Source organism: Macrotis lagotis, chromosome 4, assembly GCF_037893015.1.
Source record: "Macrotis lagotis isolate mMagLag1 chromosome 4, bilby.v1.9.chrom.fasta, whole genome shotgun sequence".
Classification (NCBI taxonomy): Eukaryota; Metazoa; Chordata; class Mammalia; order Peramelemorphia; family Peramelidae; genus Macrotis; species Macrotis lagotis.
Genome location: NC_133661.1, coordinates 188,103,859 through 188,175,947, shown reverse-complemented (window position 1 = coordinate 188,175,947; position 72,089 = coordinate 188,103,859). Strand labels below are relative to the sequence as shown.

The following is a 72,089-nucleotide window of genomic DNA, read 5'->3' as shown; positions in this document are numbered from 1 at the left end:
GGAAAGGAAGTATTGGAAAGTGAAATAATCTCCTAACATAAGTAGAAAATTTTGCCCAATGAAAAAATGCCTTAAAATCAGATATAACCAACAGAAATTAATGAATCCATGATAAAATTAAATATTAAAATAAAGTCAAAGCACTGAAAAACAAAATAAATTGTATGATATTTCATTTCCTTAAATACTAGATCATAGAAAATTATCACAAAGAGACAATTAAGAATCACTGGACTACATTACAGTCATGATCAAATAGAAAAAGAAATCAGAAGAGGAAAGATGTCTAGATCTATTAGAGGTAGGTAAAAATAGAAAGAATCTGTTGATCACCTTCTAGAGTAAAACAAGTTTTCAGTCTAAGATAACTCAGAAAGCCTTCAGGAAAGGTCTGTTTCACTTAGGTAAAAGGGAAGCACAGTCCAACTCAGGTAGGATGCATCAAACTAGAAGGAAGACTCTTATCCTCAGCACAGATCAGCAACTGAAGCATGTTAGTCCCGGCTCACTAAGCTAATAGGCTCAGCAGGTGAGGTGAGGACTACAGCCCCAACAAAAAAGGCAAATTGTGAGACCTGGGATCCCAGAATAAAAGTTATAGCTAACATGGGCTACATAAAAGCGATGGGAAAAATCACCAGCAAATGAGACCCCAGCATAAAAAAACAATGACCATGTCTCTACAGTCAGCACAAGAAGCCTGGGATGTTGCCCTCTGTTCCCCAGGAGCAGAGTTCAATTAAGAAATTGAGTAAAAAAACAAAAAAGAGTCCTGACCATAAAAATCTACTATTGCAAAAGGGATATCAAAACAAAACTCAGAAGACAATAGTAAAATGCCTACATGTGAAGCTTCAAAGGGGAATATGAATAGGTTTCAAGTCTAAAAAAGTCCTCTTGGAAAAAGCTTTAAAAGAAATTTTAAAATCAATTCTAAAAGATAGAAGAAAAATTGGGAAAAGGAATAAGTTATATGCAAGAATTATGAGAAGGGTATATAGATTAGAAAAGGCAGCACAAAAATAGAGTGAAGAAAATAACTCCTGGAAAAAAAATGGGTCAAACTGGTCAAATGGTGAATAAAGTAGCTGAAAACATCAGTTCCTTTAAAAGGAAAGATAATTTTTAAATTATTGTATTCCCTGAAAAAAATTATTTTAAAAGGGTCAAGACATCATCTATCAAGAAATTATTAATGGAGGTAGCTAGGGGGTACTCTATAGAGTACCAACCCTGGAGTCAGGAGGACCTGAGTTCAAATCCAACTTCAGATACTTAATAATTACCTAGTTGTGTAACCTTGGGCAAGTCACTTAACTCCATTGACTTAGGAAAACAAAAAAAGTAATTAGTAATGAAAATTGCCCTGATATTCTAGAACCAACATATAAAATAGAAACTGAAAGAATCCACTAATTACTTTTTGAAAGGGACCCCCAACTGAAAACTAGCAGAATATTACATCCAAATTCCAGAACTTCTGGGTCAATGAGAAAAAAATTATAAGGATCCAGAAAAGAAAAAAAAATTTAAATATCATGGAGTCACAGACTGAATAACACAAAATTTAGCATCTTCTAAATTAAAGGATAATAGGACTTGGAATATGATATTCTGGATGCAAAAGAACAAGAGCATAGAGTGCAACCAAAAATCAACTACACAGAAATATGGAGCATAAATTTTCAGGAGAAAAGAGAGAAATTCAATGAAAAAGAACTTTTAAACTTTCCTGATGAAAGAAAAGAGCTGAGCAGAAAATTTGACTTTCAAATATAAGACTCAAGAAAAGCATAAAAAAGTAAGCAGGAAAGGAAATTCATAAGTAGATTAATGATATGGAATTATATTCCTACATGGAGAGATGATACCGGTAACTCATTCAAACTTTCTTATTATTAGTGCAGTTAAAAGGAGTATATATGGACAGAAGAGACATGTATGAGTTGCATATAAAGAGATAAAATCTAAAAAAAGATTAAAGAGTGAGAATTAAATGTAATGAGACAAAGGGAAAGGGAGAGATAGACTAGGGTAAATTATCTTACATAAAAGAGACAAGAGCAGTGGGAGTTGAGGGGAAATTAGTGAATTTTACCTTCATCAGAACTGGTTCGAAGAAGTAATAATAAATACAGTCAATTTGGTATAGAAATCTATTTTACCCTCCAGAAAAATGGGAGACAAAAGGAATAAGAAAAGGAAAGTGAGAAGAGAATCAGAAAAACATTACACTAACACCTGCTGTTAGTATAATATTCTTCTGGCTCTGCATATTATGATGGATTTGTTCATTTCACCAGTATAATAATCAAAGACAATTCTAAAAGACTTGTGATGGAAAACAAAGTCTATATCCAGAGAAGGATCCATGGAGTTAAAAAGTAAACAAAAATTTATTATCTTCAATTTTTAAAAATTGCATTATGTAATTTTTTAGCTGTTATTTTTTCTCAGTTTTGATTTGAGTCTTCTCTCAAAGCAAATCTAACTTGTACCTATGTTAAACATGATTATACATATATGTATGTATGTATATATGATGTATGTATATATGACTTATGTTGAATTTCTTTCTGATAGGGGAGGGGGAAGGGAAATGAGAGAGGGAGAAAAATGTAATACTCAAAACCTTAGGAAAAATGATTGTTGAAGACTACAAAAAATATGAACAGTTTTCAGATGTGGTTATCAATGTTGTCTATAGCCATATTAAAAAATGTTCTAACTCATGATTGATTAGAGGAACAAAAATTAAAACAATCCTGAGGTACCTTAGACCAATTAGATTGGTTAATAGAATAGGACAGGAAAATGACAAATGTGAAAGGAATATCGGGAAAATGAGAAATTAATTAACTTTTGATGGAGTTTTCCTTTCTTTGGAGCAATTTAAAACTATACTCAAAGGGCTATAAAACCATGAAAACTCTTTGACCTAACAATACCACTACTAGGTCTGTATCCCAAAACAGATGAAAAACAATAAGGAAAAGGACCTATATGTACAAGGATATTTAGAGCATTTCTTTGATTGTGGAAAGGCACTGGAAATTAAATTAACTATTAGTTAACTATTAGTTATTAACTATTAGTTGGGGAATGACTGATCAAATTGGTGTATGTAATCATGAAGGAATGCTATTCTGATATAAGAAATTACTAGCAGAATGCTATCAAAAAAAAATTGGAAAGACTTGTGTGAGCTGATGCAAAATGTAATGTACTGTGTCCAAAATAACAGCAAAATTGTTGGATGATTAACTGTGAATATCATAGCATTTCTCAGTAATATAATGATCCAAGAGAACTTTGAAGGACTTACAATGAAGAATGATATTAATCCCTAGAGAAAAAGCTAATAGTTTTAAGAATATAGATTGAACCATACAATTTAAATGTCTTATTTTTCTTGAGGTTTCCTGGAGGGGGGTGGGAAAGGGAGTCTAGAATTTCATTCACCATTTGACTATTATGGAAATGTTTTGCATGATCACATTCATAGCTTATATCAAATTTCTTACTTTCTCAATGAAAGGGGCAAGCGTAGGGAGTAAGGAAGAGAATTTGGAACTAAAAAATTTAAAAATGAATATTAAAATTGTTTTTTCATGTAACTGAGGCAAAATAAAATATTTAATGGAGAATTTTTTAAAAAAGAATTATTTGACTAGCTGAAAACTATGATCAAAAAAAAGAGCCTGGACAGCATCTTTAAAGAAATTATCATGGAAAACTTCCTCAATTTCATAGAAAGCAATGGTAAAGTATTAATTGAAAAAATTACCAATCATCTCCTGAAAGAGATCCTAAAATGAAAAATCCAAGAAATACTGTAATCAAATTTCAGAATTTCAGATCAAGGAGAAAATACTGCAGTCAGTCAGAAAGAAAAAAACCAAATATCAAGAAATCATAAACAAGATTACACAGAACTTTGCAGATTCTATATTAAAGAACCAGAAGTTTTAGAATATGATATTTTGGAAGGCAAAGTAACTTGAAATACAATCAAGAATTAACTACCCAGAAAAACTGAGCATAATCTTTCAGGGGTCTTTCAAACTTTCCTTCTTAAAAAGCCAGAGCTGACCAGAAAATTTGATCTTCAAATAAAAGATTCCACAGAAGCATGAAAAGTAAACAGGAAAGAAAAAAAAAGACATGCAAGAGAAGATCATATTCATAACTCTTGAGAACTATATTTCTATTAGGACAGTTAGAAGGAATAAACATACCCAGAGGGAATGAGCATAAATTGATTTTGCTGTAATGGTACAAAACCATAAGGGATAAAAAAGAATTGTACTGGGAGGAGATAAAAGGGGAAGTCAAAATAGGGTAAATTGCATCACCTAAAAAGACCCAAAGGATCTATTATAATAAAAGAAAGGTAAGGCCTACATGCATCAGATTTGGTTCAGAGGCAATAACATACACACTCAGTTGGTTATAGAAATTTATCTTATCCTATGGAGAAGTAAGAAGATAAAGGAAAAAAAAAAAAAAAAAAGAAAAAGAGTTGAAAGAAGGATGGACAGAAGGGAAGGCAGAAGTAGGAAAAGAAAGGGGAAAGAAAAGGGCCTTGATAGATGGGAGGGTAGATTGTGAGAAGTGGTGGTCAGAGGGAAAACACTGGTAAGAGGGACAAGATGAAAGGAGAAAGAAAAGTATGAAAATGGGGTGAGTGTGGAATAAACTGGAGGGAAATACACAGTTAGTAATCATAACTGTGATTGTGAATGCAATAAACTTCCATAAAATGAAAGTGGATAGCAGAGTAGAGTAAAAAGGAGAATCCTAAAACATATTGTTTACATATCTGAAGCAGAGAGATACACATAGAATAAAAGTAAAAAGCTTGAGCATAATATATTATGCTACAGCTGAAGTTAAAAATAAAAAAGAAGTGGTAGGAATCCTAATCTCAAAAAAAGAAAAAGCAATAATGCCTTAATTAATGCCTCCTTTTCAAATCATGGTGCAATAAAAATGGCATCTGATAAAACTCCCTCGAAGAGCAGACTAAAAATTACTTGGAAATAAAATAATCCAATACCAAATGTGGGTCAAACAAAAAATCATAGAAATACTCAGTAATTTTTTCCAAGACAATGACAATAAAGAAACAGCATACCAAAACTTATGGGATGAAGTCAAAGCAGTTCTTAGGGGAAATTGTATATCTCAAAATACTTTTTTAAATAAAATAGAGAAGGAGGAGATCAATGAACTATACAACTAAGAAAAAAACTATTAAAAAGAATGTTAAAATCCCCAATTAATTACAAAATTAAAAATTCTGAAAATCAAAGGAGAGGTTAATACAATTGAAAGTAAGAAACTACTGAACTAATAAATAAAATAAATGAACTGGTTAATTTGATTAATAAAGAAAGAAGAAAACCAAATTACCAGTATCCAAAATGAAAATAATTAATTCACCTTTAGTGAAGAGGAAATTAAAGCAATAGTTGGGAGCTATTTTACCCAAAACAATTACAATCAAAAATAACCTACTAAGTGAAACTGAGTATAGTCCTTCAGGAAAAATGAATGTTTAATAAACTGATCAGAGATGAGTAAGAAATTTCACATTCAAGTAGAAGATTTAAGACAAACATAAAAAGGTAAATAAGAAAAATCATAAGGTATTCACTAAGGTTAAACTATTTACATTCCCATATAGAAAGATGAAATGTCAAAGTCCTAAGAACTTTTTCTCATATCAAGGTAGTTGAAAGACATTTACATAGATGGTGGATATGATTGTAAGTTGATTATCTTAAAAAGAGTTGGTAAGAATGAGGAATGCACTGGGAGGGGGTGAAGTGAAAAGTAGAATTTCTAGCAAAATTAAACTACTTGTTTAGTGCCCTACTAATCAAAATTCCAAAAAATTACTTTAATGAGTTAGAAAAATTGTAAGTAAATTCGTATGGAGTAATAAAAAGTGGAGAATGTTCAGAGATATATTGAAAAAAGTGCAAAAGAAGGTGGCTTAGCCCTACCAGATCTAAAATTATAAAGCATCAGTCATCAAAATTCTTTGGTATTGGCTAAGAAATAGAGTAGTGGATCAGTGAAATAGACTAAGTGCAATAGCGGGAAATGATCATAGTAATCTGCTGTGTGATAAACCCAAGAGCTTAGCTATTGGTATAAAAACTCTCTCTTTGATAAAATCTGTTGAGAAAATTGGAAGTTAGTATGGCAGAAACTTAGATTAGACCAACACCTCACACCCTGTATCAAGATAAGATCCAAATGGACACAGGATCTAGACATAAAAAAAATATCATAAGCAAACTAGAAGAACAAGGAATAGTTTACCCATCAGATCTATGGAAAGGGAAGCAATTTATTACCAAGGAAGAGATGGAGAACAGTATTAAAAATAAACTAGATAATTTTGATTATATTAAATTAAAAAAGATTTTGCAGAGACAAAACCAAAGTAACCAAGATCAAAAGAAATGTAGTAAATTGGGAAACAATTTTTAGAACTAGTATTTCTGGCAAAGGACTCATTTCTAAAATATACCGAGAATTAAGTCCATTTTTTACAGAAGACAAGCCATTTAACAATTGACAAATGGTTAGAGGATATGCAAAGGCAATTTACAGATGAGGAAATCAAATAAATCCACAGTCTTATGAAAAATTGCTCTAAATCACTAATTAGAGAAATGCAAATCTAAACATCTCTGAGGGAGCACTTCACACCTCTCAAACTGGCCAATATGACCAGAAAGGATAATGATCAATTTTGGAAGGGATATGAGAAATCTGGGTCACTTATACATTGTTGCTGAAGCTGTGAACTCATCCAACCTTTCCAGAGAGCAATTTGGAATTATGCCCAAAAGACAACAAAAATGTGCATACTTTTTTAATCCAGCAAAACCACTACTGGCTCTGTACTTTGAAGAGATTATGAAAAAGGGTAAAAACAAAATATGTTCATAGCAGCTCTGTTTGTGGTGGAAAAGAAATTGAAACTGAGAAAATGTCCATCAATTGGGGAATGACAACAAACTGTGATATATATATATGATGGAACAGTAGTGTTCTATTAGAAACCAGGAGTGATAGGAATTCATGGAAGCCTGGAAGGATTTACATGAACTAATGATGAGCAAGATGAGCAGAACCAGAACATTGTACACCCTACCAGCAACATGGGTGTGATGATCAACCTTAATGGACTTGCTCATACCAACAGGGCAGCAATCAGGCACAATTTGGGGATATCTGTGATGGAGAATGCCATCTGTATCTGGAGAAAGAATTGTAGAGTTTGAACAAAGACCAAAGACTTTCTATGTACCTTTAATTTAAAAAAAAATGTTTTATTATGTAATTCTGCTATGTCTCATACTATATTTTCTTCCTTAAGGATATGATTTCTCACTCATCACATTCAACTTAGATCAATGCATACTAAGGAATGATGTAAAGACTTATAAATTGCTTTTTGTGGTGGGTGGGGGAGGGAAGCAAGACTGGGGGGAAATTATAAACCTCAAAATAACTAAAACCTTTCTAAAAATAAAAAGAGAAATATACTTCAAACAGAAAGACACATGCAATGTTAAAATAAAAGGCTAAAGCAAAATGTAATATACTTCATTTAAAATTTAAAAGAAGGCAAGCATAAAGGCTCTTGTAAAGATAAACCAAAAACTAGTTGGAAACTAAAAAGCTTCATTTTAAATAATGGTTGGGTCAAATAGCAAATAACAGAAATATTCAATAATTATATCCAAGAAAATGATACTAATGAGACATCATACCAAAATTTGTGGGTTGCAGCCAAGGCAGGTTTAAGGGGGAATTTTATAACTCTAAAATGCCTTATTGAATAAAATAGAGAAAGAGATCAATGAATTGGGTATGCAACTAGAAAAGCTAGAAAAAGAACAAATTAAAGATCCCAAATTAAGTAACAAATTAGATATTCTGAAAATCAAGGGAGAGATTAATAAAATAAAAAGCAAAAAAACTATTGATTACATAAATAAAATTAAGAGTTGGTTTTATGGAAAAGCCTATAAAATTGACAAATTTTTGGTTAATCTAATTAAAAAATAAAGAAAACCAAATTGCCAGTATCAAAAATAAAAAGGGTGATGGGGCACCTAGGTGATGCAGTAGAAAGAGTACCAGCACTGGAGTCAGGGAACCTGAGTTCAAATATGGCCTCAAAAATTTAATAATTATCTAACTGTCTGACCTAGGGCAAGTCACTTAACCCCATTGCCTTAAAAAAAATTTAAAAAAAATGAAAAGAGTGAACTAACCACCAACGCGGAAGAAATTAAAGAGATAATTCCAAGCTAATTTGCCAAACATGTCAATAAATTGAATAATTTGTGTGAAATGGAAGAATATTTACAAAAATACAAATTGCCCAGATTAAAAAAAGAGGAAATAAATTACTTAAATAAACCCACTGCAGAAAAAGAAATTAAAGAAACCATCAATAAACACCCTAAGCAAAAGTCTCCAGGTCCAGATCGAGTTACAAGTGAATTCTACCAAATATTTAAAGAACAATTCCTATTCTACATAAAATAGTTTTTAAAATAGAACAAAGAGTTCTGCCAAACTCCTTTTATGACAACAACATGGTGCTTATAACTAAACCAGGAAGAACCAAAACAGAAAAAGAAAATTATAGACTGATCTACCTACTGAATAATGAAGCAAAAATCTTAAATAAAATTTTAGCAATGAGACAACAGCAAGTTATTACTAGTATTATACACTATGATCAGATAGGTTTTGTGCCAGGTAGCAGGGATGGTTCAATATTAGGAAGACACAATATAATTGAACATATCAATAGCAAAATCAACAGAAATCATAAGATTATCTCAATAAATGCTGAAAAATTCTGATAAAATACAACATCCATTCCTATTAAAAACACTAGAAAGTTTAAGAATAAATTAAGTTTTCTTTAAAATAATAAATTGTGTCTATCTAAAACCATCAATAAATGTTATATGTAATGGGAATAAACTTGGAACATTCCAATAAAATCAAGGGTGAAGCAAGGATGTGCATTATCAGCATTACTATTCAATGGTATTAGAAATGTTACCTGTAGCAATAAGAGAAGAAAATGAAGTTGAAGAAATCACAATTGGTAATGAGGAAGCAAAGCTTTCACTCTTTGCTAATGATATGGTGGTATACTTAGAGAACCTGAGAAAATCATCTAAAATATCCCTGAAGCAATTAAATTCAGAAAGTAGCAGGATATAAAATAAACCCACATAAATCATCAGCATTTCTATATATGAACAACAAAGCCCAAGAGCAAGAGATAGAAAGAGAAATTCCATTTAAAGTACCTACAGACAACTTTAAATACTTGGGAATCTACCTCCCAAGACAAACCCAGAATCTGTGTGAATACAATTTTAAAATACTTCTCACCCAAATAAAGTCAGATTTAAATAACTGGGAAAATGCCGATTACTCATGGTTAGGTCAAGCTAATATAAGAAAATTGACAATTCTATCCATGTTAAATTACTTATTCAGTGCCATACCAATCAAACTACCTAATAACTACTTTTCAGAACTAGAAAAAATAGTAACAAAATTCATCTGGAACCACAAAATGGCAAGAATAGTAAAGGAATCAATGAAAAAAAATGTAAAGGAAGGTGACCTAGCTCTACCAGATCTAAAACTATACTATAAAGTGGCAGTCATCAAAACTGCCTGGTACTGTTTAAGAAATAGAGTAATGGATCAGTGGATTAGTTTAAAAAAAGCACAGTTAATGACTATAGCAATCCATTTTTTGAGAAACCCAAAGAAATCAGCTTCTGGGGTAGGAACTCACTATTTGATAAAAATCATTAGCAAAACTCAAAAATTGTATGGCAAAAACTAGACATAGACCCACATCTTATACCCTATATCGAAATAAGGTCAAACTAGGTACAGGATTTAGATATAAAGGGCAATAGCATAGATAAATTAATATACCAAGAAATACTCCATCAGATCTTTGAAAAGGGGATAAATTTATGATCAAACAAGAATTATCATATATTATAGACTTCAAAATGAACACTTTTGACTATATTAAATTAAAAAGGTTTTGCACTAATAAAATCAATGCTGCCAAAATTAGAAGGAAAGCAAAAAACTGGGAAACAATCTTCACAGCTAGGAACTCTGAAAAGGGTCTCATTTCTAGAGAATTTCATCAAATTTATAGGGTTACCCCATTGGTAAATGGTCAAAGAATATGAATAGACAGTTTTCAAATGAAGAAATTAAAGCTATATATGATCATATAAAAATGCTCTAAATTATTATTGATTAGAGAAATGTAAATTAAAATGACAATGAGACATCACTTCACACCTAACAGATTGGCCAAGATAAGAAAAAGGGAAAATTATCAGTGTTGGAGAGGTTGTGGGAGGATTGGGACATTGATGCATTGTTGATGGAGTTGAGAGCAATATGTAACTATGTCCAAAGAGCAATAAATATCTTTATTCCCTTTAACCTGGAAATTTCAATTCTAGGCCTACAACCAGGAGAAATCATAAAAAAATGGGAAAAGTCCCCTATGTTCCAAAATATTCATAGTAGTCCTTTTTGTAGTTGCAAAGAATTAGAAATTGAGGGAATGCCCATCATTTGGGGAATGGCTAAACAAGCTATGGTACATGAATATTCTGGAACATTATTGTTCTCTAAGAAACCATAAATGATTGGACTTTGAAGTATGGAACAAGTTACAGGATCTGATGCTGAGAAAAGGGAGCAGAACCAAGAGAGCAATGTACAAATCAAATACATTATGAAATGAACAACCTTGATGGAAGCAGAACCTCTCAGGAGTTCAGAGAGCAAGGACAACCATATTAGACCAGCTATGGACAAAACAAAACAAAACAAAAACAATCATTCAGAATCTGATGAACACTTTATAAAAAAATTATCTCTCTTTCACTCAATCTTAATTCCTTATACTGAAAATGACTAATCTGTAAACCTGTTTATCAAAAAATATGTATGTTCAATACCAAAAGAAGAAAGAGAAGGCAATCATAGCAATTATGAACTCAGAAGAAGGAAAAGCAAAAATAGTCCAAGTTAAGAGATAATCAGAGGAACTACATTAGGGTAAGAGATTCCATAGCCAATGAAGTAACTTCAAAAATATTTGTAGCAAGTTTTTATTTTGTTTTAGCAACAAATATGTTTATTTAATTATTGCTGTAGTATATTTAGTATAGCAGAAGCTAAGGTATAGAAAGACTGAAGGAAGGAAATCACTAATCTCTAAGAAACCTAAGCTTCCATGAGACACTGAGCAGTAAAGAAAGTCATAGGAGCAACATCAAAGACATTAACTTCCATGAGAGGATGCGCAATAAGGAAAAGTAAAGGCCCAAGAGAGGTTATTTTGTAGAATCACATTCCCAAGAATAGGCTGCTCTCCAAAAAAAAGATGAGCAACTCAACTGAGGAGTGAGTGAGATTATAAGGAAGATGTAGGGAGATGTGAAGAGACATAGGTGGGAGTGAGTAGCTCAGAGAGCAGAGATGAGGCATTAAGAATTATGATAACAATGGATAGTAGCTCCAAGAATTAATCCTTTTAGACTAAGAGAGAGACCATTGTTTTGTTAATATGGTTTCTGGGAGAGGCAAAGTACTTTGATCTCATAACAATGGGTTGGAGATAGAGGTAGATACCTGGTCAGAACAGAAGATACAGATTAATAATTATAAAGTATATTTCTCTGTCCAATATTTCCTCTACTTCATTCCCCAAACTATTTGCGTGTTGGGAGTCTTTTTACTTCTGAAGCTCCTTTCTGCAGAAAATAGGACGTAGAACTCCCCCTTCCTAGAAGGTCCCATTTGAGGGGGAGTGGGAGGTACACCCAAGAATTGGTTGAGGTAGTATTCAAGGGATGCTGGATGCTGACTCCCAGATTCCAGTGGAGGATGATATTCTCTGAGGTCGACTAGAGAGAGATGTATCACTTGTATTCTGGACAAAATAAACCTCACAGGGAATAATATATTTTATCTCCCAGGTTCAAATGGGGCCAGTAAGAATGCTGTAGGAGGATTTACTAGTTTCCCATGAAGAACTCATGACTCTGACCCCAAAGTACAGTTGTAAAAGAAAACACAAGATTAACTTGAGCATTAGAAGTTAGAGAGGTAAGGGTGGTAAGAGAGAAATGCTCCAGTTTCTCCTTAAATACCTCCTCAGGATGCATGGGAGGGGGTCCAGGTCTTGTACTGGATAGATTGTTGTTATAGATGTGACTGTGGGATGAACCCTACTTGGCATTGTCCAGCATGCATAATCTAACAATTAGCTTGACCACTGATGAGTGCATGACCAGGGTCAAAGTAAAGGTCAAGAGGAAATGTTTTTAACAGTGCAGAAAAGGTCACAAGAATCACTTCCCTATATATAAGATTACATGATTTTAACAGTGCAGAAAAAAGATTACAAAATTTCGTTCAAATTACAATATTTCCATGTGCTCATAATTCCCTGCACCAAGAAGAAAAACCAGTAGACTCAGGAAGAGGTCCTGGGAAAAAATAGCAATGCAGGGAAACAGAATAGAAAATCCCAACAAAGACTGAGATTTAGTAATTGAATCAGTGTACCTAATATGTCCAATTTACATTTAATCTCAGAGAGATTTCCTCTAGATAGATTAATTGGAGAGATACTGGTTTCTGGAAAAAGGACATCTTAACACAAATTTTTGCTTGAGAAATATTCAGCTCAGAACTTATATGTCTGATATTAGAAAAAGAAATTTGAAACTCCCAGACCAAGGAATCCATAACTCCAGTAGGCCAATATTCACAGAAAACCCAGTTCTTTATACTTGGTATTAGTAAATTAAACCCAGGTTATACTTGAAGGGTGAGTTTCCGCTGGTAAATTAACATCAGAATATTTTCATAAAAATATGGATTTGAATAAAAATTGAATTCAGTAAAAGTTACAAAATCAACTTGAATCTGTAGTATATGTTTGATAATCATTTTAGAACAGTTTATATCCAATGTTTAAAAGAAATCAAAATTTCTAGTTGAAAATCGATCTCTAATTAAGACAATTTTAAAATAAACCACATGCCATCCTTCTGATATAACTAGAAAAGCTGATGTTTCTTTCCTAAAAAAAAAATGTAATAAAGAATCATGTCCTGATGTTTCTGATGTCACAAAACTTTATCATTTGCCTAAATATTCCTTCAGCATTGTGAGATGTTAAAAGGTCTCAATTAACACAGAAATATGTCACTAGTAACAGAAACTAAAGTTAAACACATGCTTATTTCTTAGAATTTAGAGAATTGTGGGTCAAATGACTCGCCTGACATGATAATACTAATCTGCTATGAAGAGCAAGCAAGGATATAAAAGAAAATGTTCCCTTATTTAAATTTAAAGGCCATATAGATAATACATTTCAATGACCCAGATTTCAGGTTTGCCAGGTGGGACATGGTATCCAGTTAAAAGAAATCTATCTCAGTTGTGCTCATAGTAATCCCCCAACAGAACTTCCTCATGAGAACTTCACCTGCATTTATGCATATCAAACCTCATAGGATTACTGGCATAGTGATATCCCTTTGATTAACATACCTGATGTCATACAGAGATCAATTCATTTAGCAGCAAAATAAAGCAATGCCTTGGAATCAGAACTTCAGATGGATTCAGTCTAAAGGATCAAAATGTGGCATTTGTGATGATTATAAGCAAAATCAGTAAGAGATACACAGAAAATCACAACTCATTTTATTTTAATTGTTGTACTGTACTTTAAATGAAATATAATAACTAGATTTTATAAAAACAAATTGTTTATATGTTTAGTTATTAACCATGTTTAAAATAGACATAAACACTAACCACTGCTTATTTAATACTTTTTAAATAATTAGACCATCTTAGGTGACATTAAAATAACTTCAACAGGCATTTCTAATTCCACATGAAACAAAACAGTCATGAGGAAAATCAGGGAAATAGAGTAACATGAATTCTTACTCTTCCCTAACATACCATTTCTATGAAATCCTATTTCTTAGACCACAAATTAACAAAAATAGAGATTCTGCATTTTAAATTTGTAAAATAAAGAGATTCTTTAGTGATTGAATCTTATTTATGGCCTTAAATGGTACTGAGAGTTCACAGAAAATACATTTTTCTTTTCTTTTTTTTAAGTTTAAATATGTCCTGCTATAAAGTCCAAATCATTAGAAATCATTTATTATGTTATACATAAACTTGCAGACCTATAGCAATTCAGTTCTTTGTTTAGAAATTTAAGGAAACTCAGAAAGGAGCCATGACCTTTGATACTTTTCTTGTCCCCTCAGAGTAATCAGTTATCAGCTTCAGGTTTCAACATTATTACAGTAACACAAAATAATTTATATTTTCATAAATGATAATCAAATAGTTGTAGATAGAATTTTCTCTTGGCTTCAGGTCATTACAAAGCACAATTAAACCTTTTAAGAGGACTCCAATTTAAAATAAAGACATTTGCAAATACCCTTCCACAGTATGTGTTAATTGTATTTAAAATCTCACACTATATACCTCTAAAAGAATATCAAAACCTCAGAGTATCATTTATCACAATATCAGTTATACTAAAAGATCTTCCCAAAGTATAGTAAGGCATGATCTGATAGAGGTTGGGGAGTCCCAGAAGTAAGAATCACTCACTCAATTACTAGTGACTTGATCTGACTACCTAGAGAACAATCCATTTTGTTTAAAATAATGACTTCTCATACCTTCATATCTTCCAAAGAATCAAAGAAGTAGGTTTTGCCTTTAAATATATTTATCAGAGCTAAGTTCAAAATAAAATCAAAACACCAAATCTAACAATGAAAATACATAGGATTCCATGATCTCATTAATTAAAGTAAGTTGGGCACAGCTGATATCATCAATATCAGATTAATATTACAATGAATTGACTTACAGATGAATTTTATTTTACATGAAGAGACTGTACAAGCATTTATCACAAAGTTTCCAAGCCTCACTTTCTCTTGGTCAAAGTAAGGAGACTAAGATTTGCCAAGTAGCCTAGATTAAATTTTAAGGTGGCTCAGCTATCTAAGCCAGAGAGAAAAAAAAATACCTATTAAAAGTACTCTTACTATAAAACAAAATTTTATCAGGCCTTTAAAATCCTCATTTCTCAAATATATACTGAATATAGAAATGAAAGAAACATAAAAATAAGGACCATTCTTCAACTGATAAATGGTCAAAGGATATAAACAGAGAGTTTTTGGAAGAAATCAAAATTATCTATAGCTATATGGGTATAGGGGCAACAGTACCCTTGCTTGCCATTGAAGTTCACTGTTGATTATATGAGATCCTTATTTAAAGCTAACACTTCTAGAGCATGTTAAGATTACAAAGTATTTTCACATCTGACCTCATTTGATACAATGGCAGCCATTTGGTATAGAGTAGTTGATATTTCCTCATTTTATAATTGAAATTAAAACAAAGGTTAGATAACTTACCCAGGATCACATAGCTAGCAAGTGCCTGAGGAACTGTTTTCTGTGACAAGTAACTTTCCCTTTTACTTCTGAGATTCTGTGATTCTAATTTTATAGAAGAGGAAAACTGTCATTCCTCCCATAGCATCCAAATTCCTTTCTATTTTCATCTTTCTTTGTATATATTCATCATGTCAGTGTTGTCCAGAAACAAACAAAATACATATTTTGTCTGAACTGAGCAAAAGACATCTTTGTTATAGATACAATCACTCTCCCTGAAATCCAAGTGGTCTTAGTAACTGCATCACACTCTTGACTCATACTGAGTTTATAGTCTACCATAATCCTCATTGCCCAGTGAATGGTTATGTGTGTGTATATATATATATATATACATATATATATATGTATATATATATGTATGTATGTATATATGTGTATATATCTTTAAAAATTGATAAGTAGTTATTAAGTACCTACAAAAAAGAACTAGGAATGATTAGTATAGTTCAAACGTGACCAGTTCAGAAAAGAAAAAGAAAGTTGAACCTTTCAATCACTCATACAGTCTATGAGAAATCAGGTTCCAGGTTCAATTGCTAATGATCCATTATTCTGACCAAATCATTAGAATTAAGAAATTAATAAGAAATTCATGGATCATGGATGTCTTTAGTAAAAATCTAGAACTTTTTTTTATAGTGGGCCCAGAATGAATACTCAGTTTCATAGGAAGTTGCCAGTTCAATAGATCATGGAAATACCCTTGATCACCTTCATTAAATATTTTTAATAGATAATTTTTATTACTTCATATGGGTATATTTAAAGATACATATCCATTTATACATACATATAAATTTATAGATATGTGTGAAATATCCCACACCCATAAACCCTCACCCTCTGTAAAGAGAGAAAAGTGTATTTTCTGGATTGTCATCCCCTGCCCAATGATGTGAGACCTTGAGAGACCTACAACACAAAAGAAAAACCCAGAGCATAATTCTTGAAGTTGCTACTTCCAAAATGCTTATGGGTATTGGGGAAGGGAGCCTAGGGGAGTTTTCAAATCCCTGATCAAGATAAGGAAATTCTCAGAGAATTACCAGATGCCTGGTTTAGAACACCAGCATGGGAGTATGGTGGTATAATACTGTAGAAGGTCTCCCTGGAAAAAGTGAAACATTTTCCAAAAATCAGGCTAAGTAAAGCAGGGAATTTGGTCCCATCTTTTGAGACCTGAAACTGTATACATAGGAAATAGCTGGAAGAGACAGTAGGTGAAGCTCACCATGCATGCACTGCCATAGCCAACACAAGAGAATCAAAGTGTGAATTTAATTTCTTGAATATTTTAAGTGCTTATTTTTAATTCTTTGTTAATTGGGGGTGGGGTGGGAAGAGATAGGGAAGAAATAATACATGCTAATAAAATATTTTTAAAATAAAATAAATATATTAAATTAAGATGAGGGAAGAAGAAAGAAAAAATGGCAATGTTCAAGTTTTTGTAGTTCTTCTATTAGTTCAAAAGCAATCAGTGAAATTGCAAAGACAAATGTGGGGTTCACAGAAATAAAAACCTTCATAACAGTTAGGGATGTCCTAGAATAAAATAGATTGTTTTGAAGGATAATAGCTTTCTTCCCCACCTAACAGAGTACAGGAGATCACTTTTCAGATAATTTATGATAAGGATTCCTTTCTTACATGACTAGATCTGGTGATTTTTTTTCTTGTCTTTCATATCCTGTGGTTCTATTATTGTGATTACATGATGTCATATACCACACCACAAAAAATCTTGTCAGTATCAAAATATGACAAACTTTCACATGCTTAACAACATGAATGTTATTTTGAGTGGCATAGGAATTGTCAGGACTGATCAGACCAAATGACAACCTTAGATCATGTTTGTTGACATACCATCTCACCAGATTATGAAGAAGGCTTGTACTTCCTGTGTGGAACTATCCCCTGGGTGTTTTGAACTTTTATTATGTAATGAGACACTTAACATGACAAAATAAATACTGCTATGCCAGAAAAATCACAAAATCAGTGTCAGGAATAGGAGAATTTTCTGACTTTAAAAATGTTTATAAAAATTTATATTAAAAAGTATTCATGATTGCATTCCTCCATATGCTATTCTACACTGCTCCTATTCTGTCTTTCATTCTTCCACCAATCATACAAATATATATCTGAAAATGCACATACACACATATACACACACAAGTACAAACACAAAGTTGAACTAACTCATTTTTAAGAAAAATTCATGAGTCCTGGAAAAATCTTTTTTTTCTGTTCCCCTCTTTCTCAGCAAAACTTTAGCCTTCAATTGTCCAACAGAATGATATGATTTCCTGCTAGTTGACAGTGTGCCTAAATAGGAGACTCAACCTAGAAAATAATAAAATTCATTAATTCAACTAGAATGCATGTATCTTCAAAAAACCTTTAAATGTTACTTTAAAGCTATTGTAAAATTATTTGTATCTCCTCTTTTTGTGTTACTAAAAATTTGAAACTGAGGGCATTAGGGAATAATAAATTTGATCATAGATTCTTCCTAGCTATGTGATCCTGGGCAGTCACTTAACCCTGTTGGTCTCAGTCCCTAATCTATAAAATGACACGGAGAAGGAAATGGCAAATTACTATAGTATCTTTACCAAGAAAATCTCAGATGAAATTACATCTGGCACAACTGAACCAACTAAATAAAACAAAAAAAATTACTTTATATAATTGTGATGGAATGTTAATGAGATACAGAAATGATATAGAAAAAAGAGATAAGACCAAAAATGATGCAGAAAAACCTGGAAAGACATATCAGCTGGTTCATACCAAGTGCTTTTTTTTTTGCTTGCCAATGAAATTTATTGCCTTTCACAATTTTGTCTTTTACCTTAACAGTTCAGAATTCTTCATGATTTCAAAAATAATTAGAATGCTTAATTAAATCTAAGACTATTAGAATAATACTGAAAGCCTAAGTAAGGATTTTTTGTAGAATCTGACTTCTAGTAATTAAGACATTTTCCACATTTTGAATGGTATTAAGAAGGATTAATGTTCCATTCCATTTCTTACTCCCATCAAATTTATAATTCACATAGGATCCCTGGGAACTGAAAAATCACTGTGGGTGACATCTTTTTGTTATAAAAAGGGAAATATGTTGAGCCATGCTTAATGTGACCATTTGGGATCTGCTTCCTGATATGTGACCAAAAACTTCTATGCTATTACCCAGAAAGCTGATGAACAGCCAATTTGAGACACAGACTTGAGAAGTCAGGGCATTCCAACATGTCTATTGGTTACAGAAAATATCCTTCAATAAACCTCATTAAAATATCTATTCTTTAGCTATTTCTTTTCTCCTTAGCAACAGTGGTTAGTTCATCACAGAATCACTTATTCAAGGGGTAATTGCTACTGTTTGTAGGGAGTGAAGTCTAGGAAAGTCTGATCAATTTTTCTTTTTTAATTATTATATTAGGTCCTTAAAAATTAGTCCTTTCAGAACTAAGCAATATTTTCCTTTATGTTCTGGAGCTTGTATTGTCTTTATTTCAATATGTCAGAATCAAAGAGAGACAGAGGGAAAAGGGGAAAAAAGACTTTCAAAAAAAGTTGATAATCAATTAATTGCATGAAAAAACTGAAAAAATTGCAAAAAAGAAAAACAGGCAAAAACTTGAGACCTGATTTTTACCCACCAGTAAAGATTCTATCCCTATTCTTGCTGAGTAGAAGTTGCCACAAAATCACATTAGTATTATAAAATTCAAATTTTCTGTGTCACCTTTATCTCTCAATAATATTTCCTTCTGACAAAGACAGCAGAGAGAAAATAAGAAATTCCCTGAGCAAAATATATTGTGCTTTAGCTGAAGTTTTAAAAAAGCAGTGGTAGTAACTTTGATCTCAAAGCAAAAGCAAATGTAGATCTAATGAAAAGGAATAAGGAAGGAAATTGCGTATCCCTGAAAGTTACTATAGACAATGAAATTGGTTTTTGGTTCTTGTCCTTTTATCAAAGAAAATCAAACTGACATCTTCATGTTAAAGACAAGTTGCAGTGAGTCTCATTGTGACTGATTACCCCAATATGAACTTTGAATTCACTGTTGCTGGTAGGGCACCAATAGTCCATGTGAAGACCAGGGTTGATTATTCTAAGCTTATGCATGTCATGGCTCCTTTGAACTGCTTCAATTCTGCCTTGCTTATAGAGCACAACACCCTCTCAGAAGAGGGCATGACAAACTGGGAAATCTTGTGCCAGTGTCTCCCAAGCTGCATGATCAGTTTCAAAGTTCTTAAGAGAAACCCTAGATCTCCCCTTCTGACACACTGTGAGCACTTACCCTGTGTGAGTTCTCTGTGAAATAATCATTTTGGCAAGTGTATGTTTGGCATTTCAAGAATGTGGCCAGTTTATCATCGTTGTTCTCTCTCTCATAATATTTGAATGCTTGGCAGTATAGTATCTAATATCTTATCCTTCAGATTTTTCCAAAGGCTATTTAAATGGAAGCAGTTCAGTTTCCTGCTCTGACATTAATAGATCATCCAGATTTCACAAGCATACAACACTGGGGTCAGCACAAAGGCTTTGTAGATCTTCAGTTTGGTAGTCAGTCTCATACCTCTTCTTTCCCACACTTTCCTTCACAGCCTCCCAAATACTGAACTAGGTCAAGCAATGCATGTGTCAACCTCATTGTCAATGTGTACCACCTTGGAAAATACACTGTCAAGGTAGGTGAACTTATTCACAGTTTTTCAAAACTTTCCCATTTGCTGTAACCAATTGTTTCACATATGGATGGTGTGATACTGCCTGATCAAACACCTATGTTTTCTGTTTTCTTTTTTTGGTTTTTCCAAAGCAATGGAGATAAGTTATTTGACCAAGGTCAAACATCTAAGTAAATATTAAGTTGACTGAGGTCAAATTTGATCTCATGTCCTCCTGACTTCAGGGGTCAATGCTCTAGCCACTGCTGCTATTCCTAGTTGCCCCTTACCTGTGTTTTCTTGGTATTAACTGCTAGTACAAAATAAGCACAAGCAGCAGAGAATCAAATAATATTTTGTTACATCTCAACTTTAGAGCCTGCACTGAGTGCATAATCATCTACAAACCACGCACCAACACTCCCTCCTTTGGTTTTGGTTTCTAATTTTTTCAAGTTGAAGAATTTACTGGCAGTGTGGCAGCTGATATTGAAGTCATGTTCATCTTTAGTGAAGGCATTTGATAGCATGATTGAAAATATCATGCTACAAAGCATGATAGCATGGACACTGTCTTGTTTCACTCCAGTGGTGACTAGGAAATCACAAAAGCATCTTCTACTATCCAGAACCCATTAAAAAGATGAACAATACTGATGAACTTCTCTGATCAATCAAACTTTTATATAATTTTCCATGAATTCTCATGACTGACAGTATAAAATGTCTTTTCTGTTCCTGGCATTTTTTTGGAACTGATGAGCAGCAAACAACATATTGATTATTCCTTGACCACACTGGTTCTCAGGTAGGTGACCATCTTCCAGTTAAAGGATTAATATATTAAGGAGGACTCTGGCAAGAATGAATAGGTGAGAAATAATCCTGTGATTGCCACAGAACAATCTATTACTTTGAGTTTTATGGAGACAGACAATGGAGTTATCACTGAATTCCTGTGGGAGAATCTCTTTATGCCATATAATTGGAAAATTTTAGTCAACTTTTGTATGAACAATGGACCCCCAACCTTGTAAATCTCAGTTGGAATAGAATCATGTGAAAAGATCTAATAACATTCAAAACCTCTTCTTCAGCTGTAATTCAGATAGGGAGAGATTTATTTCAACTTGAAGTAATTGGTCAGTGGCTTGTATATTGATTTATGATGGCATATTACAAACACTACGGGAGTGTTCAGCCCATTGCTTTAGGATTGTGTTTCTATCATTATGCCCTGAGTAGTTAAGATGCACCATATATCCTTGACCCATAAATAGCCTTTAGGGCATCAAAAAAAGTACTTTGGATTGTTACTATCCATATAAAACTTTCTTCCTGAGCCATGAATCATGTGCCTCCTAAGTTTCACTTGTATTTTACTTTTGTTGGAATTAAATGCTGCCTTCTTAGAAATGGATGGCCTATACTGTTGGTAAAATCTAGGGAGTTTTCATTTTTTTCCTATTTAGCAGCTTCTATATTTCTTCATCAAGCCAAGTATTGAGATTTGCAAGTTTTTGACCCAGATGAGTAAGTGTGGTATTGTACAACAAATTGTTGGAAGCTGCCCACTCATTTTATTGTTCTACTATTTCCAATTGTTTATTGCTTCAACATTCCCTCCAAGTTAGCAACAAAATAAGCATATGAGCAATAACTGATAAAGCATCCACATTCTTAGAGGAGAGATAAATGGGTTACAGGAAGACTTATGTTGCAAAACTACATTAGTAGGGAACTTCAGCCTCCCTCTCTCTCTCTCTGAATTAGACAAATCTAACTACAAAATTAACAAGAAGAATGTTAAAGAGGTGAAGAGAATTTTTTTTAAATTTATTTATATAACAGACTTCTGGAGAAAACTGAATGGGAATGGAAAGAAATATATTTTTTCCTCAGCATTGCATGACACAAAAATTAACCATACATTAGGGTATAAAAACCTCATAATAAAATGCAGAAATACATATTAAGTTCATCCTTTTCAGATCATGATGCAATAAAATTACATGAACAAAAGGATCATGGAAAGATAGATCGAAAAATTTTGAAACTAATAACCTAAATTTAAAAAATGAATGGATCAAATAACAAATCAGAGAAATAAAAGTTTCATATAAGACAATGACAATAATGAGACAAGATAGCAAAACTTATGGGATACAGACAAAATAATTATTAGGGGAAATTTTATAAAAAAGATAGAAAAAATAGAAATTTAAAATTCTCAATTAAATGCCAAATTAGAAATTCTGAAAATCAAAGGAGAGATTAATGAAATTTAAAGAATACAATTGATCTAATAAATAAAACTAAAACTTGAGTTTTGAAAAAAACAGTAAAATAAACCTCTGATGAATTTGATGAAAGAGAAGAAAACCAATTACCAAAAACAAATCAAAAAATGAAAAGTGTGAGTTCACCAACAATGAAAAGGAATTAAAGTAATAATTTAGAACTATTTTGTATGATTGCAACCAATAATTCTGACAATCTAAGTGAAATGGATTAATATTTATGAAAATAATGATTTCCCAGAAGACAGGAGAGGAAATAAAATGCTTACCCCATTTCAGAAAAAAAAAATGAACAAGTCAGAAATGAACTACCTAAGAAAAATTCTCCAAGGTTAGATGGATTCACAAATGAATTTTAGCAAACATGTAACATATCATAAATTCTAATCTTATCTAAATTACTTTGTAAAAAGTAAGTGGAGTTCTCCCAAATTTCTTTTATTACATAATTGTAAACTAAAAAAATTTAATTTTAAAGAATGAGAAGGGAAAATTCTATATTACTAAATTATTACATGAATAAAATAGAAAAGAAAAAGACAAAATAGGCAAAGAAAGTGATAGACTAATCTCTTTAATGAATATTTTTGCAATATTTTAAAATAAAATATTAACAAAGAGATTACATCAAGTTATTACTAAGATAGAACACAATGAGCAGATAGAATTCATACCAGAAATACAGCACTGGTTAAATATTAAGGAATATAGCAGCATAATTGTTCATATGAATAACAAAACAACAGGAATCTCAATAGATTTTGGAAAAAAAACTTTTTATTATTTTTTTGAATTTTTCATTTTTCCCCCAATCTTGCTTCCGTTCCCCATCCCTCACCCCTCAGAAGGCAGTATGATAGTCTTTACATTGTTTCTGTACTATACATTGATCAAAATTGAATATGCTGACAGAGAAATTATATCCTTAAAGAAAAAATAAAATATAAGGGATAGCAAAATGACATAATAAAATGACTTTTTTAAAAAAAAATTAAAGGTAGTAATATTTGGTCTTTGTTTAAACACAGTTCTTTCTTTGGATTCAGATGGTTTTCTCCATCACATATAAACTAAAATTGTCTCTGATTGTTGCACTGATGAAATGAGCAAGTACATTAAGATAGCTCATCAACCCCATGTTGCTGTTACAGTGTACAATGTTCTTCTTATTCCGCTCATGTCACACAGCATCATTGAAAAAAGAAAACTTCTGAAATTTTATCAGCACATATTCCTATTTTTTAAAAATCCCTGGAGAGCATAGGAATAAAGTTAAAATGATAAAAATGTCTATCTAAAACCATCAGCAAGTATTATAAATAATGAGATAAGTTAGAAATATTCCAATGGGATAAGCTAGAAGTATTCCCATTAAGATCAGGTGAAAGAAGAATGTCCATTATCATCACTATTATTCAATATTGTATTGGAAATATTTACTTTAGCAATTAAAAATAAAAAACTGACAGAATTATAATAGGCAGTGAGGAAACAAAACTCAGTCTTTACAGGTGATATGATGGTATATACTTAGAGAATCTCAGGAAATTAATTGAAAACTTCTTGAAACAATAATTTTAACAAAATAGCAGGATATAAAATGAATGGACATAAATCACCAGAATTTCGATATATTACAGTAAAGTCCAACAACAAGAGATAGAGAAAGTTCATTTAAAATAACCATAGACAACTTAAAATACTTGGAAATCAACCATCCAAGATAAAAACCAGGATCTATATGAACACAATAACACAATACTTTTCATGCCAATAAAATCAAATCTAAAGAAAAAGGAAAAATGTTAATTGTTCAAGGTTAGCAAATCTAATATAATAAAATCTAATGTAATAAAGTAATAAAATAATCTAATAAATCTAATGTAACAAAATCTAATATAATAAAAATGACAATTCTACTTAATTTTAATTATTTATTCAGTGCCATTACCAAAATATTTTATAGAACTAGAAAAAATAGTAACAAAATTCATCTGGGAACAAAATGTCAAGAATGTCAAAACAATCATTAGAGAAAAATTCAACGGAAGGTGACCTAGAAATACCAGATCTAAAACAAAATTATATAGCAGCAGTTATCAATACTTTTGGTACTGGCTAAGAAATAGAGTGATAGATTAGTGGAATAGATTAAGTATTACAAAAAGTAGTAAATAACAAAGACAACCTATTGTTTGACAAACCCAAAGACTCCAACTTATGGACTAAGAACTCACTATTTGAAAAAAGCTGACGGGAAAACTAGAAAATAGTTTGGCAGAAACTAGACAGAGACCTACATCTCATACTCTATATCAAGATAAGATAAGAAAGGGTACAGGACTTAGACATAAAGGGTGGTACCATAAGTCAATTAGAAGAACAAAGGATAGTTTATGTCAAATCCATGGAGAAGGAAGGAGTTTATGATCAAATAAGAAATAGAGAATATTACAAAATGCAAAATGGATAATTCCAGTTACATACAATTAAAAAGATTTTGCACAAATAAAACTAATATAACCAAAATCAGAAGAAATGCAGAAAGCTGGAAAATTATTTTCACAGCCATTGTTTCTGATAAAGGACCATTTCAAAATTATAGAGAACTGACTCTAATTTATATTGCAAATCATTCCCCAATTTTAAATGATCAAAGGATATAACAGTTCTCATATGAAGAAATTAAAGCTATGTAAAGTCATATGAAAAAATGCTCTTGGTTATTTTTGATTAGAAAAAAATACAAATTAAAACAACTCTGAGGTACCCTTTCACACTTATCAGATTGACTAAAATGACAAAGAAAGAAAATAATAAAATTGGAGGGGATGTGGGAAACTGGGACACTAATGAAATGTTGTTAGAGTTCTGAACTGATTCACTCATTCTGGAGAGCACCTTAGAATTATGTCCAAATGAGGATAGATAACAAACACTGAAGCAGAAACCACTCTTCATATTTTATATGTAATGATCACAAACCTTTCTCTTCCTCTCTTAGCCTCTTCTCTCCATAAATATGAAGGGTGTTTTTGAATCAGGGATCTGAAAGAAATGGTTATGTAGAACATGCAAGCATAAACTTATTCTCTCTCTCTCTCTCTCTCTCTCTCTCTCTCTCTCTCTCTCTCTCTCTCTCTCCCCCTTTTATTCATATGTTTTTATCCAACAAGCAATACAACTGCAAGGTCTATATCTTAAAGATATATTTTATATATATATATATATATATATATATATATATATATATATATATAAATACATTATCGCTCTAAAAGAAATGATATACAGATTTCAGAAAAAAGCTGGAAAATCTTACACTAATAGATGCTGAGTGAAGTGAGCAAAACTAGGAGAATACTGTACACAATAAGAACAACATTGCATGATTATCAACTATGATAGACCTAGCCTCTCAGTTGTTTACTGATCAAGAACAATTCTAAAAGACTTGTGATTGAAAATGCCATCCACATCTAGGGAAAAAAACTACAAGTCTGAATACAGACCAAACAATATTATTTTTACTTTTTAAAACTCATTTTTTTTTCTCATTTCCCTGCTTTATTTCTGATTCTTCTTTCACACCATGATTAATGTGGAAATATGTTTGACATGACATGATACATAAATTGCTCATTGTCTTGGGGATGGGATAGAGAATGGAAGGAGATATAAAACTGTGGAGCTCAAAAACTTACAAAAAGATGAATGCTGAAAACTATCTTTGCATGTAATTGAAAAAATAATATAAAATATATTTTTAAAAAGACATTTTCTTCTTTTATAGAGACTATGAAGAGTATAGGTGCTACATTGTAAAGATTTTCCATTTATATGTAGAAACTGCTCATACTATCTCATCATAACTGCCCCTCTACTGGTAGCATTACCCAGGAGAGTGGGGGTGAAGAACATTGAGACTTAAAATGTATTACAACCCCTGATGACATACATTTTCACTACATACTTCAAATTGATGATGACGTATCAGTGTACAGACCCAGATTTAACCTACAATGTCTCTCTGCCAAGGTATATAATCTCTTACCTCTTAGGCACTCCTTCATTTTCTCTCACACAGTTTTACGTTTCTTCACCATACCCACACAAAAAATTGTGAGGAACAAGGCTGGGGAGAGTCCTGGACTCTCAACATTCTCTGGCACACATTGAACTGAATCTCGTTAATGTTACTATTCTCTCTCTCACTTAGTCCATGTTGTCATCATCATCATCATCATCATCATGAATCCTGGGGACTTAATTATGAGAATTTTTTTCTGGTTTTTATTTATTGCCTTTATCTTGCTCTGTTTATGACCATTGTGATGCTTATTGCTAGTCTCTGATACATTCTATGTTATCTTGACAAATCATTTCACTTCTTTCAGCATCAATTTCATCATCCGTAAATCGTAGATAATAATATATGCATCGCATATTTCAAAGCATTGCTGTAGAGAAACATTTTGTAAAAGTTCAAAGTTCTATATGAATGCTTTATTTGAAAATGTCAATGTTATATTTTCTGCTAAAATATTAAATATGAAGTTATATAATTCTATATGAAAATAGTTATTAAACATGGAAAATTAGTTTAAAATAAGCTTGATTTTTTCTATTTTTCAGTGATATTTTCCTAATATTCCATCACATTTATAACACATATTAGTTTTTAATATATCAATATTTGTGCATTGTTTATTTTTTTTGGCCTGAGAGTGTTTATTTATCTGAACATTTCAGTCCAGTGTTTTCTGGTTCTTTTCAAAGTCAAAAATGTATTTTTCAAGGTTGAAAATTTTTTTATCATAATTAATTTAGAACATGGTTTTTCAGTAATACCATGAATACTTTGGTCTCTGGATTTTAATCCATGCCATGCCTTAAAGATATTTCATCTAGTTAAGGTCCATGCCCTTAGGTTTTCCTTAGCCCCTGGAGGGAGCTATTCTATTTACAGTAGTTTAAAAAAAAACCTTCCTGAGAGTTAGCTAAATATTCTCTTTGGTTCCTTCTCTCTTTATTACCCTTAGCCCCTGAGACTAACCTGACCAATTCATAGAGGTGAAAATCAAGACCTGGAAATATTAGGACAAAAAGTAAATATCAGAATCACAACAAATCCTAACTAATCCCTTCACCATGCACATTGATGACACCAGAGAAATAGTTCAGAGCAAGAACAAGTTTCAGGGGATGCAATCAAAATTCAATATGTCCTTACCCCCAAATGCTCCTCTAGTAATTGGGATGTAACTTACCCTAGTCAAATCTAGAGAGGTTATGATCTCTTAGGAGGTTCTGAACCTGCCTTTTCAACCTTTAAATAGTTATTGACAGTCTGGGTAAGTGCTCCAACACACACATCTCATCCTATTTCATTATTTGCAAATATGCTTACACTCTCATACACACATGTACATAGATATACACACACACACACACACACACACACACACACACACACACACCCATCCTAAAGTGCTTAAATGTGAGAAGCAACATGAAGCTCTTTGAACTTGCTGCAAACTTTGCCCTATTGCACTCAGAAACTAGTGTTGGTACTTTTCCCTTAAAAGAATGCAATCTGAAATTAGAAGTTATTCTCTGATTACACAACAAATGGTGAGACTCTCTCTCTCTCTCTCTCTCTCTCTCTCTCTCTCTCTCTCTCTCTCTTTTATTTTAATGTTAGAAATGTTAACTAGTAGAATCATAGAACACCAGGAGTAACCTTACAGATTGTCTTGTCCAACCCTAGCAATTTCAATATAAGGAAAATTATTTTGTAATCCCTTACCTGGGAAAGCTAAGGCTGCTGATCCACTGAGCTTGAAATTTCTGGGGTGTGCAACTAAGCTGATTGAGTGAACTCAATATTACCCACATCAATGTGCAGAGTAACTGATGGGGAGAAATGGGGTGGAATAGAGTTGGGAGAGCAGAGGAGAAGGGAGAAGAGGAGAGGCAAAAAGGACAGGAGAGGGAGGGAGAGGGGAGTAATGGGTTCAAATTTGAAATGAAATAGACCAGCTCTCTGAAGCTGATCAATCAATGTGATCAAACTCTGAGTACCCTTCCAGACTGGGTGAGATAGGGAAATGCACTCTATAAAAAAAATTAAGATGAGGAAACTGAGTCCCAAAGAACTTAAATGATTTTTAGAAGTTTCACATATTTAGAGATTAAAAATTCTGGAACCAAAAGTCAAGTATTCTGATTTTTAGTTCAATGATTACACTATCAAATCAGAATTTCCTTTGTCAAGGTTGTGGAGAATGTTTTAAAAAGGTGTGCTGAAACTAACCAACATATCATTTGTTGAGTCAAGAAGGTTTGGAGACTCAGAATCAACCTGTGACAATTTCTTTTTTCCAAATGAAGCCTATGTGACCTATACATTTCTGTTATTTGGGGAAGGGGGGGCTTATTTTTATGAGTGACTCTCCGTAAAAATTGTTCTGACAATTCATTTGTATATGACATGCATGTCAGTTTAATAAAAATTATGGTATGCTGCATGAACAGAAAAGTTAGGGTAGAAATCACTGGTTAAAATCGAAATTGAGTCAAAAACTAAATGTGAAATGAATAAAACTTCATGTTTTTAATTTACTTCCTTATGTCACATTTTTCTGATCTTTACTTTAGAACATTAATGAAAAAGGGTTTTTTTTCTATCAAAAATCATTGACCATTGGGAAGATGTGAGTAAAGAAACAAATTAATTGTGAATTATCCACAATTATTTTAAGATAACTTTATTAAAAGAAATTAATAAGAGAAAACAAAATTAACTGTAGTATACACTATGTGTCCATAAGGAAGGTAACAAGCATTTATTCAGTTTTTATTATGTATCAGGTAATGTGCTAAGACTAAGTACTTTGCAAATATTGTGAGATCAGCACTATTACTATCCCATTTTATATCTGAGTTTAAGTGACTTGCCTATAGCCACACTAATAACTATTTTAGACTGATTTGACCTCAGTTCTTTCCATTGTGCTTCGTAAATTACTGGGGACAGGGGGAGGGGTTGGAATGAAATATACAGCTAAATCAATAAATCCTTCAAATAATTTTTAATTTTCATAAGTTTAATTATGTTTCATATTATACCTTGTTAAATTAAAGAGAGGTGAGAGATGGGAGAAATAAAAGTCAGTAATGTGGGGGGGAATAAAATGACGAGAAGCAAAGATAATGAATGGATTGAATGAATATAAAAGAAAAAAATGGTATAATGAATTATACTTTTAAAAAATTGTATATAGATAGATAGATAGATAGATAGATAGATAGATAGATACACACACATTCAATGTCTCTAATGGTGGCCATATCTAGGCCTAAGGGGAAGACAGGAAAAAGAAAAAATGTACATGATAACTTTGTTATTTTTTTTTAACTATCACAAATTACACATAGTGATATATGTCCTTACCCCCAAATGCTTGTCTAGTAATTGGAATGTAACTTACCCTAATAAAATCTAGAGAGGTTAGTGGATTTGTAGTTTCTTTTGTATCATGCAATGGAAATACTTATTTTATTTAATAAATTAAAAATATATAAAAATGAAATTTTTAAAAATTATTGGTTTAAAAAACTAGGTAAAGGGACACTCACAGCCAATCAGAAACAGAGATAAAGATATGCTAATCTCTAAGTTACTGGTTGGCAGGGAACCCCATAGTAAGAGAGACACATAAATAAGGAAAAAAATCAATTACCTTCTTTTATATATCAGTTTCATCTACTGTAGAATGACATTTTTGAACAAGTTGATCTCTAAAACCTCTAAACAGCTATGCAAAGAAGCGAAAGAAGAAAAAGATAATAGAAAAAGGAAAATGAAGGGTCTCAAATCATAGACTTAAAGTTGCTGACATGAGTTGTGGGCATAAGAATTAAATTATCACCTGATATCAATCTTTTTTAATGTGTAGAAATTAATTAACTTTTTTCTGAACTGGAATGGCTTTTATTTTCAAAGTTTAGTCTCAAAATAAAAATTAATTGTCATATGAAATTCTATTTAATTTTAAAAGAATTTTTAAAGAAGTAGTAAGACATGTTATTTTTTGGGGGGCATGGAGAAACTGAGTTCAAGTCTATGTTCTCTGGACAAATTACTTGTCTTTCTGAGCTTCACTTTCCTGATATGTAAAATGAAGAGAATGAAGTGAAATGGGATAACTTTTAAGAGGTCCTCCAATTTTAAATCCATCCAATTCTATCTCTATGTAACTAAACAAAAAACAAGAAAATAGATTTTTCAAGTACTTTCCAACTCTATATTCTATTATTCTGTGATCTTAGGTTTTTAAAATGGCCCTTGGAAATTGTGATGTACAAGATGAATCGGCAAATAGAATGCTAAACTCAGAGTCAGGAAGACCTGACTTCCAATCCCACCACAGGCACTAACTATCTGTGGGAACCTGGGCAAGTTTCTTAACCCATCTACTTTGGTATTCTCATCTGCAAAATAATAATAATAATAATGATAATAATAATTATGATGATGATGATGATGATAATAATAATAATAATAATAATAATAATAATAATAATAATAATAACCAGCTGCCTCTTAGGGTTGTTTATATGGATTAAATAAGATAATACTTTTTCTTTTAAAATTATTTATTCAATTTCCAATTAAATGTGAAGATAGTTTTCAGCCATCATCCTTTTCCAAATTTATGAGTTCTACATTTTTCTACCACCCTCCCTTCCCTTCCCCCACCCTTTTCATGACAACAAACAAATCTGATATAGATTGTACATGTTCAATCCTCTTTAACATATTTGTATATTAGTCATGTTTTGAAAGAAGGATGAAAACTGGGTGGGGGCATGAGAAAGAAAGAAAAAAAAAGTTTTAAATAGTTAACATAGTATTCTTGACTCTGCATTTAGAATCCATAGGCTTTTCTCTGAAAGTGGATGTCATTTTCCTTAACGGATTAATGAGACAATATTTTAAAATCACTTGGTGCAACTTAAAGTTCTATATGAATAATAGCTGTAATCAGATCAATTTCCAGTTATACTTGAAACCCACCAGTAACATAAAAAGACTGCATGATTTATTTGACTTTATTTTAGGCAAGGAAATAATTGCTTATTTCAGTGTGTCTAAGTCTTGTGATTTAAACCAGAATTTTTTAAGTTATAGACAAGAAATGGCTTTGGTACCCCACCCTAAGTTTAAATTTTGTATCATAAAAAAACAAAATCAACAACAAGAATCACAATCTTAATAAGGAAAAGATACTGGAAATGAATGAATCAAACACTCTTCAAAGAAATGTCCTTCCAGATGATCAAGAATCTTGTATGTCAAATTATGGATGTGAATCCAGCCAAAAAAGAGATTCTTCAGATTGTTTAAATTCAAAAATACTGTGCTTCTCTATTATATCACTCTTAGAAGATGACAGGATTTGCCTATATATGATTTAAAACCCTAAGTCCAGAATTTATTCCACTCTTTTCTCAGATGTTCTGCTATTTATGTTACTTAATATTGTACATTTAATATAATCATATATAATCTTTATATTATACTATATATTTATAGTATACACATTTATTTCATAGTATATGAATAAACACTACAGAAATAAATATAAACAATATTATATTGTATATGCATGCATGTATATTAAATTGTGTTATTTATATGAAACATAACATAAAATTACATACATTTGTATGTATGGCCACACACATTCATCCTTATGCCTTAGGATATAGAGAAAAGAACGTGCCCTCTGGAGTCAACCTAACCTCCCTAAGCCTCAGTTTCCTCATCTATAATCTTAGAGGTTTGAGCTAGTTTGCATCTTCAGTCAGTTATAATAGAAAATGTATATATTAGGCATGAAAAGGATTGACAGAATAGATCATTAAACATTTAAATATATAGTCAATAGAAGCCATGGAATTTTCTCAAGAGAGTTCTTTAAAAAAAGAAAAATATGCTGCCAAGTTGGTCTCTATCAGGAGAAAGTAGGATGCATTCATTAGCTAAGATCACTTTGACTTTTCATCTCCTTACTTCATTTCTGGCAGAGATCATATATATTATTCGTATAAGTAGTAATATTAAACAATACTATCATTCTATGGTTGAAGAATTTTAAAATAATTTAATTATTTGTTTTGACTGTGCATGATTTATTTTTAAATTTTATAACTCACTCATCTTCTAGTTTATCTGACAAATTGTAAGTTTCTTGAGGAAAAAAAATAGCTGCTTAATTCTTATCATATGGTATCCAGGACAATTCATACCAAAAACAATTCTTTCATAGTTAATTGACAATGATGGTGGTGGTGGTGATGGTGGTGGGGTGGTGCTAGTGGTGATGGTAGTGATGATGATATTGAACAATTTTGGAACAAACACTCCATTTCAGATGCCCTGCTTTCTCCCACTATGTTACTCTAGGAAATGGAATATCCTACCTGTTGCCCCTTCCTTGATTTGCCACTTTACTATTGATTGCATACTGAATTACAATGCATGGAACATACCTACATCTTGATATGTAAAATCATTTCTAAAACATAAATGCATTCCGTTTTCAGATTTGGAAAAAAATGAAAAACCCAGAAAAGAATAATCATTCTGGAACTGTGAGTGAATTTGTCCTCCTAGGCTTCCCAGGTTCCTTGGAAATGCATATCTTCCTTTTCTCATTATTCTTTGTGACTTATATCCTGACGCTAATTGGGAACATGTCTATCATCTGTGCTGTAAATCTGGACCAAAGGCTCCACACCCCAATGTATATCCTATTGTCAAACTTCTCCTTCCTGGAGATCTGGTATGTCACCTCCACAGTTCCCAATATGTTGGTCAACTTTCTCTCTGAGAATAAAATCATTTCCTTCATTGGCTGTTTCATCCAATTCTATTTCTTCTTTTCAATGGGCACTACAGAAACCTTCTTCTTGTCAGCCATGGCTTATGACCGGTACCTTGCTATCTGCCGGCCCTTACACTACCCCACCATTATGACTCTACGAAAATGCATAAGAATGATAGTCTGTTGCTGGGTATGTGGTTTTTTCTGTTATCTCCTCCCTGTTTATCTCATCTCCCAATTGCCTTTTTGTGATCGCAATACAATTGATCACTTTATTTGTGACCCAGGACCCCTTCTTGGGCTAGCGTGTGTTTCAGCACCTGCCACTGAAGTCACATGTGCTGTCTTTAATTCAGTCCTCATCTTTTCCACCTTCCTTTTCATTACTAGCTCATATACTCTGGTACTTAGAGCTGTATTGAAGGTCCCCTCTGCAGAAGGTCGGCGTAAAGCCTTCTCCACATGTGGCTCCCATTTGGCAGTGGTATCACTCTTCTATGGCTCCATCATGGTAATGTATGTGAGTCCAACTTCTGGAAATCCAGCTGGGATTCAGAAGATTGTGACCCTATTCTACTCTGTACTGACTCCACTCTTCAATCCATTGATCTACAGTCTTCGGAATAAAGAAATAAAGAAAGCTCTGAAGAAAGTCTTCAGAAATATGAAATTTGACCAAAATAAGTGAAAGAAAAGAAATTCATAACCTTCCTTTCCAAAACTGCTCCCTCATTTCTGCTCATGTTTCCAATATTAATGAATTTTAAAAAATTATCCTATTGGAATCTGAACACATCTGCCATATGGTCTCTTAATTCCTGTATACCACATTTCATGAGGAGCATTAACAAGTTAGAACTTGTCCAAGGAGGGCAACAAAAATTCTGAAGAAACTTAAAAACTATTATGTGAGAAATTGTTGAAGGAATGGATGATATGTAATCTGAATAAACAAGACTAAGATGGGACTAGGAGTTGATAATAATTAAAAAATATCTTTAAGGTTTATCATATGAAAGAGGAATTAGAATTTCTTGGTACAATTCCAGAAAGAATTTTTACTACTCTCTTTTCCTGTGCTATGGTCTGTGAGTGATCACAAGTACAAACTGCCCTGAGATCCTAGAAGCAGAGAATAAAGTAGGAAGAAAGTAGTAAATATATTTCTCCTTAATAAATACCACTTTGGCTTGGAAACCAATTAATGATGCCTGAGTAAGACCCCCTCTACTCTCTATGAAACAAGGGAGGTTCTATGATCCCTTAGATCTTGGGATGCTCTGAGGCATGGAGCAAAGGCCATAATAGTGGAGAAGCAATGTGCGTTAGTGATAAAGCACGAAGGTAGACAATCAGGATGACTCTCGTTGATTTATTAGTTATGGGCAAAGTGCCTTAAAAATGCTCTCAGTCTCAGTTTCCCCATATGTGAAATTGGAATAACATCAGGTACTACCCTATAGGGAAGTTTCAGGAGTCCATTGAGATAATACATGCAAAATGCTTTGTAAATTTAATTCATTTTATACTTGTGAGCTGTTCATATTCTTATTGTGCATCACATATTTTTGATCCAGTATTATCTTTTGTTCCATTACATCCAGTGATTTTCTCCTATCTTATAATACAACTTTGTACCTCCAGGATCACAGATCAAGAAATGGAATGATGTTATATTAATAATAATAATAATAATAATAATAATAATAATAATAATAAAATAATTACTTATAATGAAAAAATGCACCTTCAAAGAACATAAAACTTATAGTTGCACAGAACTGGCTCTGAAAAGAACTGCACAAAAATCTGAAAGTAAACATATACTCCCCTCCCCCCAAAAGACAGAAAAACCTCAAGAGAAATGAAGTAAGAGTGAAAAAAGTGTACCTCAGTCTGTGTTCAAATTCCATTGACTCTGTCTCTGGGATAAGTTTCCTTCTTTATCATAAATCCATCAGAGAAGTTGCTCCAATATATTTTCCCACAGTTGCTATTACTAGCTGTATTTCCCTCCATTCTATTCCTCCCCTCTCCCATTTATTCTATTCTCTCTCTCCTTTCATCCTGTCCCTCCTCAGAGGTGTGTTATATGTGACTACCTTCTCCCACTGTCTTCCCTTTCTTCTATCACTTTCTTTCCCCAACTCCCTTATCCCATCCCTTTCCTCTAATTTTTCCTCTTGGGTAAGACATATTTCTATATGCTATTGAGTGTGTATGCTATGCCTTCTCTGAGCCATTTTTGATGAGAATGAAGACTCACTCATTCCTCCCCTCACCTTCCTTCCTTCCACTCCATTGCAAAAGCTTTTTCCTTGACTCGTTTATGTGAAATGTCTCAGCCTATTCTACCTCTCCTTTCTCTTTCTCCCAGTACTTTGCTTTATTACCCATTGACTGCAACTTTATACTATATTATGATCCTTCTGACTCCTCTTATACATGAGAAAGTTCATATGAGTTATCAATATCTTCTTCCCATGCAGGAATATAAGCAGTTCAACATCATTAAATCCCTCCAAATTTGTTCTTCCCATCCACCTTCTCTATGCTGAATCTGAGTTCTGAACTTAGAGACCAAACGTTTTGTTTACTTCTGGTCATTTTGGCAGAAAAGTTTGAAAATTCCCTGTTTCATTGAAAGGTCATCTTTTCCTGGGTAGGTGATTCTCAGTTGAAATCCTAGTCCTTTCACCTTCCAGAATATCATATTCCAGGTTCTACAAGTCCTTAATGTAGATGGTGTCAAATCCTGGATAATCTTGACTATAGCACAATGGTAGTTGAATTGTTTCTTTCTAGCAGCCTTTAGTATTTTCTCTTTGACCTGGGAGTTTGAGAATTTGGTTACAATATTCCTGGGAGATTTTGGAGGGGTCTCTTTCAGGAGGTGATCAGCGGATTCCCTCAATTTCTATTTTACCCTCTGGTTTTGCTTCTGAAAAATGAAGTATAGGTTCTTTTCCTGTTCATGACTTTCACATAAACCAATAATTTTTCCAATATCCATCCTGGGGTTTTTTTTTCTGGTCTGTTATTTTTCCAATAAGATATTTCACATTTTCTTCTAGGTTTTGGTTCTTTTGGATTTATTTTCTTCTTTCTTGATTTCTTGCAAAGTCATCAGTTTCCTTTAGCTCCATTCTATAATTTGAAGTAGTTATTTTCTTCAGAGAGCTTTTTTTTATCTCCTTTTCCAACTGACTAATTCTGCTATTTAAGGTATTCTTCTCCTCATTTGCCTTTTTTAATATGTTATTTTCTTCAATATTTTTAGTATCTTTTTCATCAAGCTGCTGACTTGGTTTTCATGATTTACCTGCATTGATCTCATTTCTCTTCTCAATTTTTCCTCCACTTCCCTTACTTGCTTCTCAAAACTTTTTAGGGGCTCTTCCATAGCCTGAGTACATTTCTTATATTTTGTGGAGGCTTTGGATACAGAAGCTCTGACTTTGTCATCTTCTGAGTGTGTATTTTTATCCTCCCTCTCTCTAGTCAAAATTTAGAGGGACAGATACCACAGAAAGACTTAGTGATACAATTTCTCAGTCCAAAACAACTTGGAAGATTCATGGGAAATGTCTGTTTCCCTGGGACTGGGGATTGGAAAGTAATTCATGATAGCCAGACAGCAGCCATGCCACAGCTCCAGTCTTCCAGGAACAGCTCATGGGGTTCCTACATCCATAGGGGCACTTGGGTCCATAGCAAAGTTTCCAGACCTCTTGAGGGATCAACAGGGATGGCTTGAAAGGACAATGAGAGAAATCCGTCATACCAGAGTGGAGTCTGGGTCTGTGGGGCTACCCAGGAATTGCTTCCAGGGAACTTAGCCCACAAACAGTTAGGGGTGGGAAGTGACTGCAAAGGTCTCTCTGATATCTCTGGGGCAGGATTCTGCAGCTTTGTCCATACTCAGATCCTGGACCCAATCTGGGCCCCCATAGTGCATAGTGGAACAGGGACCCTCCTCATAGCTTCAGGGCAGAGGGGAGCATCTGTAGTTATTCACAGACCAGAGCACTAGTCAGGATACCAGTCAGAGCCTCTCATAAGACTTTGAAGGAATAGGGGCCTGGGGGTATCCAAAAAAACCCCAAAGCTTTGGAAATGCAGCAAATCAGTCATAGGCTAGGAGATGAACAAACAACATAAAAAAAGAAGAATCTGACCATAGGATGGAATGAAGGAAGGAAGGAAGGAAGGAAGGAAGGAAGGAAGGAAGGAAGGAAAGGAAGAAGCAGCATGGCCCCACTAGAATTGGCCATTTGGATCCCCATTAGGGCAGCTATTAGTACTCACTTTGTTGTTTGTCTTTCATTCTCAAAAAAAGACCAATGACATTAGGAAGGTGATGTCTTGACTTACAAGTGAATTGGATTTAAGTGAGACAGGGCTGTACAAAGTCCTCTCATTCTGGCCTCCACAGACACCTAGATTCAGTGAATCAAGGGCACTGTGAAAGGAGAGTGAGAGTAGGAAAAATAAAAGAAAACATTATGGAAAAAATATGATTCCTAATCATAACCAAGGGGAAAAATTTACAGCAAATTTATCTGATAAAGGCCTCACTTCTAAAATATAGAAGAAATTGGGTCAATTTATAAAAATGAGATCCATTCCTCAGTTGATAAATGGTTAAAGGTTATGAACAGGCAGTTTATAGACAAAGTAATCAAACCTATCTATAGTCATATGAAAAAATGCTTCAATCACTATTGATTAGAGAAATATAAATGAAAGCACATCTGAGGTACTACCCCATGCCTAAATATTGGCTAAAATGACAGAAAAGAAAAGCAACAAATGCTGGAAGGGATATGGAAATACTGAGACATTGGTTGGATTTATGAACCGATTCAACCTTTCTTCAAATAAGTTTGGAACTATGCCCAAAGATCTATAAAAACTGTGCAAATCCTTTGATCTAGCAAAACCACTATTAGATCTGTTTCACAAAGAGAATAAAAAAGGAAAATGACCTATAATTACAAAAATATTCATAACAGTTCATTTAGTAATAGGAAAGACATGGAAATTAAGAAGATGCCCATCAAAAGGGGAATGGCTAAACAAGTTGTGATATGTGATTGCAATGGAATACTATTGTGCTATAAAAATATTATGAGCAGGATGATCCCAGAAAATCCTGGAGAGATTTACATGTTGCAAAGTGAAACAAGCAGAACTGGGACAGAACTGAATTTAAAAAATATTATATGATTATCAATATTTAATTTAATTTTTCTCAACAATACCATGAGTCAAGAAGAAGACTGAAGAACTTATGATCAAAAATGCTATCCACCTTCAGAAAGGGAATTTATGGAGTTTGAATACATATTTGAGCCACATTTAAAATAAACATTAATTTTTCCTTTCTTATCTTTTTTCACAACATAACTAATAAGTAATAATTTGCATGACGGCACATGTACAACCTATATCAAATTGTTTGCCTTCTCAATAGGGAAAAAGGAGGTAAAGAGGGAGAAAATTTGGAGCTCATTTTATGAAATGATAAAAATGCTGTTAATACAATTGGTAAAAATAAAAAGAAGGAAATGAAGAAAAAACAAAGAAATGAAAAAGTACAAAATAATTGGGAACTTAGCATGAAAAACAAGCTGAATTAACTACCTGGAGGAAAAATTATTTGAATTTATTTAATGTCACATGACCAAAAAGTGAATTAGTGTGGAGTTTGTCTTGAACTGCTTTAATGTTTATGCATAAGCAGTTATACATTCATCTTTCAGACATTACTACCTTATATGCATATTGGAGGCATAATTTAAGTTGAAATTTTGCTTCTGTTCTTTTGCATTTATTCAATTTAGTCCCCTTAGCTAGTTTAAAGTTCTGCTCTTTTCTTGATTTGGAGAAATTATAACAGAAAGAGTACAATCAAAAGTGACTGAACACACTTAAAAATAAACAGACACTGACAGAAAAGATATTTAGATTAAGTATAGTTGAAGGGTTCAGTATTCCTGTATCAGATATACAGGAATACTATATCTGATATACAGCTGATATAAGAGCTTTGAGATTCATAGCTAGAAAATCCTAATAACTAGAATTTATAGAGGACAATAGAACAGTTTTATATCAACTAATAGTAGTTTGGCTAACAGAAATTCAGTTTTGGAATTTCCCCCATAAAATCAGAGTAAATTATTTCACACAAAATATTCTCCCTTAGACTAGTGGGGTTTGTCAGAACCATGGATCTGAGGGGCAAGACAAAATTTCAAAGTGGACCTAACTCTAGAACTTAGAGCAAAATCATAGCAATACTTCAAAGCTTGAACTGACAGTTGTTGCAAAATCTCTGCTGCTATAAAAACTGACTGGAAGAAAAATTGCTGCCTGGAAGAACTGTTTGAAAGACAATACTTCTTCCTTGGACAAGGTAATTGAATGGAAAAAATTCTACCTTTAAATATTTCTATAGTGTCTTTCACTTCCTGATAGGTACAAACTCTACATTATCATATTGAAAATATAACATCTTAGAGGATGTCTCAATTGATGTGCTTGCCTTCCTTTGAGACTCATCTCAAAATCTCTTCTTCATTACACACTTTCTTGAATTCTCAGGTTAAAGTCACTTTAAACAAACAAATTTTTCATAGCACCTTGTCTGGAATTCCTTTGCCTCTCACCTTCTTTCTTATATCTTGTTGAATTACAAACATGTTGTAGCTTTTCCATGCATTTTAGAGTTTAAAGTCAATGGAGACAAAAACTGTGAGGGAATTAGTGATAGAAAAATATGGTAGTATCTGCTCTGGTTTGGCATCAGAAGATTCAGGTTAACAAAGTGGAATGCTACTTACTATTTTTGTGACATTAGGCAAATCACTGATTATATTTGATCTTTAATTTTTTGTAAAAAGAAGTTAGGAGGGGCGGCTAGGTGGTGTAGTGGATAGAGTACTGGCCTTGGAGTCAGGAGTACCTGAGTTCAAATCCAGCCTCAGGCACTTAAAAATTACCTAGCCATGTGGCCTTGGGCAAGCCACTTAACCCCATTGCCTTAGAAAATCTAAAAAAAATAAGTCAGGTTAGAATAATCAGGATAGATTTAGAGATAAGAAGATATGTTTCAAGCACCATTTCTGATGAATACTAATTAAGTGATTCTGAACAAGCTACACAACCTCTCAGCAAATGAATGAATAAGTAAATGAAAAACATTTATTAAACACTATTTTTAAACAACATGCTAAGTGCTGAGAATATAAGTAGAAAAATGCTGCCTGATTTTAAGGAGTATACAACTTAATTGGGATAAACATGTTAAAAATATCTACTCACAGGGCATATGAAAAGGACAATTGCACACTACAATTACTGAAGTGGTAAATGTCAAGGTTCAAGAATCTTTAAATTACAAAAGATACAGATGATAGTGCTAACAGTAATGAAAGTCAAAGAACCATTGCAGATAGTAAGAGTTTAGGGCCTTAAGAGTCATTCACAGAGCATAGGTTAAGGCTTAGTGGTCTCCCATCTCATGTATCTCCCAAGCAGTCTGATTAATCCTCAGCAATGTCCCTAGCAACTAAGAAAGCTGCAAAAGAGATGTCAGTCTGGAGGGGTGGAGTCAAGATGGTGGCATGAGGGCAGGCATCTAAGATTCCAAAAAAGATCTAAAGGCCATAAAATTATGACTCCAGTTACAATTTAGAGGGGTAGAACCCACAGAAAAACTGAGTGATAAAATTTCCTAGTCGAAGACAACTTAGAAGATCCACAAGAAATGTCTGTTCCATCAGGACAAGGGCTTGTAAAGAGTCTCAGCACATCTGGACCACAACCAAGCTGAACCAGTGCAAACCAGCTCTAAAACAGCCCATGGGGTGCCTGTGTTTGTGACAAAGGGGACAGTTCCCAGACCTCTTGATTCAGGGATCAGAGGGACAGCTTTAAAGGGGCTGCAAGAGAACTTTGCACACCAGAGTGAGAGTGGAGCCCAGGCCATTTCGGGGAACCTGTGAGCCATCCAGCACCTCCAGAGCGCTCAGTTCACAAATGGTAAGGAGGTTGGGGAGACTGCAGAGATCTCTCTCTGCTCTCCATGAAGTGTATTCTGCTGCTTTGCCCTTACTGAGATCCAGGTTGCCATCTTGATCTCATATTACTACAGACTCTATTCCAGGGCAGAGGGGACTCCAGGGACCCTCCTCACAGCTCTATGGCAGAGGAGAGTGCTTGTGATCAACCCAGAGCACAGGCCAGGAGAGCAGTAAGAGCCTCTCCTAAGACCTTGGAGGAATTAAGGTCCCTGTGTGGTGTCACCAAACCCCACTCATTGCCTTGGAATTGTGGTAAATCAGTCATAGGCTGAGGAAATGAACCAACAACAGAAAAAGAAGAACCTGACCGTAGAAAATAAGTATGGGCCCATGGAGGATCAAAATACAGGCTCAGAATATTACGAAGTCTAAACTTTTCTATCCAAAGCCTCCAAGAGAAATAGAAAATGGACTCAGGTTATGGATGATCTAAAAAAAGGACTTTCAAAAGGACTTTCAAAAGCAATTAAGGGAGGTAGAGAAAAAATTGGAAAGAGAAATGAGACCAATAAAGGTAAATCATGAAAACCAAATTAATAGCTTGGTGAAGGAGATCAAAAACAAAAAGTTCTTAAGAAGATAATATGTTAAAAACTAGTTTAGGTCAAATGGAAAGAGCAACTCAATAAAGGCAAATGAGAAGAATGCCTTAAAAAGCAGATTTGGCCAGCTGGAAAAGGAGATTAAAAAAGCTCTCTGAAGCTTCTTGCTGAATGGAGCTATAGGAAGCCAGTCATTTTGTGAGAAATCAAGAAACAATAAAACAGACCCAAAAGAAAGAAAAACTAGAAAAGAATGTAAAATATCTCATTGGAAAATGAACAGACCTGTAAAACAGATCCAGGAGAGATCATTTATAAATTATTGAGCTAACCTGAAAGTCATGACCAGGAAAAAGAGCCTCCACTTCATTTTTTTCAAGAAATAATCTTGCAAAATTATCCTACGATCCTAGAAACAGAGGATAAAATAGAAATTGAGGGAATCCATTGATCACCTCCTAAAAGAGATAACCCCCCAAAACTCCCAAGAATATTATAGCCAAATTTCAGAATACGCAAGTCAAAGAGAAAACATTACAAGCTGCCAGAAAGAAACAATTTGACTACCATGGCTCTGCAGTCAGGATTACACAGGATTTGGAAGTGTCTCTATCAAGGGCTCAAAAGGCTTGGAATATATTCCAGAAGGCAAAAGAACTTGGATTTACAACTGAGAATCAACTACCCAGCAAAACTGAATACGTTTCTTTCAGGGGAAAAGGGTGGACTTTCAATGAAAAGGGATTTCAAACTTTTCTGCAAAATACCAGAAGTAAACACAAAGTTTGGTCTCTCAAGTACAGAACCAGATTGCAGCATAGAGAAGGTGGATGGGAAGACATGGTTAGGAAGATTATGATGTTGAAACTGCTTAGTATTCCTGCATGGGAAGAAGATATGACTAACTCATATGACTTTCTCATGTTATAAAAGAAGAGAGCTATTGAAGGTATTATATAATATAAGTTAACTAATATATATAGTATAAAACTAGATAGCAGAATGGAGTATGATATAAGCGAAAGTACTGGGAGAAAGAGGAAAGGAAGAGGTAGAATGGGCTAGACTATTTCACATAAACAGAGTCAAGAAAAAGCTTTTGACAATGGAATGGAAGGGAGGAAGTGAGGGGGGCAATGAGTGAGTCCTTCATTCTCATCAAATATGGCTCAGATGAAGGCAATAGACATACACACTCAATAGCGTATAGACAATATGTCTTCAAGAGGAAAAATATAGGAAAGGGATGGGAGAAAGGGGACAGGGGGTTGGAAAGGTAGGGAGTAAGATGGAATAGTGAGATATGGCAAGAAGGAGAACATATGCAACACATTCTGGCGAGGGACATGGATGAAAGGAGAGAGAGAATAGAATAAATGGGAGAGGGGAGGAGAATAGGATACGCTAGAATAGCAACTGTGGGAAAATATTGTTGAACTTCTCTGATGGAGTTATGATAAGAAGGAAAGCTCTATCCAGAGACAGATCCTATGGAATTCTGAACACAGACTGAGGTACACTTTTTTTTACTCTCTCACTTCCATTTCTCTTGAGTTTTCTCTATCCATTGGAGGTGGGGGGTAGGGATTATGTTTACTTTAACAACATCATTATAATAATATGAAAATAAATAAACCATAAAAAAGATGTCAATCTGCAATGATAAAGGAAATTTACTTATTTCATATAGTTCCCTATATGAGTGAAATTGTAATATTAGTGGGGGTTTTTGTTTATTTATTAAAGGGGGAATAGGACTGGGTAATCTCTAAGGTGCACATGAATTCTGTTTGTAACTTTTATTTTCTTTTGCATCTTTAGCATCCAGCATATAGTAGGCATTTCACATACATCTATTGAATTTTATTGCATCTATTGAGAAAAAATAAGCCTATGGAACAAAGGTATAAATTATATTAACCATTATAGACAACTTTATCATTTTAAAAATATTCCCCAGAAATATATGTAATATTTGAAATGATAATTTAGGAGAAGAGAAAATACAGTAATTAAATGACTTCTGGGAATATCAAGACTCGGGACTTCATTCTAAATAAGATAAATTCAGGACGTTGAATAAACAAGTCAAATAATGCTCAGAAGGAGCCTCAAATCTCAAAAGGCTAGAGGAGGAAATTTACATCTATTAGACCTTTATCTGGGTTTTCACAATTGTCAGTGAACACTCAAAAGCTAAGGAGTGAGATTCCTTTCATATTCATAGTGTTCAAATCATGGCAGGTTACAAAGTCATTGAACACATAACTCTTTCACACCTATCACCTCCAAGAGTAATATTTTCCATCCTTACTTCAATCATTTTCTTCAGGAAGGAAGCAAAGAGTAAGTCAAAACATATTATAAACACTTGCAATAAGAACTTTGGGACCAAAATGTTTTCAATGGTAAGTCACATTTATGTTCTCTTCTTGCCTCTGGGAAAATTAAACATAGAAATCCAAAAGGCAACATAAGCAGGGTTTTCTTACTTTTTTCATGAGCCTGTCAGGAACCTTAGAAAATCATTTCCTAGGTATCTGTTCATTGCTTCTTAAGGAACTGTTAAGCATTGTTTAATAATCAATTTGAGAGTTTCATATAAAAATTCACAAAATATTAGAAAGAAATTGTCATGATGATTCCTATGGCTTAGTACAGAAGAACAGTGCTCTTGTCTCAGGCTTTGTGTGCACACCCATTATATAAATATTGAACAACATTCAGTATATAGTTAAAATCTGCTTATATTTAGTTATATGACTCTGGGAAGCTGACTACCATAAGGAAGTCATTGAAAAAGAAGCTCCCACTAGGATAAGAATAGAAACTAAGAAAGTTATATTAATTTCAAATTATTTTATAAGGGTAGACACAACCATTGAGGGGAAAATCATACAAGAGAATGTTTCAGGAACTATGGACAGAGTCTAGGTGACATCTCTGTATTAGATTTGTGATTTCATGGGAGGAAAGTCAAGGAATGTCCTGTCAAATGGTTAACAACAAAATCACTAAAAATGGAGGATACTTTTAATTTGCATAGGCAATATTTTCTCTGTCACTCTCTTATATCTAAACAATCAAGAAACAATCAACCACACCCTGGTATGTATTGCTTGCCAATTTTGAAGGTGTAGATACACTCATTGAATCTGTTTTCACTAATGTGCTGGCTCCAGGATATTCCTGAGTATATTCCTCTAGTCACATTAATTTAATCACTCAGGTGTATTACTTTCTTTCTATCCACTATTTTCTACTAAATCATGAATGAATAAATTTTCTTTAATATAGTGCTCTAAAACTGATAAAGCATATTTGAGTTGATATCTTACTTGATCATCACAGCAATCAGGTGAGATAAAATTGAGAGATATTATCCCCATATTACAGATTTGGGTACTGAAGTTCAGTTAGGTTTGCTAATTTTCCCCATATACAAGGCATATTTGAGATAAGATTTGAACCAAGGTCATTTAAATTTCAAGTTTAAGACTATTCTGCTATGCTATGGGATTTTTTTCCCAATCGTCCAGTGAACTAGACAGATATCTCTCAAGTTGAGGTCCTTAACTGAGACAATGGAGGAAAGTTTAAGAAAAAAATAATTGCTGTGAAGAGGGAGTAACAAGAATGAAATGACTGCATTGATGCTTTGAGGGCCAAGATAGAATAGACAACATAAATCTGTATTGAAAGCATTTTGAATTATTTTTTGATTCATTCAATATTATGTGAATATGAAAAAAGGAGGCAAATGACAAAAGTAATTCAAGGATAGGATTTGTTGTGATAAATGATGGGGGTAGGCATTATGGGATTCTAGAGTAGAAAATAGTTTAGAGTTAAAGCTGATTTAACAAGGGTTCGAGTGTGGCCTTGGGCAAGCCACTTAACCCCATTTGCCTTGCAAAAAAAAAAAAAAACTAAAAAAAAGGGGCAGCTAGGTGGCGTAGTGGATAAAGCACCAGCCTTGAAGTCAGGAGTACCTGGGTTCAAATCCGGTCTCAGACACTTAATAATTACCTAACTCTGCGGCCTTGGGCAAGCTACTTAACCCCATTTGCCTTGCAAAAAAAAAAAAAACTAAAAAAAAAAGGGTTCGAGAGAACCCTTCATTTAACCAATGAAGGAGTAATGACCTGCAAAAGAATTGAAGAATATGAATTGATGAAAATGTTGAATAAGAATAGAGCTGGAAATAATGTATAAGAAAAGACAAAAAGATGGAAGATGATGATTTTATAAAAGTCTTTCAAAATTCAGAAACTGGAAGTGGAACACTTTAAGGTAATGACAAGATGAATGATATAGTTATCTTTATGAAGAACTGAGGAAGCAAGGAGTGGACCAAAGTAAACAGAAGATTAAGAAATGTGAAAGTTAAGATATTTATGGAAGTATCAATAGACATATCAGAGTCCTACAGTAAACATCATAATTTTCATGAATAGAAAGACTATGAACCAGACACCAAACTCATTTAGGAATGAAGGTGCTGTAGGCTGTAGATAGCAATCACTGGAATCTGAGTAGCATGATAAATTAAGTTGATGTGAACCTCAAGATAAAGGCTGTCAAAGATGCTTAAAGAGCGACAATATGCAAGTAGCTTGAAAATCAATTAGTATTTTTACCTGTCCACAATAATCAGTAAGAGCTCATGGGAAAAGGTATAGTATGTACTTGAAAGAGTAGAAAGGGTAGGAGTGCCATCAACAGTGAACCAAGTATAAGTAAGCAACAAACAAAGGAAGGAGTATGAAAAGACGAAGTGTAAAGTTAAAAAAAAAAAAAAAAGGTTTTTTATGTAAATTATGGAACAAGCATTCCACGGAGAATACTGGAAGAATCAGGCAGATGCTGACCAGGACACAGATGAGAGATTGAGGTTAGTAAACAGACAGTTAATGGGGTTTAAATTTTGGACATTGGTAGATAAAATTCAGAATCATTGAGACAGAGAAGGATTAAAAAGCTTAGAGGATGATAATCATTTAAAAATAAAAAAGAATCTAGACTCAGGCTCTAGAGTTGAGAGAGAGAGAACCCGGAAGAGAAGGCAGATGTATAGATTATTCAAAGTTGTCTCTCCATGATCACCTGTGAAAAATCCCAAGGAGGTATCTAGGGCGGCTAGAGCTGGCTACCCCAGCTCAGGACTTTAAAATTAATCCTGATTTATTGTTTTCTTGCTTTATTTAATACTTAAAAAGTGATGGAGTGTTAATAATTCAGTTAAAACCTGAAAATTTGTTAGACATATTTTTTTTTTCCTCTGGAGAACCTATTGTTAACATTTTCTAGTACATTCATAAACAGAAGCATGGAAGGCATTCAATTATTTCACATAACACAGGAAGAAAAAAATACAGAATTTTCAGATTTATGGTAAAGATCTGTATATAAGGAATCATTTCCTCTAAAAGATCTCTGATTAAGTCTTCTAAGGGAATTCATAGGATCACAGATTTAAACCAGAAAGGACCTCAGAGAGCATGAAGTCCAATCATTATTTTAGAAATTAAGAGAGTAAGAATCATTGATGTAAAATAACTTGATCGAGATTACATAAGAATAAATGATAAATTTTGAACCTAGAACCTCAAAATACAGATGAAGAGCTCTTTTCACTGTATTGTAAGCAAGCAATTCTGTATTTATATTGTGATGAAGTAAAATGACTTAATAATTGAGGGCAAGTGGTCTCTTTAAGGAATTATTAAAATTAGTCAATGGCAGCACATAATAGTGTCCCAAATGGGCAAAGGAATCACTGGTTAGGAAATCTTCTCTATCAATGTGGATCAGGAACTTGTCAAATTAAAGCAACAAGATTTTATTGAGTGCCTACTATATGTCAGATGTTGCTTAGATTGGGGATATAAAGATTCTTGCCTGATAGTCTTTCATCTCAAGGAGTTCACAGTCTAATAGAAGAGACAGCTTGGAAATAACTATACACAAATAAGATCTATACAAGGTAGATTAGGGAAAATCTCAGAAGGAAACATTAAGATTAAGGAGGATTGGGAAACAACTTTTCAAAAGTTGGATCATTAGTTGAGACTTAAGAAAACAGAGATGTTGAAGAAGATAATCCCAACAAATGAAAAATGACTAGAATTGAACGATGGTCTGTTGTGTATAAGGAACAGCAAGGGAACATGCCAATGGATCAAAGTATATAATAGGGAGTAAGGTATGGAAGAACAGTAGGGAAGTAGGTTTTCAGCGGTATTAAAAGCTCTATGATCCTAGAGGTAATAGTGAGTCACAGGAGTACTTGTCTTTTAGTTTGCTTGTTTGTTTGTTTGTTTTCGATACAGATCAACCATGATCAGAAATGTGGTTAGGAAATCAACTGGACACAAACTTGAGACAAAGAGATGAATTAGTGAGTCATTGTAATAGTTATTCCTTCCACATTGTGGCTGTCCCAATTTCAGTTTTGCTATATCTCAGCTAACTGGGAATATTTTGGAGGTTTTGCAGAAGCTACAGATGACTTGCAAAGATTAGCAGATGAAACAGAAATGTTAGAAATTCAGAAATCTAAGAAATATATTTAATATTGTATAATAATATATTTTAATGCAGCAGTAATTAAGATTTTTACTCTGATATTAATGGGGGAGGGAGAAAAATTTTTCAAGTCATTGAGTTCTATACCCCAAATCCCTATGAAGTGGAAGGCATAACTTCAGTTTTGGCATGAGTTAAGAACCAACACTAATGGTAATGGTGTCAAAGGTACAACAGTAGAGATATTGGCAAGGTAGAAATGACAGAATTTTGCAGCTGATTTGTTATGAGGGATGATAATGAAAATTTTTGTTGACATCTAGGTTGTAAAACTAGGAGACTCAAATATAGTGGTATCCTTAACAGTAACAGAATAAATTGGGGGGGGGAAGGAAATTTTGGGGAAAAGAGATAAATTAATGTTAAAATATGGCAAATTTAAGATGTCTACAAAATATGCAGTTTAACATTTCCAACAATCAGTTAGAGATGAAATACTGGAGGACATGAGAGAGGTTAGGACTGGACAACTAGATCTTATAATCATCTGCACTAATCTGATACTTGAAGCCATAGACACTGTTGAGATCAACAAGTAAAATATTTTGGAAGAGAAGAGGAGAGGGTACAAAATAGAGGCCTGGAGAAAACTCACAACTGATGGATGTAACCTGAATGAAGATACAGCAAAGGTCACTAAGAAGTTGGACAGGAAAGAGAAGAAGCAGAAAGAAAACAAAAATGAAATTATCAAGAGAAAATAACATCAAGAACAGTGATCAGCAAAGTTAAAGACAGAAGAAAGGTTTAAAAAAGATTAGTATTGAGAAAAGATCACTAGATTTAACTATTGAAAGATAATTGGGGGCAGCTAGGTGGCACAGTGGATAAAGCACCAGCCCTGGAGACAGGAAGACCTGAATTCAAATCTGACTTCAGACACCTAATAATTGCTTAGCTGTGTGACCTTGGGCTTAACCCCATTGCCTTAAAGAAAAATTAAATTTTTTTTAAAAAACAAAGATGTTTGGTAACTTTGATAAGAACACTTTCAGTTGAATGAAGAAGTCAGTTGCCAGAATAAACATCTAGAAGAAACAAGAAGAAACAAGAAAAAAGGAAGTAAAGAAATTATGGACAGTCAGAAGGCACTATATGGGATGAAAGTTGATGAGGATGGTTAAAACAAGTGAGGATTTTTGAAGATGAGGGAGAGGGTCAGCTAGGTGGTGTAGTGGATAAAGCACTGGCCCTGGTGTCAGGAGTACCTTGGTTCAAATCCAGTCTCAGACACTTAATAAAAATTACCTAGCTGTGTGGCCTTGGGCAAGCCACTTAACCCCGTTTGCCTTGCAATAACCTAAAAAAAAAGATGAGGGAGAGAGATATGGACATATTAGAGGGCATTACAATTACAAAAGCAACCAGTAGACAGGGAGAGAATGAAGATCAATGATAGAGTGATCAATCTGATGGAGAAGAAAGAAAATGGGAGCATCTGAACACAAAGAAGATACCCTTGGCAAAAGATAGGAGAAGTTGTCCATCACATTAGACAAGGATAAAGGAGTTAATAGTAAAAGGCATTCAGGTAATGAATTGAAGGGGAATGTAAAAAAGGTGAATGGCATCAGTTTCTTCAACAACATACTCACCTGGGAGGATGATCAGAGGAGAAAGTATATAAGGTTTAAGGAAAAGACACAGGTATTTGGGATAATGAATGAATTGAGCTTTAAAAAATCACCTGGCTGCAGTGACAGCTAGATTAACATTACGTAATATAAATTTATATTGGAACCAGTCCAAAAACCCATTAGAGGTTGTGATTTTCCGTAGCTTCTTTCCCCAGGAGGACAGAAGGCAGTAGATGATAGAAGGAATCATGTGCTGAAGTTTGCCAAGAACTTGATGAGCTAAGGGGTTCAAGGGACTTTGCAGATCACTAAAGGAGAGTATAGCCAGTGCAGGTATGATAGCTTGAAGGGGAAAAATTATTAGACAGAGGAATTGAAGTTCACAGTGAGGATGAAGAGTAGCATTTGAGGTATCAAGGAAGAGGAAGATATGAACTAACAACAAATAACAGTTAGATTAAGAATTTCAGTCTATGGATACTGAAGTGCAAGAGTTTTAGGTGATGGCAAGATCAAAAGTATAGTTATCATGACAGCTGACATGGAAAGAAGAAATCTTTCATAGGAAATGAATAAGATAAGGAATTGAGAAATTAGTGTTTTTGAGGAAGTATCAATATGTACATATATATAGAGAGAGAGAAGTCTATGAAGTATATATATATATATATAAACATATAAATATATATATACATACATACATGTATTGAAGTCTATGTCAAGAGAAAGACTGTGAAATAGACATTGACCCACTGAGAAAGGAAGGATATCCTAGAGATTGATAGACTACAACCACTAGAATTTTGATTGGGAAGTATGGATTCAATCAAACAAAAAATAGTCATTGAGTGATAATGGTAAAGGGAAAACCTTTAAGTAACAATGGGGATAATGTAGTGTTTTCATTCCCCTAGCACCACCATTGAGGTATGAGATATGAAAAAATGTGTAACTAATGATGTAAAAAGAGACCAGGGAAGTTTCTGAGGGCACTCCTTCCACCAATATATAACTGTGTTTTGTTTTGTAGTATTGTGTTACTTTATATGGTGAAGGAGTTCATTTGTATCTTCTAACAATACGTAGGGGACATCAAACTTTTGTGTCTCCAACAAAAATGAGGATACTGATTTTTTATTTGATCAAAATAAATAAAATGCAATTCACATTTCTCAGAGAAAATCAACAATCTTGATTTATTATGTGTTTTGGTACCTAGCTTCATCTTTATGGATTCTGAAAACAGAAATATCTCTGATATAGAAAACATGGCTAATTCTATTTCTTACTTCATCCTCTTGGGCCTCCCCTCCAACCAGGAGATACAGATGGTCTACTTTGTGGTGTTTGCGATGACTTATATGCTAACATTAATAGGAAATGCAGCTATTGTCTGTGCTGTGCGCTGGGATCGACACCTCCATATTCCCATGTATATACTTTTGGGGAATTTCTCCTTGCTGGAGATCTGCTATGTCACCACAACTGTTCCTAACATGTTAGCCAATTTCCTTTCTGAGACCAAGACCATCACCTTTGTTGCTTGTTTTGTGCAATTTTATTTCTTCTTCTCTTTTGGCTGTGATGAAGGCTTCTTTCTATGTATCATGGCATTTGATAGGTACCTTGCTATCTGTCGTCCACTGCATTACCCAACCATCATGACTACACAACTCTGCACTGGCTTGGTGGCCTTTGGTTGGTCATGTGGTCTTATTGTTCTTTTAATACCAGTTGGTCTCATCTCACAATTGTCCTATTGTGGCCCAAACATTATTGATCACTTCATATGTGATCCTGTCCCATTGATGGCTCTCTCCTGTTCCAAATCCCAAACCACAAAGATCATTTACTCTACATTCAATACTGTCTTTGTCGTTGGTACTTTTATCTTCATCCTCGTCTCCTATGCCTTAGTCATTCTTTCTGTGTTGCAGATCCCCTCTGCTGCTGGCAAAAGTAAGGCATTCTCCACATGTGCTTCACATCTAGCTGTAGTGATCTTATTCTTTGGCTCTGTTATGACAATGTATGTGTTGCCAGGATCAGAGCAACCAGTAGAATTCCAAAAAGTAGTAACTCTGATTTATTCAGTTATCACTCCACTCTTCAACCCCTTGATCTACAGTCTTCGAAACAAAGATATGAAGGCTGCTCTGAAGAAAGTTCTGGTGATCATAAAAAATCCCCAAAAGACATGAAAAGCCATAGTAAACCCATTCATTCTCTAATGTGAAATTATAGTGAAAGAGGATGGAGTAGAGATTTCTTTCTATAGAATTCTGTGGAATTGTTGACTAATAAACTGTACAAGTCTAAAGGTCCACTTAGCTGTGGAATCAAATTCAAATTGGTGAATATAATTTTTTTAAAGTCTCAAGGTGGAATGAAGCCTTATTTCATATTTTCTCACTATTTAATATGCCCAAGGAAAGAATTTTTACTTTCTCTAATTCATTTTCCAAAAGATATAAAAATATCTGTATTTTAGTGTGTAGCAAGGGCAATGAAAATGATAGGCTAAATTTAAAGGAACATGCATGTCATAAAATATATCCTTCTTTTCTTTGAATCTAACTGCAATTAGTGTTGTTTTGGTAATCATAATTTGTGTTTTGGGGGCAGAACAATGTAACATTTCAGTTTTATCAATTTTCACCATAATATTATCATTTCTCCTTTTGTTTGTGAATATTTTTAAATGGATTGCTTATTTAAGTATGATAAATGTTATATTGCTGGTTCCCAAAAATGTCTATGAGAAAAATCATTTTAACTTTCCCTCCAGTCAGAGAAAAAATGGAATGTGTGTGTGTGTGTGTGTGTGTGTGTGTGTCATTTTAAAATCAATTTGGAGTCAACCATATTTGGAAAATCCATCTGTTTCACAAATGAAGCAAACCTGTCATTTTTTTCCTCTTCCCAACTGTCATAAAAGCTTAAAGCACATTAAGGTCTGAAATTTTTCTGATTAATTTAGTCCTGTTATTTTTTATCTCTAAGAAATTGCAGTGTCTTCCAATACTCTTATTCCCTCTCTCTTTTAAATTGTGTTTGGACTGTGAACTAAGTGGTGTGAAAGGAGAAAAATCATTGAAGATTAATAAAATGTGTTGTATTGTCTATTTTTATTAAATTTGATTCATTTATAATTTTTGTGGCTTAGACCCCAAACCTTTTGTATCACTGCTTGGAAATCTGAGGCATTTATAGAATAAGATATTGAAATTCCTCCAAGGGAATTAACTCCTACAGTTGATGCTGTCAGATGAAAGCAGGTCTTCTTTATAATGACTTGGAACTCTATTTACAGCATCTAATACAGTTAACAGGACAGATTTTTTTCTTCATCTTGCCTTTTAGACACTACAGGGCTTTGTCATGTGTTTAAAATGTATTTATAGAATGGAAAGCTAAAGTGATCATCTCAACTGAAAGAGTAGTATGTCTAGTGAACCCACTTCTGCCTTTGAAAAGGAGACTCCAGAAATAAAGAGAACATTTGACTCTATCATAAGAAATAAAATGGTCCTTTATCTTCGATGGTTAACAGAAAGAACTGCCAATTCCCTAGCTAATTATATCATCAGAAGTCTTTATCCTCTGCCTGTCTGTAAGTTAAAGCATGTCCTACTCATGTGGTTAGCCACATTAAATTATTCTGTTTGTGACTCAAAAATAATACACATGGCTATCATTCCACTCTGTGATCTGACATCTGTCTTCAAAAACTGTGAGACTATCTAGCAGGCAATGAAAAACAACATGGAAACAGTACTGACAAAGGATCTAAAATGAAAACTAACAAGAAGCAGAATGAAAAGAGGGTGATAGCTACATTTGAATCATTAAAGTTACCATAAGAGTTAGCCTTTTCATTTCATCCCAACAATAACAAGAAATGGCAGAGAAGAAAATAGGAACACTATCTGAAAGGAAATTGGAATTAGCCTTTCGAACTCTCCCTTTTTTTGCAATAAAATTGCTAATTGTTTTGGGAGTTCATTGACCTCAAATATACTGACAATTTTTTTGCTTTTCCTTGAAACCTTGCATGTATTTGGTAAAGATTGAGCTGCACTTGTTTATTTCAGCTTAAGGGCCAAGTTGTAGAATCAAATATTAAATATAAAGTGGAAGAAAAAAATGAAGACCCACTCAAAGTGGCAGTTACAGAAATAAATGATGCCTTATAATTAATGAAGTATGATATGCTTTACAAAATATAAAAGATATCTCAAAGAGAAGACAATAGTCATAAAGGTTTTCAGTCTACCCACAATTCAAACAATGATTTATAAAACATCTTGTTTGAATTTCAATCCAACAATAAATAAAAAGATGCTACATCCCAATTATATGACTAATTAATATAAAGTCAAGTGAAGATGCAGATCAATTATATTAAATTTTACCAAAAATGACATACTTATGAATGTGTTAGTTCTGTATTTAAAAAATATTTTTCATTAAATTTATTCATTTTATTATTAACTTTATACTGCAATGTTCTAAGAATTTATAGGCATTCTGCAAGTTTTTAAGAAGGTTGGTGAGGGACAAAAAACTAATATAAAAAAGAAAGCAATAATTTCATGTCCATTGAGTACTGAAAAGTGTCACTAAGAATAAAAATGTAGAAAATTTGCTTCATAAAATGGTTTTAAAAAGAACCAGAACCATGTTACATAACAAAAAATTTTCATGATTAGTCCAAGGTAAAAATATCATTATACTCAACTCCTCCATATTGTTGATTTTTCTACCATTCTTTCACTGAGAAAGTTCTAACAGAACATTATCATACATTCTAGTTGGAAATTTCTAGCAAAGATAAAACTGTGTCACACATCCAAAAATTAATCTAAAGATTATATTTTGAATTAACAATGAGTTTATATGAGTAAGAAAGCATTAGCTTTATTCATTAATAAGTAACAAAGGTGAGAGGCAGTGGGGTATGCGTTTGATATCCAAAGACCTTGTTTCAAATTTGCTATCAGAAGATCTGGGTTTAAATCCACCATTTGGTATTATCCTTTATAAAACAAGAGGGTCTCTGAGTTCATATGAAGTTTGAGGGAATCAGGAACCCAAGTTGTGTGTTCTAAGGCAGTGAAGAATGCTTCTGGTAATTAACAGAGGATTAGGTACCCTGATCTCAGTTCCAAGATGGGGGGAGCACTATCAGTTATAGTTACAGTACAATAAAGGAACTGGTCACAGTACCAGGATAAGGAGTGGTAGTTTCATGGAAACAAGAGTCCTGACTAGATAAAAAGCACATTACAGCCAGAAGAGCAGTGATCATAGTTGTACTTAGATCATACCATCTTGAATGAACTGAAAGTGTGCAGATCCTGAGAACTGACTTTGAAAATTACTTCACAAAGATTGTGAATCTTAGAACACTGACTCTTCTACCCAAGGAGCAGAACCAGCTTTAATATAAAATTAAAAAACAGGTTGGAAAATGGGAAAACAGAAAAAAAACTATGCTCACCATAGAAAATCACTCTGGTGATAGGACAGATAAAAACCCATCCTCAGAAAAATGCAACAAATTCAAATCTGCTAAAAACAACATTCAAAAAAATATGAATTGGTCTCAGACCCAAAAAGAATTCCTCTAGTAACTCAAATAACAGAGCCAGAGGCAAAAATGTTAAAGAAATGAGTGATGCAAGAAGATCATAAAAAAGAGTGAACTGTTTAGTAAAGGATACATAAAAATATGGAAGAATAGGTCAGACTTCTGGGGTGGAGTCAAGATGTTGGTATCAAGCTAGCATACTCCTGGAGCTTTACCCTACACAATATTAAAGGAAATTTCCATACAGACATTAAAGCTACAGATCCCACCAAAAAAAAGATGAAAACAAGTATTCAACTGTAGACATTTGTGAAGGATGTTCAATGAAGGTCTGTCTCTTTGGGGGAAAGGGGAGAGTAAAGCCCAGTTAGGTGGAAAAGTAAGAAAAATCATGGTGCAGTCCAGGTCATGGAAGCTAGACAATAGCCCAGGTCCCAGCAGCTAAATAGCAGGCCAGCAAGAAAGGTGCCAACTCCAAACAAAGTCTGGGAATGTTGGGACAACAGACAGGACTGGGCTGGGAACAAACCATTGCATAGGTAGAGCTTGGACATGATGGTGTAAACCAGCCTCTGCATAGGCAATGCCTGGCCTGCATAGACAACATTTTGGCAAGTGATAAACCAGGGATCAGACCTCAGTCCCAACAGAAAAAGCTTAGGACTATACTCCCTAGACCCTGGGAGCAGAATTCAACAATCAAATTGAGCTAAAAAAGCTAAAAGATTTCTAACCATACGAAAGGTTAAAGTGAGATCTTCCCTATCAGTCATCATTGTCTAAGGAGAAAGACCTTCCTGAGCACACTGAAATGAAGCACATTGATTAAAGCATATTCTGGGGCAGGGAGTACTGTGGAATATTCCTCATAAACATGTTTTGGGGTCCACATCTGGGAATTTGGTCCATTCCTGGGTATTTACCTAGAGATATCTAGAGAAAGCAAGAATTGTACTCAGGATCTGAAGGTGTTTTGACTAAAATTCACAGACCACTGAATTCAGGCAAGAGAGTCCCTTGATCATTGAATTGAGTCCTGCAAACCCATGGACCTGTGCCACTTTTGGGTAAGCACTATAAAGATCTTACTTGTGAAAGGGGCTTTTGGAAGTCTTTCTCCTTGGAAGAGGACACTATGCTGAAGGGACTTTCCCAGTTGAGACCCTGAAGGTTGTGACATCTCAAGGGACTTTCCCAGCCGGATATTCAGGTGTTAGAGTAACCTCATATTGAATATCTTTTCTTTATCTCATGTTTCTCTTCTTTATATATTTTGATGTTTTCTTTCATAAATAAACATATATGTGCATAACATTCACATTTATCTATGTAATCATATGTCTCAGGTTATAAGTATATTATCTCTTGGGTTATAAGCATATTAGCATTAAAATCTTAAGAATGAGCATGTCATTGTGGGTACAGATCCAAAGTGATCAAATAAAAGATCTGCAAGGTTTGAAACCCTTTCTGCTACACCATAGAAAGCTATTATGTATATAGAAATGATAAAAAATGCCATATCAAAAGAATAAAGAAGTAACAAATTGCCTATATTGGAAGTCTCAAAGGAGTTTGTGAATTGGACTCAAATCCAAAACCTCATGGGAGAGCTTTAAAAAAAAAGATTTTAAAAACATCTAAAAAATAAAAGAAGGAAAGGATAAAAGAGATGGGAAAAAGAAATGAGAACTATGCAGAAAAATCATGAAAAACTTATCAAAGAATCAATTCCTTTAAAAAGTAATAATAACCAACTGGAAAAAGAATATAACTCATCAAAAAAAGAAAATCAACCCACTTGAAAAGGCATGAAACTCATCAAAAAGCCAAACTGATCACCTAGAAAAGGAATACAACTCACCTAAAAGTCAAACTGACCAACTGCAAAGGCAATGCAACTCATTGGAAAGCAAAATTAACCAATAGAAAAGGAAACACAAAAGTCAGCTGAAGGAAATTAAACCTTAAAATTTAAAATTGAAAAATAGAAACTAATGAATTGATCAGATATGATAGTATACTTGGAGAACACTAGAAATCATCTAAAAGCAACTTGAAGCAATTAATAAATTCAGTAAAGTAGCAGGATATAAAATAAAGCCACTTAAATCATCAGCATTTCTATATATGAACAGCAAAGACCAATGACAAGATAGAGAAATTTCATTCATAATAACTACAGGCAACATAACATATTTGGTATTACATCTTACACACTAAGCCAAAATAAGATCAAAATGGCTACAGGATTTAGATATAAAGGGTAATATTATGGACCAATTAACAGATCAAGAAATATTCTATCTGTTAGATTTATGGAAAGGGGAGAAACTTATGGCAGAACAAGAAATAGAGCACGTTATAAATTGCAAAATACTTGATTTTGACTGTAATATATTTTAAAAATTTTGCACTAATAAATTCAATCCAGTCAAGGTTAGAAGGAAACCAGAAAGCTGGAAAACAATTTTCACAGCTATAGAGAGAAGTTAATCAAATTTATATGATTACAAATCATTCTCCAATTGATAAATGTTCAAATGATATGAACACTGGGCAGCTAGGTAGTGCAGTCAATAGAGTACCAGCCCTGGAGTCAGGATGATCTGAGTTCAAAGGATATGAACAAGTGCTTTTCAAATGAAGAAATTGAAGCTATATATAATTATGAAAAAATTTCTAAATCATTTTTCACTAGAAAAAAAATGAAAATTATAACATCTAGAGGGTAACACTTCCCACCTGTCAGGGTGACTACAATTGGCAAAAAGAGAACATAATCAGAGGACCAATGACATTAAGAAGGTGATGTCTTGACTTGTGGGTGAATTAAATTTAAGTGAAGCAGGTCTGTTCAAAGACATCAGCCTCACCCTCTTAAATCACTATTGATTTGAGAATAAAAATTAGAAATCCTCCAACATACCATCCCACACCTAACTATTGATTAGCATGATAGAAAAGGAAATTGACAAATGTTGGAGATGTGGAAAGATTGAGACACATACGAGTGTCTTTTTAAAATAATTTTGGAATCATGCTCAAAGACCACACAGGCTTTTTGGTCCAACACTATCACCACTCAATTTATATCCCTAAGAGATTTTAAAAAAAAAAGGAAAAAGATACCTATATAGAAAAAATATTCATAACGACTCATTTAATGGAAAATGGAAATTGAGAAGATGTTAATTGGAGAATACCATTTTGTGGTGTGTGATTGTGATGAAGTATTACTGTGCTATAAGAAGTGATGAGCATTATGCTCTCAGAAACACCTAGAAATACATACACAAATTCATGCAAAATAAAGTAGAACTGGGAGAAAACTGTACACAATAATACAAATATTGTTCTATGACCAGTGGTAAATGAATTATCTTTTCTCAGCAATACAAGGATCCACAACACTTTGGAGGAACTAATGATGAAAAAATGTTATCTACCTCTTAAAATGAATTTATGAAGTCGGAATGTAGATTGAAACATTTTTAAACTTAATTTATTTTTCTCTCTTTGTTCTCTTTTTTTTCACAACTTGACTAATATGGAAATATTTTGCCCATAACTGCATCTGTATAACCTGCTTCAAATTCCTTGCCTTCTCAGTGAAGGAGGTAGGTGGGAATGAGAGAGAAAATTTGGAACTAATTTTTTTTTAAAGTTTAAAATCTTGGGGCAGCTGGGTTGTGCAGTGGATAGAGCATTGACTCTGGAGTCAGGAGTACCTCAATTGAAATCCAGCCTCAGACACTTAATAATTATCTAGCTGTGTGGCCTTGGGCAAGCCACTTAACCCCATTTAACCTTGCAAAAACCTAAAAAAATGTTTAAAATCTTTCATATATATGCAGATAGATAGATAGATAGATAGATAGATAGATAGATAGATAGATGATAGATAGATAGATAGATAGATAGATAGATAGATAGATGATAGATAGATAGATAGACTTTTGTGAAATAAAATGAAAGGGATGAAGAAAAAAGAAAAAATACTAGTAAGTTAATTAGTAATTTAGCATGATAGAAAAGGGAAATGAATAGCCTGTGAAAAAAAGTATTTAGATATATGTAGTCCTATGACCATAAAGTGAATAAGGTTTGATGTTTGATTTGGTTTTTGAGCTGGTTATCTTGTTTACTCATAAGCAATTTTCATCTTTCAATCTTCATACATTCATCTTTCAAGAGTCACTATCTGTAAGTACTTTGGAATCATAACTTAAAGTGAAAAACAAATAACGGTTTAGAGAAAAGACACTCAGATAAAATATGGCTGACATGTTCAGTTTCCTAGCATATTATTCACATAAAGTTGATATTCAAACTTAGAGCAAGGTAGAATTAGGAAATCCTAATAGCTAGAGCTTTAGAGAATGGTGGAAACAATTATATATCACCTAAGTGTAGTTTGACTGAAAGAAATCAGATTTTATTTTTTCCCCGTAAGATCAAGGCAAATCATTTCACACAAACTATTCTGTTTTAGACTAATGGGATTGGTCACAATGAGCTATCTGAGAGGAAAGACCAGATGAAAAAATAGGCCTAACTCTAGTTCTTAGAGCAAGGTATAGCAATATGCCAAAGCTTGAACTACCCCTGTTGTAAAACCTTTTATGCTATGAAAAACTGGTTAGAAGAAAAATTGATGTATGAAAGAAAATTTTGGAAGATAATCCTTTTTACTTCCACACAGTAATTGAATGGAAAAGTTTCCACCTTTAACTATTCCTTCTATCCTACTGTCTTCTACTTTCTAAAACTATTTATAGTCATATGAAGACATTCTCTATTATTATTAATTAGAGAAATTTGAATTAAAACAGCTCTGAGGTACCACCCCACACCTGTTAGATTGGTTAATGTGACAGAAAAGGAAAAGGATAAATGTTGGGGGGTACGTGGGAAACTTGGGGCACTAATATACTGTTGATAGAGTTGTAAATTGATTCAATTATTCTGGGGAGCCCATTGGACTATAAAACTGTGCATATCTTTTGATTCAGTGACACTACTACTAGGTCTATATCTCAAAGAGAACACAAAAAACAGAAAAGGATCCACATATACAAAATTATAGCAACTTTTTCTGTAGTGACAAAGAACTGGAAATTGAGAGGATGCCTGTCAACTAGAGAATTAGAAACATTGTGGTATATATGAATGTGATAGAATATGATTATTCTATAAGAAATCATGATCAAGCAGATTTCAGAAAAGCCTGGAAAGAATTTCATTAACTGGTACTGAGTGAAGTCAGTAGAACCAGGAAATATTTGTATAGCTTAACATTAAAATTATGCAATGATCAGCAATGATAGAATTAGCTCTTCTCAGCAGTAAAGTGATCAAAGACAATTCTAAAAGACTTGTCATGGAAAATGCCATCCACATTCAGAGAAAAAACTAATGAACCTGAATGCAGACAAAGCATACTAATTTCACTTTTTAAAATTTGCTGTATTGTTTTCCCTTTCTTACAGTTTTTTCTTTTTGTTCTAATTCTTTTCTCACAACATGACTAATATGGAGATATGTTTATCATGATAGTACATATATAACCTTTCTTAGATTCCTCACTATCATGGGGATGGGAAGAAAAATATAGTTAATATTTAAAAAATGAATGTTGAAAAATATTACATATAATTTGGAAATGTTTTTTAGAAAAAGGGAAATTGAACAATGATAATCTCAGTGGTTCATTTGAGGTCTAACGTTTGTAATTTACTTTTTCTTTGCTATCTTTAGCATCCAGCATATACTAGCCATTTCATAAATATTTATTGAATTTCCCTGAGGAAAAAAAATAAATCTATGGAATTTAGTAACAAAGGTTTAAATATTTTAATCATTATAGCCACCTTTATCAATTTGAAAATATTCCCAGGAAAGATTTTATGAGAATTTAGAAGAACAGAAGAGAAACTACAGCAATTAAATGACTTCTGGGATTATCAAGGCTTGATAGATAGATACATATACTTTTGTGAAATAAAATGAAAGGGACGAAGAAAAAAAGAAAAAGAATACTAGTAAGTTAATTAGTAATTTAGCATTTCATTCTAATCAAGAAAAATTCAGGATATTGAATAAACAAGTAAAATAATGCTCTGGAGGAGTCTCAAATCTCAAAAGGCTAGGGGAGGAAATATACACTTGTTGGACACTTGTCTGGTCTTTTACAATTGTCAAAGAACACTCAAAAGCTAATTAGTAATATTCCTTCCAGATTCACAGAGTACAACGTATGGCAAGTAACAAAGTCACTGATCCCAAGCTTCTTTCATACCCATCAACTCCAAGAGCAATAATTTACTTCCTTGCTTTAACCAGTCTCTTCAAGAAGCATGTCATAACTGCTTGCAATAAGAACTTTTTCTGGGACCAAAATGTGCTCAATACTCAGACCCACTTGTGCTTTCTTCTTACCTCTGGGAAGATTGAATACAGAAGTCCAAAAGGCATCATAAGCAGGTTTTTCTTGCTGTTTCCAGGAGCCTAGGAGAATTATTTCCTAGTCCCCCTATCTTGTTCATCACTTCTAATAGGGATTGTTTCTTCAGGGACAGTTAACCATGGTCAATAAATCAATTTCAAAATTTCAGATAAAAAGTCATAAAACCTTATGAAATGATTTTCATATTGATTTCTCTTGCTACCACAGAAGAATAATGCCCTTATCTTAGGTTTCATGTTCATGCACCTTGCTTAAAAGTTAAGCAACATTCAGTATTTTATATTTAGAAATATTGCTGACTACCATAGGAGACACAGGAAAAGAAGCTCCCACAAAGGTAAGTATGGATACTTAGACAATAAAATTGATATAAAAATGGTTTATGGGAGAATTTGACAAGTTGGGGAAACTCATACAATGGGGATAAATCAAGGGCTGTCCTTGAGGACACTCTTTTGATTTACTTTTTCTCTATTACTTTCTTATAGCTAGATAATCAATAAAACAATAAATCAAGTCCTGGTATGTATTGCCTTTACTCATAAAATGGAGACCCATAATGGCCAATTGACATTTCCAGTAAATTCAGTTAGTTAGAGAATCAGCACATTAGTCCACATTGACTGAATCTCCCAGATGTTTATTACATTTCTATGCACTGCTTTCTACTCAACCATGAATGGAATAAGTTTCATGAAAATAGCACTCTAAAGCTTGCAAAGCACATTTTAGAAGATATCTTATTTGATCATCAAACTAACCATGTGAGGTGCAATCAAGAAATTTTATCATTCCCATTTTATGGATGAGGAAACTGAAACTGGGGAAGGTTATCTAATTTGACTATAACTAATGCATTTTTAAGAGAAGATTTGTACAGAGATCTTTTTTAATCCAAATCTAATGTTCTATTCTACTATTCTGTTTTATTTTTACCTATGATCTAGTGATAGTGATCTTTTCAACTTGAGACAATTAATTGGGATGATGTGGGAAAGCTTAAGAAAAAAAACTACTGTAAAGAGTGGGTTCACAAATCCATTAATTTCCATTAATGAGCAATATAATGCCTGCATTACTGCTCATTATAGACTAGATAATATAAATTTTATTGAAAGCATTTTGGATTTTTTTCAGTTTTATTCAATGTCATGTCAACAGGAAAAAAGGAGGCAGATAATAGAAATAATTCAGAATTAAGATCTGATATGACAAATGCTAAGAGAAAGCATTAAAAAATTCTAGAGTGGAAAACAGCTTGGAGGTGGAAGTAGTTTAAGAAAGAGTTGAGATAAAGAGAAGACATTTAGCCAGTTCCAGGGTGATAGCCTTGAAAAGAACTGAAGAATGGATAGAATGATAAGAATGGTGTGAAAGAAGTCTAGAGTTGGAAATAATGCATAGAGAAAAACATAAAGATAGAATATGATTATTTTATAAAGGACTTTCAGAGTTCAGAAACATGGAAATGGAACATAATGATAATGGGATGATATTTATCCTTAATTCTTGAAGAAGATCATGACATCAGGAAGTGATGTCATGGTAAGCACATGAACTGGATTTGAGTTTGGGGGGCGGGGGGAATTGTGCTGAGTCACCAGTCTCACTTTCTCCTCCAGAGTCATCTGAGTCCACCAGCCAGTTATGAATCAGGAGGACTGGAGATAGCCCTGGATATGAGGCAATCAGGGTTAAGTGACTTTCCCAATGTACACAGAGTGAGGTCATATTTGAACTCAGGCCCTCCCATCCTCAGGACCAATGCTCTATCTACTGATTCATCAGTGGAGCACTTGAGGGTGATGAGGTCAGTGGTACAACTAATTTTTGCATTACTGAATTAGCCTAAAGGTGTAGAACATGGAAATCAATATTCTGAGAAATTTTGAAGCTGTGATATGTAAGGAAGTATCATTTGGCATATTGGAGTCATTTAATATCAAGGCAGGAATTGTCATGGATGGAAAGAGTATGAGCCAGGCACTGAACTCATTTATAAATGAATATGCTGGGAGGTGTAGATGACACTCACTAGGATCTGAATTGCATGATAAATTTAGTTTGTGAAAACCTCAAAGAAAAGTTTACTGAATGATGATTACAGAGTGACAATATGCAAGTTACTTGAAAAACAATCCACAATATTTAATAAAGAAGAGATCATGAGAACAGCTGTAGTATGTCCTGAAAAAGGTAGTGAAAAAGAATAGTATCATCAGCAGAGAAAGATGTTTCAGTGAAGAGAAAGCAATGAAATGAATGAGAAGACAAGAAGTTTAAAGTAAAAAAAAAATTTGATTTTTTTTTTGGTAATTATGATCAAGAATTCCATAGGGCACAATGAAAGGAACTGGCAGATACTGACCAGGACAAGAAGAGGAGCATTGAGGATGGGAACAAGGAAGCAATCACTGGGCTAGAGAAGGATAAAAATGATTGTAGTATATTAATCATTTTAAAAACAAATCTAGCAGGGCAGCTAGGTAGCACAGTGGATAGAGCACCAGCCCTGGAGTCAGTAGTACCTGAGTTCAAATCCGGACTCACACTTAATTACCTAGCTGTGTGGCCTTGGGCAAGTCACTTAACCCCATTGTTGTGCAATAAAACCAAAAATAAAAACAAAAACAAATCTAGGCCTAGTATCAAGAGTTAGAGAGATCCCTGAAGGTAAGGCATGTGGACAGTCTATCAAGTTTGTCCTCCAATGAGAAGTACCTAGGATGAGCTGAAGCTACTCCCACAGTTCAGGATCAGAAATGTGAAATACTTTAAATTTGATTTACTGTGTTCTATGGATTTTGAAGGTACATTAAAAAGTGTTGGAGAAAGTGCTAATAATTCAATAAACCTTGAATATTTGTTTTTCATACATTTTTCCTCTGGTTAGTATACTGTTAAACATTTGCTAGTACACCCACGGCCAGCAGCCTGAAAGGAATTCATTTCTTTCACACACGGGAAGGAAAGGAAAGACAAGACAGAATTTTCAGATCAGTTAGTTGAGGAGGAGATATTTCAGTTAAGCTGCATATTTGGTATCATCTCCTCTAAAACATCTTTTAAGGGAATTCATAGGATCACAGATTTAGATCTGTGGGAAGGATTTTAAACATCATCAAGACTTCATTTTACAAATGAAGAAAATTAGGACCATCAATGTGAAGTAACATGACCAAGGGTACATTTTAAGTATAAATGATGAGTTTTGAACACAGGATCTCTCAGATTCACTGTTCCTTTTTTATGGCAGGAATAACATTTCTTAAACAGTATTCTAAAATTTCTAGCTTAGAGAGAAAAAGGTTCAAAGTGACATTGTCCCCTCCCTCTCTCAAACCTTTTGAATTTACAGTTATTGGAATTGTGAACAAGACAAGTCACAAAACCCAATAAAAAGTGGCTGAGGGTGAATATTCTGATTCATTTCACAGAACAACAGGACTTACTCTTTGGTGAATACCACAGGAGAAGAGTATTTATTCCTATGTGATCATGAAAAAGTTTCTTAATATGTAATCTGAAGTTATCAACGAGACTAAGTGCTCTTTTCATTGTATTACATATAGGCAATTCTATTATTGTATTCTGATGAAGTAAATGAATTGAAAATACAAATTAAAGATAGGTAGTCTCTAGCAATTTATTAAAACAGATTTTAGTCAAAGACAAATCCTAATAATGTCCCTGTTAGGAATAGGAATTGCTGCATCAGAAATCTTCTCTATCAATGTAGATTGGAAATATTCCAAATAAAAGCAGATACTGCTAAGCACTGTGGATACAAAGGTTTTTGTCTGGTAGAGCCTGATCTCAGAGAGTTAACACTTTAATGAAAGAGGAAGCAGTGCAATAACTATGTACAGATAATATATACAAGATGACTTAGAGAAAACTTCAGAAGGAAAGCACTAAGATTGAGGAGGACTACGAAAGACTTCTTGCAACAAGTGAAAATTTAATTCAGATTTGAGAAACTCTAATGGGCAGAGATAATGAGAGTTCCAATCAGTGAAAATGACTAGAATTGGAAAATGGAGTATTTATATTTAAGAACAGCAAAGAGCCCAGAGCTACTCAATCATATAGTCTGCAAAAGAAAGGAGAGTATAAGAAGACTAGAAAAGTGGTAGGGGACCAGGTTATGAAGTGGTTTAAAAACTGTTCCTAGAGGCAATAGTGAGCCACTGGAGTCCTTTTATTAATGGAGGGGTAACATGATCAGAACTGTACTTTAAAAAAAAATCAATTTGACAAAATTTGAGGCAAAATGAACTATTAGTGAAATAGCATAATACAGTTATTCCCTTCACATTGCTAATATCCAACTTGTGGTTTTGACATATCATGGATTACCATAAGAAAAGTAAATATTTTGGAAGTTTTGTGGAAACTGCACATTATGTGCCAAGAACAGCAGATGATACAAAAGGTTTAGAAACTCAGAAATGCATAAATTATATGTGTAGAATTATGTAATATCAATATATTTTATCTAATAATATAAGCTTCACTGATATGAAGGGGGGCACCAAAAATTTTAACATGGATTTTCCAGATCATGAAAGCACAATACTCCTAAAATCATTATGTGGAAAGGACAACACTAGTTTGGGCATGAGGACTGGTAAGGGATACTAATGTCATATAAAAGTAGGTAAAATATATGGAAGATGTTAGGATGGTAGCCAAAAAAAAGGACTTTGAAAGTGATTTGATATAGGGCATGAGAAGGACGATTTGTATAGGTATCTGGGTTTTCAGTCTAAAGACTCAGAATATAGGTGAATCCTTGACAGCACTGCGAAATATATTAAGAGGGGAACATTTTGCAAAGGGTGATAAATTAAGTTTTAGACATGGTGAATTTAAGACATCTCCAAAACACCCAGTTCAACATGACCAATCTGAAGTTGGACATGAAACACTGGAGGACAGCATAAAAGTTAAGAAGACACAACTAGATCAGAGAATAATTTGCATTAACATGATAATTGAAACCCTGGGCATTGTTGAGATCAACCAACACAATGATTTGGAAAAGAATAAGAGATGGGACAAGATGGAGATCTTAAGAACACCCCAAATTATAGACACAACCTGGAAAAAAAAGATTAGCAAAGAGAAATCAGACAGGTAGGAGAAGAAACTGAAATGAGTAGTGAAATGACAATATAAAGTGAAAGGTTCATCAAGAATGGTGATAAGCAATGTCAAAGGCCAAAGAAAGATTAAAAAAGATAAGAATTGAGAAAAGCTCATTAGAATTAGTTATTGAGAGATCACTGGCAACTTTGATCAGAACAGTGAGGTCAGACTACAGAGAATAAACATCTAATAAGAAGAAAAGAAGTGGAGGCACCTATTGTAAAGAGTTTTCTCAATGAGTTTATCCACAAAAAGGGTGATAGAAATGAGATAAGAGATGAAGAGGATGGTTAAAGTAAGTTAAAGTTTTTGAAGATGGGGAGACATGGGCATAAGAGCAGGCAGCCAGCAGACAGGGAAAGAGCAAAATGAAGGGAGAGGTAGAGAATGATAAAAGAATTTGTCTGATAGAAAAGAAGCAAAATGGGGTCATTAGAACATGTTAGAGAGTCCCCTTGGCAAAAAAAGGAAATGGATTCCATCATGTTAAATAAAGATGAAGGAGTTAATAATAATAGGCATCTAGATAATAAAGAGTAAGACAAAAGAGGACACTTGGGTAAATGTAATCAATTTTTTCAATAAAATTCTCAACTGAGAGGATGAAAACAGGAGGAACTTTTGCAGGTTTAAGAAAAGGTTTAGAAAAGCCACTCTGGTCTCTGGGATCATAGAGGTTTTAAATCAGGAGGACTTTTTTTGAATTATAAAGATTTTATTTATTTGATTTTTACAATTTTCCACTAATCTTACTTGCCTCCCCCCCACCCCTCACAGAAGCCAATTTACCAGTCTTTGCATTGTTTCCATGGTTTGAAAGATTTTCTGGCTGCAGTGACAGCAAAGTTGAGATAATGTAACATAAATTTATAGTGGATCTAGGCCTGTAGTCCTTCAAAATTTGTGATTTTGAAAAACATGGAAGTAGGAAAGAAGGCAGCAGATGAAAAAAATAATCAGAGGCTAAAGAATGGTAAGATCCTTGATGGGTTAAAGGGTTCAGCAGAAGAGGTCACTGTAAATCACTTTAGAGTAAAAGGGAAGAGAATGTAGCCAGTGTGGTATGATAACTTGAAGTGGAAAAACTGAGGGATGGAATGATTGATGCTCACAGTGAGAATGCATGTGGGGATGCAGGGATGAAGAAGATAAGAAAGAACTGACAACAGAAAACAAGTAGACAAAGGAATTTCAGAGTTGATAGACAATGAAGTGGAATGTTTTCAGATGATGGCAAAATTAAAGTTATGACAATCTTTGATTGCAGGTGGCAAAGGACAAATACATCTTTCAAAGGAAATTAACATATTAAGGATTTTGGAGGTTAGATATTTTTGAGAGAGTATCAATATGTACTTAAAGTCTTCTAGAATTAGAGCAGGAATTGATGAAGAGAGAAAGACTGGGTGGCTACATGGCTCAGTGGATAGAGCACCAGCTCTGCAGTCATGAATACCTGAGTTCAAATATGGCCTCAGACATTAATAATTGCCTAGCTGTGTGGCCTTGGGCAAACCACTTAACCCCATTTACCTTGCAAAAAACCTAAAAATTAAATTAAATTAGAGAGAGAGAGAGAGAGAGAGAGAGAGAGAGAGAGAGAAAGAGAGAGAGAGAGATTGTGAAGCAGGCACTGAACCCTTGAAAAATGAGGGATATCCTAGAGACTGATGTACAATAACCTCCATAATTTTAATAGGATGATAAGTATGGATTCAATCATACTCAAAGCAATTATTGAGTGGCAATAATAAATGAAGAGCCTGTAAGTGACAATGAGAATGCTATAGTATTTCAATACTCTCAGCATGAACAATGAATCTGGGGTTATGAAAAAAATATGCAGAATATCATGTAAGAGGGGAGAAGGAAATTGGTGATACAATCCCTCCACCCTTACAATGCCATTCTGCAACCTACAGACTGAAGAATTACCTGATATACTTAAAAATGAAGTGACTTGCGCATGATCACACAGACAACAAGTACAAGAGACACAATAAATCTAAGGACTCAAATCTAGAACTTATTGATTCTACGTTATCCATTGTGTCATGCTTTCTCTTATAGATATATTAAAGATAACTTAATAAAAGCAAATTAGGCAACAGACCCAGAGCCAAATAGGAAGGTAGTGACAAACTCAGATTGAGAAACATGGATTCTGGAATTCAAGTTCAGTAGTGTTAATTAATTTAAATCAAATCAAATCAATACTGTGTTTTGCTCTATTGTACTGTGTGGCTTTCAGGGTAAAGGAGTTCATTTGCATCATCTAGCAATAGATAGGAGACATCATAATTTTTGCCTCTCCAACAAAAATCAGAATGTTTTCTATTTGGTTAAAATAAATGAAAATTCAATTCATATTTCTAAGGGAAAAGTACAATGTCTATTTTTTTTTTATTTTGCTAACTAGTTTCATCTTTATGGATTCTGAAAAAAGAAATTTCTCTGATATAGAAAAAGTGGTCAATTCTGTTAGTCACTTCATCCTTTTGGGCTTCCCCTCCAGCCAGGAGATACAAATGGTGTACTTTGTGGTACTTTCACTGACTTATATGCTAACATTAACAGGAAATGCAGTTATTGTCTGCACTGTGCACTGGGATCGGCACCTACATACTCCTATTTATATATACTCTTGGGAAATTTCTCCTTCTTGGAGATCTGCTTTGTCACCACAACTGTTCCCAACATGTTGGCCAATTTCCTGTCTGAGACCAAGACCATCACTTTTGTTGTTTCTTTTGTACAATTTTACTTCTTCTCATTTCGCTGTGATGAAGGCTTCTATTTGTGTATCATGGCATTTGACAGGTACCTTGCTATCTGTCATCCACTACATTACCCTACCATCATGACTACACATGTCTGCACTGGCTTGGTGACCTTCAGCTGGTCATGTGATCTTATTGTTCTTTTAATACCAGTTGGTCTCATCTCACAATTGTCCTATTGTGGCCCAAACATTATTGATCACTTCATATGTGATCCTGTCCCATTGATGGCTCTCTCCTGTTCCAAATCCCAAACCACAAAGATCATTTACTCTACATTCAATACTATCTTTGTTGTTGGTACTTTTATCTTCATCCTCGTCTCCTATGCCTTAGTAATTCTTACTGTCCTATGAATCCCCTCTGCTGCTGGCAAACGGAAGGCCTTTTCCACATGTGCTTCACATCTAGCTGTAGTGTTCTTACTCTTTGGCTCTATCTTGGCAATGTATGTGTTGCCTGGATCAGATCAGCCAGGAGAATCCCAGAAAATTGTGACTCATTTATTCTGTTATCACTCCACTCCTCAACCCTTTGATCTACAGCCTCAGAAACATGGATATGAAGGCTGCTCTGAGGAAAGTTCTGGTCATCAAAAAGGTTACTCAAAAGACATGAAATGCCATTATCAAACTCACTCATCCTTTCATCTGAAATTACAATGAAAGGGAATTAGTAAGATTTGTATCTCTAGAACTCTGTGGAATTCACTAGTAAACTCTTCAACTGTGAATAAAGGTTAGTTTAGGGTCCAAATCCAAAATGGTGAATATGGCTTTTTTCAAAGAATCAATGTGAAGTGAAATTTTGTTTCATATTTTCTCATTCGTGGATATGACCTATGTCAATTTTTTCAGTCTGTAATCAATTTTATAAAATAGAGACAACAATATCTGTTTTAGTGTGGAGCAAGGATATTCAAAGTGAAAAACTAAATTTGAAAGAATTTGTATCTCATAAAATAATTCCCTTTTTTGTGAATCTAACTCCAATCAAAGATGTTTTCATATGATAATTTGTTTATATATGGTACTTTGCGGTTTATTGTAATCATTGTTCATTTTACCATAAAATTATCCCTGTTACTTTTAAATTTGTGATTTTTTTAAATGGGTTGTAAGTTTAAGTATGTTATGTGCAATATCTTTGATTCCAAAATATTTCTATGAGAAAAATTCTTCTAATTTCTAATCAGAGGGAAAAATGGAATTTGTTAGGTTTTTATTCATTTTATTGTCAATATTATTTAGAAAATTCATCTGTTCCACAAATGAAACAAACTTGCAATTTGTTCCCTTTCTACCACAATATATTTTTTTGCAAGGCAATGGGGTTAAGTGACTTGCCCAAGACCACACAGCTAGGTAATTATTAAGTGTCTGAGACCGGATTTGAACCCAGGTATTCCTGACTCCAGGGCCTGTGCTCTATCTATTGAACCACCTAACTGCCCCCTCTACCACAATATATTAAAAAAATAACTTATACCTACAGTTTCTCTTATCACCTTAATTCTGGTTATCTTGTTTTTTCTTGTTTTTTCAACTATAAGAAACTTCCATGATTTGCACTGTCCCTATTCTCTCTTTTTTAAAATTGTGCTAAGGATAGGAAATTGAGTGATGGAAAGGGAAGAAAATTATTGAAACTTAATAAAATGTGTAAAATCGACTGCTTTAATTAAACATGCCTCATTTGTGATTTTCTGGCTCATTCCCAAACCATTTGTATTATTGTTTCTAAATTTGAAATAATTAAA

The 72,089-nt window shown here is 33.6% G+C and overlaps 2 protein-coding genes across 2 annotated transcripts; both read left to right on the top strand.

The window, feature by feature from the left end:
- The first annotated feature begins 33,271 nt into the window (after window positions 1–33,271).
- Window positions 33,272–34,228, top strand: LOC141520168 (olfactory receptor 11H6-like). Its single transcript, XM_074231983.1, has one exon. The coding sequence runs from the start codon at window positions 33,272–33,274 to the stop codon at window positions 34,226–34,228; it is 957 nt and encodes a 318-aa protein (XP_074088084.1).
- Window positions 34,229–51,566: 17,338 nt separating this feature from the next.
- On the top strand, window positions 51,567–52,538 carry LOC141522809 (olfactory receptor 11G2-like). The gene has a single exon (XM_074236254.1). The coding sequence runs from the start codon at window positions 51,567–51,569 to the stop codon at window positions 52,536–52,538; it is 972 nt and encodes a 323-aa protein (XP_074092355.1).
- Window positions 52,539–72,089: the final 19,551 nt, after the last annotated feature.

Coding starts and splice junctions, on each gene's coding strand:
- LOC141520168 (XM_074231983.1), top strand. CDS start 33,272: ATGAAAAACCCAGAAAAGAATAATCATTCTGGAACTGTGAGTGAATTT.
- LOC141522809 (XM_074236254.1), top strand. CDS start 51,567: ATGGATTCTGAAAACAGAAATATCTCTGATATAGAAAACATGGCTAAT.